The following is a 69,233-nucleotide window of genomic DNA, read 5'->3' on the forward strand; positions in this document are numbered from 1 at the left end:
GAGAAGTTTGCGAAAGCTTAAGGTGATGATAAATGGGCCCCATCTTTAGTGACGGGCAAATTAAATCCATGCCGACACTGTTCGGCGCGTTGACAGAATTAGCCATCTCCAAGGGAATGTCTGCAGAGGGCTTTGGCTCAGGGTAGCCATGTTGGTTTAATCAGCAAATGTTAAGGGTAGAACATTGTCATTGTGAGCAATTTAGCTCCGAGCAACGCAACCCGGCGGCGTCTCTAACACACGATGGCGTTTCACAGCAACGTGTCAGAGCTGCTTACATGGAGCCTGTTGCCAGAAATCTTTAAAACTAAGGAACATTTGCAGATTTTGCCCGATGTTAAATTTTAAAGATACAGAAACTGTTTAACATGCTTTTATCTCATCACGCCTGGTTTACTGCAGCAGTCCTTTAACTTATAAACAGTGAATCCATAGAGCGGCGTCACACAGTACAGAACTAGTCAGTAGCTTCCTTTAAATCAAAGCTTTTGTCATAAAGCATTCTCTGATTTGACCTAATTCTAGTTTTTATTATTGTAATTCAGGTGTTTTTATGTATTAGTTTATGTGCAGTCGCCCATAACTACATACTATTAACTCTTTTCAATATACTCTTCTTCCTTGGGTCCAAATATCATTTAATCTGGTTTGCTCCTTCTGCTTCTTCCTCCTCCTCTTCCTCTTCTTCTACTTCTATTTCTGATTCTCCGTCTTTTCCTTTGTCCTCCTCATCCTCCTCTTCTTCGTCTTTCATGTCCTCGTCCTCTCTTTCTTCTTCATAATTCCCATTGTCTATAACAGGCATCACAAGTGTTTTTGTTTCAGTCTTTAAATGGCAGTGACACATCAACCACATCCTGCTGTGTCTGCAGCACCACACGTGTGTGACTGAAGGGGTCTCACATGTGCGTGTGTGTCTGTGTGTCTGTGTGTGTCTGTGTGTGTGTCTGTGTGTGTTTCCTAATCAGGCATGCTGCCTGGGGCCACTCTAACCTTTCAGTCGACTCTCTGAGGATCGTCTCTCTCATCTGGCATCCTCGGCCCGTCACTGTCATCAGCCGGAGGAGAGATGAAAGATATAGTCCTCATTGGCCTTGTTACAATAAGAGCCACCTGCTCCAATGACTTATTTCTTTAACCTTTACTCCCCCTATATTCACAAATGACAGATTTCATGACACGGGATTCCAAAAATCCTCCGAAGAGACACGACGATAAATTAATCATACATCGGATAAGTCGTTATCAGATTTGAAAGCTGACAGATGACGGGCCGCTTTTTTTTTTCACACTTTGAGAAATCCAAGGGAAATGATGGTCAAGCAGAAGCAGCACATGTAGCGGACTGAATTTAAACATGCGACGAGGCTGTGAGGGCTTCAAATTAGAGAGGGGGTAACTGCTGGAACTATTTCATTGGCTCTGAAACTCGTGTCTGTCATGACAAGCGGAGGGAGGAGGCAGGACATGAATAATGACAATATGAGTGGGTGAGGGAACGTGGAGGAGGAGGCCGGGAGGGCGAGGTGGCTGATGGTTGACGGGATAAAGGATCAAGTGTGTGTGTGAGTGTGTGTGAATGTGTGTGTGTGTGAGAGATTGATCCCCACACAGTCTCCTTCAGCCTCTCATTATCCCCGAGAACAAGACAGGGATGCGTTTCTGACAGTTGTGCCATTTTCCCGCTCGTCCGCAAATCATCTGTACGGATGATGTGTGAGTTTCTTGTATTCGTGCGTATCGAGGTTTTACATAAAGAGGGGGCCTCACAAGGATACAAACATAATTGCCTTTGATTTGTAAAGCTGGGATTTAGGGTTTGAAATGGAAATTACGGATTAGACCAAAGCTTCTTTTCCAAAGCATATTTTAATGCATAGTGTGATGTTCATATCCACAGTCACACGTTTGAAATAAAAGCTCAAATTTACTCTACATTACAGATTCAATAAAGGTTTAATGATATCACAAACTCCCCTATGTCTTTTTGGTTTTAGAATTTAGTTTATTGACACATTCTAAGTCGTATTGATTCATTTTTCTGCAGCGTGGTTTGATCAGGAAGTTCAGTCGTTGTGGAGGAAGTTAAGGAAGTTCTGTTTTCCCCCCTGTTCATTTCTGTGTGTGTGTGTTTCCTCCCTTTTCTGTTTCCTTAGAAATGAAAATAATTAGGATATCTTCCCACTTCAGCCACCTGGGACATCCTGCTATCTTCATGAAATACAAGCATTCACAAATGTCCTGCTTCCCATCAGGATTAAACAGAATAATTTCCCCTTTGTTTAAAGGATGCTCCTCTTTGTGTTATTTTGGCCGAGACAAGCATATTAGGGCTGCAGCTAATTATTGTTTTAATTATAAATTAATCTGTTAGTCTGTTTCCTCGATTAGCTGCTTAATTGTTTGAGCAATAAAATGTCAGAGAGCAGAGGAAAATTCAATCAGTTTCCCAAAAGCCCAAAAAACAGAAAAGCCTAAATATTCACATTTTAAAAGCAGAAACCATTTAGATATTTTCCTTTATAGAAATGACTTTAATGATTATTAAAGCCATTGCCTTCCTATATTAGCTCTCACGGTGATGTTATAATAATTCCAATGGTGGTTTTAAATCAGCGAGAAGCTGCGTTTACTTGCTGCCACTGCAGGATTTGCTGTTTCTCTAGAATCTGCATGAATTCCGTGTGTTTTAATGACTCTGGGGACATTGATATGATCGCTCACACTCCTCCATGGAAATGAACGGTGCAGGTGAGAGTCACGAGGACAATAGGCCACTGACACTACGGCACAATAAGCCAGTCCTAAGAATGAATAAACTGGCATTGAATTATTTACAGCGGGGGGGCTCCCAAACTTTTCAGCCCCTGACCCCCAAAATAACTAGAGCCAGTGACTTGAGACCCCCATTAAACCAAGGGATATTTGGGATTATGTCCACAAGGTTACAATTTTTTATCTTTAGCAACAATTATGGCAAAATAATTGTTTTTAAATTGTATTTGTCATCTCGCCACTCGTTCTCTGTGTTACGTGACCCCCCCCTGGGCGTCCTGACCCCTGTAGGCACCACTGATTAGTGTGTGTTGACAGAAGATGTGTTCATGGACCAGGAAAGCTCACTGTCTTTGTAAAAATGAGCTTAACAACTGAGTTGAAACCTTTTAAAAGGTGCATTTACCTCTTTTCTCTTCCATCCTTTACCTCCGTGGGGATAAAACAAGTTCTGTCACCATTTTACTTTCTCTTTCACCCTCCTTTCTCTGTTTTTCCTTGTTTGTCTGATTCAAACCACAGAGGAGAGTAGAGACTGACGGATGAAGTGAGTCAGCATTCGGCTGAATCATTACTAAACATATAAATCATAATAATGACGCAAAATCTGTTTGAGTGTCTTGACTCTCTTTCCTTTTTTTTCTGTCTTCACCTGTAAAAATGAGGAGGACAAGATTTGATATACATTTCTTTAAACCAGTGGATGTGGTTCCATCCATTTTGATTATCAGCCATAATGTTTTAACCATCCAAGGTAGACTTGCCACATGTGATGAGATTGTGAAACGGTGTGAGTATCATAGTAAACAAGTTACTATGCACTTCATGAAACAGTATATACACACATACAAGATAGAAACAAGTTTATTTTCAAGAAGAAGTGCTGGAAGTTGAAGGAAAGGGATCATTCGCACTGATTTATGGGATATGTAGTTCCTTCACTCTTAAAATAGTTATGAACACAGGCTGGTACCTTTTCCTTTTTTCCATTTTCCAATGTTTTATGGTCACGATTCATCTTGTAGCTGGTCGGCCTGGTTCTAAAAGTGGCCGCTCATTGTTACTCTCTATTAATGTGGGGACATTGTAATTGTTTGATTGGTACAAATGTCGCTCTGTTAAAACACAATGCTGCGGTTCCACAGGGATTTATGTGCTGGAGCTGCGTCTTGGCCGGGCGCAGTCACTTCCTGGAGTCTCAGCTGGTTCCCTGACGTCCTCGTCGTGACAGCCACACTCCATCTGTGTTCCAGAGGCGACACCGTCGTCCTCGGCATGCGGCAAAGTGCACCTTTATGAGCCAAGTAAGTGAGAATCATAAGACACAATTCTCCCCCTGAAAAGTCAGACTGATGTAAATCCAGCAAAAAGAAAAATTACAATACAATAACCCCCCCCACCCCCACCCCCTCCATTCTCAGCTCTCTCCTTCTCTGCGGGTCCCTCCACTTCTCCCGCTTTAAATTTCCCTCATGCCACGGCGACATTTGCATCTCAGACATGAACGTGGATCAATCATCGTGGGGAGAAAGTCGGTGGAGGGAAAGAATGAGGAGAGGTTTTAAAAATGTCCTGATGATTGGCTGCCTGTGCGCAGCAGCTTTGTCATCAGCAATTTTTCATGGTGATACGGCAATCACACAGTGCTGCTCGCTGCCGGGGACACACGTCTGGGCAGCGGGACGGTCGGTCCAGCCGTCTCAAACTCTATTATAAGATTAGACTCACAGGGTTTAATTAAAAAAAAGTCTTAGTTAATGAAGGTGGCAGCTGCAACTGGCAAAACACACACACACACACAACTTGGCAGAGCTCAGCAGCACACTGCCTGGTGAAAAACTATCATTACTCCAACATGATGCCTGTTGCTCGGCTGCCTGTCAAGTCAAATTCCCCTGAACACAAAGGGTGTGTTTGTGTGTGTTGTGTGTGTGTGTGTGTGTGTGTGTGTGTGTGTGTGTGTGTGTGTGTGTGTGTGTGTGTGTGTGTGTGAGGCCTTGTCCGACTTATCTCATCCATCAGAAAAATGTGCTACTCCGTCTGTCAGTCAGCGATCCCTCACTGTCACCCACACCAGGGGGATGGAGCAGCCTGATCATCTATTGTGTTGTTATTTGTATGTGACTGTGTGTGTGTGTGTCTGTGTGTGTGTGTGTGTGTGTATATCTGTCTGGCAGCCAGTGACACATACCGCTGCTGATGTCTCAGTTGGTGTCAGCGGCTCCACTTTTCATCCTAAATGCGTCTGCAGCTGAGAGCCTTTTACAAGTTCGTCATTGCTCTGATCTTTAAACAGTACCGCTGGTGACATCATCACTCCATTCCCACATTTCCCAACCCTCCTGAACGATTATCACCTCAAGCGATGTACGTGAATCCAGCCCGGCTATCGTGTCATTAAATAATCTCTACGTCGTGTGACCAATTAATCCTCGTGGGCGATGTCTCAACTCTGCCTCTGGGGAATGTCTTCAAATTTTGACCAGTTGAAATCTCCCACTCACTCACGAACGCCCTTCTTCCCTGTATCTACTCCAGTTTCTATATATGTTCACCAGATGAACCTTTTTTGTCATAAAATTCTGGCGACAACTGTCCCCCATTTTTTACAATTTGTCCCCTTGAGCAGCCGCAGAATACCACAGTCCCTCCCGGGGAGGACAGAGTCAGTTGGTCGGCTGCAGGAAAAATCAGCCAGCACCCTAATAGAGGTTTATCTAACCAGACATGCTAATATTTGTTTTACATGATTTCCATTTAAATTGACAGCAGGGGTGTGTAAACAGCTGTTTTTGTGTGTTCCTGCGGGGATGGGCAGGAGAGAGAGAGAGAGAGAGAGGGAAAAAATCAAACACACACAAAACAGCCATCATCTTAATGAAGGCTTACAGCAATATTTGAGTCTGCTGCAGCCTCTGTGAATCTCAGGACAAGTTAATCAGAAGTGAAACAGAAGAGCCGGCAGCCACCGGCCTGCACCCGCTCGTCTCTGAGAATATCTGAGATGACGTGTTGGAGCCTGGAAGCTTGATGTTTACTGTCACCGCACTTAGTTCACAAGAAGCCATGTGGAGACTCACCCTGGGCTCTGCAGCTGCTCAGAGACATCGCTGTTCCTCAAAAGAAAAGCGTTCATTTCAGAAATGTTTGTTGTAGTTGAAGATGCTTTCAGACATGCACTGAACTCTGTTTTCTTTAAATTTTCCAGAGGGGCTGTGTGTGTGTTGCTCGGGACAATTTCTTGAACTTTTCCTCCCAGTACCCCCCCGCCCCCCGGGAAATTGTCTGGAAATTGTCAGACTGGGCCCATGTGTGAATACAGCAGGAGAAAGTCCAGAGTAATCCAGTATAATACATCATGTCCCCTGCACGCTTTACCCACGTGCCGCCCCTCATCTGAGTATTCAGGACATTTTCCTGTTGTCTGAGATCTTTTTCCCGTCTGAAGCCATCTTAATGTTCCTTTTATAAAAATGTAGTCTCATACAGTGGTTCCATGTATTAACTATATTACTCTTAGCATCAGGATGTGCTGGATGTGAGGACCTCAGTGTAGATTTAAAAACAGCCCCATCCGACTTAACGCCGGGGAGCAGAATGGCGTCCACGGCTCACTGACTAAAAATGACTGCGAGCTACAGTCGCACAAAGGACATTCAGGGAGGCACCTGGAACAACTGGCTGTGGAGAGGCAGCTACAACACACTGCTACACATTCAGACACACTACATGTCTGTATCTGTAACCCCCCCCCCCTTTTTGCCCTGATGAAGGTTCAGATGTAAGAGATATAGACACAGTGCAAACTTCTTGTCAAACGATATTTATTGGCATATATGAGAGCAAAGTAGAAACCATTCAGTATTATTTTTCATGACATCCATTTGTAAGTTTCCATTGCTGTTATTAGGGTTATTTGGTGAAACACTGACTACCACTGAACGCACCACAGCTCTGTGGATCAAAGTACTAGGTCGGAACTTTTCGTTAATGTACTCGATGCATTAAAAATGTGACACCTGTCGGCTTTGGCACAATCTCATCAGAACATCTCAGTCGATCTTATGTTTGAAAACAGATCCTGATCCAAGGGGGGGGGGGTAAGAAAGCACTAATACTGAGGATGTGCTTACCTTTATGGGAAAAAAAATCAAAATTACTATTGCAGACTGTGGAGGTCAGGAGGTAAAACGGATTCCGCACTAATTGGAAAGTCGGCGGTTTGATCTCTGGCTCCTCCAGTCGGTGTGTGAAAGTGTCCTTGGCCCAGATGCTGAACCCTAAACCGCGTCTGACGGCTGGGCCATGAAATGTGACCTGTAGTTTAAAGTGCTGTGAGTGGTTGATAAGAGTAGATATACACTATATATAAGTACAGTCCATTTACCATTCATTTCTACATTGACTAGGCTTCTAAAACAGAGTGGCTGGGGCATATCACTATTTTAGTTACGACAGTTGAGGCCAGATCTCATCAGAAAGTGGCACAATGGAAGTGATCCAGTATCTCTGAAGGCTCAGGCTCAATCCACACGACCACGTTTTACTTTTGAAACGCATCCCTGTTGCCACGCAGGCTTGTTTACTTCTGCCAGAACCCCTGTAGAGTTTTCACTCGTCTAAAACTGAGGAGTTCGGAAACGCTGCTGCCCCCGTTTGGAAAAGATGAGGCAGTCCCAGCGGTGAAGGAGAAAACTCATCCTCTTACTTTTCCATCGTTCTATACCGCTCACAGCAAGCAACATGTTTTTTGTATGGATGTAGCCTTAGTGATGCAATGGGCTAGTTTATAAATGGCGAGCTAACCACTATCATGCTAATCAGTGAGCCCTCGTCATGAGCATGTTGTTCTCATGTTTGTACATCACTTAGTTTAATACAGAGCTACTAAAGAGTTAGCTTAGCTCCTAATGACACATTAAGTTTATTCAAAAGACATTTTGGGCTCCGTCTATTTCCTCATTTGCAAATTCGTTGATCAGAATTGAGCTTGGTGTAAAATTTGCGCAGATTAGCTTCACTTCTGTGCGTAAATCCAGTGTTTGTGCAGAATTGGTGCGATCAAAGCTTCTGTGTGTGACTTTGATTCAGTGCCTCGATTTCCAAACATCACGTGGACGACCGCACTGCACGAACCTCTGAGCCCGGAAACAGCCAGTAGCTCTTCTCTTTAATTCAAAGGAACCTAAATAACAATTTGACTGATATTACGTATTCTCTGACGACAGCAGCCTCCAGTTGAACTCAAGGTATTTTAGTTACAAATAAAAAGATATCCCACTATATCAGTGGTTCTCAAACTGGTTTTTTTTCTGGCATGCACCTCAGTTCAGAAGCCAGTTTGAGAACCACTGCAGTAAACAGAACACACAGTTGCAATGTGGCACCTATGTTCAAAAGAAGAGAAACATATTCAACCACATACTTCACTGGAAACAATGTTCAGTCCACAGAGCCACTGTGGTGTGTTTAGTCGGGGTACAGGATAAAGCCGGAGAAGGTGCTGTACTTGTTGTTGTTGCCCCCGTGGGCTTTGCCTCCGTCCAGTTTGACGTAGATCTCGTCTCCAGAGTCCAAGTGCAGCACGGCACTGTTGCTGGCGTAGTCGTAGTTCTGGTCTGCGTCCTGAGCTATGGCACTGGCCCGGACCTGGAAAGAAAGAAGAGGGGACACGACTCCCTGGGATGAGTTTTACAGAAATAGAAGCTGAGCTGGAAAGTTCATGGATGCCTCAGGGGCAAGGGGAAGCAGCAGTGGTGCAAAAGTAGCTTTTGTTGAGTGGAAGGAGAATACTGGTTCTTAGGGAAATTATACAACAGGACCCTTGAATAGAATAAATTAATATATGTCCTTTGTCATCTTCTGCATTTGAATGTAATCCCCTGCGTGTCACCTATAATAACTAGTGATAATGACTGATGAGCCTCATGTCTGACTCCTGAAAACACGCATCCAAACGGAATTTACGCATGAGCACCACTGTCAAACGGAGCATTCAGGCATTGTTGGATCGAACCAGAAATATCACCGGTGCTATTGTGAATTCATTATAGTTCTGAATATGCAGGTATATAAGTCGTGTTCAGGCGGAAAATAGATAAAAACCTGAGGTGAAGTCGTGCGTTTTTTGTGCGTAAAATGCGCATTTTGACATTTGTGACTGACGTGGTATGGATGAGACAAGTGAAGCTGCTCTGGAGTTGAGTGGGGATATTATTCGTGTTTATTACCTGTCCGTTTTTGCACAGGTCGGCCCACATGCTGGTCCCGTCTCCCCCGCGCATCAGCACATGGTAGGTGAAGAAATAGATCCCGGACACATGGCAGGTGAACTTCCCAGTGCTCGAATCGTAGTGGTTCCCCAAGTTTGTAATCACGTCGTCAAACTTTAACACCTCATATCCCTCGTGTGGATTCTTCAGACCCACGTAAAACGCGATCCTGAAGCTGCTGATGGTGGAGTTCACAGCCTCTGATACTCCGCTTTCAGCCCCCGCGGATCCGGCTACCGCAGGGAAGGCGAGTTTACTGTCCCCGCGCTGTCCCGGTGGCCCCCTCGGACCCGGTGGTCCCGGCTCTCCCGGCGGGCCCCTGGGTCCCGGTCTCCCCGGTCGCCCTGGCTCCCCGCGACCCCCCTGCGCCATGGGCGGCTGTGGCGCAACATCGTTCAGGTTCTGGATCACCTCCATGGCGGTGGCGCCTCCCGGTTTGGGGCTGTACGGGTCGCAGACCATCCGACAGGTGCCCATCATCTCGTAGTAATGGCCGGAGGTCTCGGGGGTGCGGAGGAGCAGCAACGGGACGGCGACGGCCAGAGCCAGCAGAACCATCGCGACGACTGTCACCAGGAATATCACCGACCACTTCCTCCGCGCGGGTCGGGGACAGATGGATGACAGGAAATCCGTGGAGCCGCTCTGGGGGGGAATCGTGGCAGAGGACAGGGGGTCTTTCAGGAGAGAAAAAACAGAGGATGAGGTTAATTAAGTGCGCATCCCTCCGTCCAGCTGTGGCGGCTCCAAGCCCCTGGGCAGCGGCTGTGACCGGGGAGAGGGGGCGCGTCTGGGCTGGATGGATCCGAGCGCACGGACAGCTGCGTCCAGCTGTCAAAGTTACAAGTGATGAGACCGGAAGATACGGGGTCTGGCCTCCAAACTAAAACAAAAGCAGAAGAGGAGTGGGCTCACAGGGAGAATGTTTCTGCACTGTGGTGTCACTGCTACTTAAAGTTAAAGATGTCCTTCCACTGCTGTCCACCTTTATACTCTAATCCAGTGTGTTTCAGGGGGAAATGTTGTGCGTCTTACTCCAGCACGTTCACGTGACTGCCTTAAGATGGCTCAGCTCTTTCAGAGTAAGGTTGTACAAAGGAAAAGACGATGACAACTAGAAAATACGATGCTTTGTCATATGACTCTACACAAAACTCCTGCAGCTACAACCTGAAAGTTGCATTGATGAGAACATCCTAAGGAAACATCTGTGGTATAATTAAATAATCAAAATATAAATTTGAACACAGCTTAAGGTCTGGATATTTAAGAGGTGGTTTAGGAAGATGTTTTAGAACGTGAAAGAAGATGGTGAATATCCCTTGTATGTTTTTAAGTCTTCCGCAGATGTTAGCGACCACCAGTGGATGTTAGGGACATATTTTTTGTCGTATACCTAAATGTCAACGGGGATTTCAACACCCTCTTCTAAGGTAGGACCCCCACAGGATGATCAGACCTGGGTGTGTGTCCCTAACTTCTTGTGGCCCAGTTGGTTTCTTTACTCCTGATCCAGAGCCCACTGTAGTGCTCAGTCCATTATTTTATTTGTTTTAGGGTCTGGTGCAGAGCTTGCTATTATCTGGGTTTATTTACATCACTGCCTCAGACTAACAACTCAGACTTGCAGCATCTTTAGGAGCCGGGCTTTTATTTTGAAATGCCTAGCAGGAAAGGTGCATGTTGGTTTTCATTACCTTGACAAGAAAAGCTTGTGAAAGCCTGTGCGTAAAGTTGCAAGTCTGCGGATGTGCCTGTCACATGTGCCTGCCCATCTCTGCACAATAATGTTTATTCAACATGGCACCAACTGGTTTAATATGATTCAGCAAATAACAAAAACAGGCACTCAGTATAAACTTGAACACCTCCGTCTCACAGCTGGAAATATAAATCCATGCATATATACATAAAGATATAATGCCACATGATTGCATATTTATTTTCCTGAATCTCAGCGGTATAGAGACGTGTGTATATGTTCTTAGGGGCTGAATACATTAAGGGTCAGAATCACCTCACATTTTATTCATCCATTCCCCTTTTGGACTTTAACGGTTTCCTACACAGATCCATAAATTCCTCACTTTTGGATTTATGTCCAACTCTAACCCATTTCACATTTTATAAATCAGTGTTAAAGACGGTTTTTCTTCACTTATCTGTTGGGGGCGTCCCACATGCATCGATTTGCATACACGCTGGATTTTGATTTAGGAGCTTGTCAAAGACGAATGTCCTGATAAATCTCCGGAACTGCATCCAATGGGCTTCCGATTTTAAATCACCGAAAAAAGACGTTAAAGACGTCAACTTCCTTTATTTTCCGTCACGAACGAATCCCGGTTAAAGTCAGATTTAGCATAGTTTGAACTTGTGGTAGCAGCAGCTACAGGAAAGCATCTGACTAGAACACCATGCAGGGTCTTTTCAAAGTCAGAGCCCAAATGGCTGAGGGCAGGATCACTTTCGCTGACATCAAATGACCAATTGCTTTGGTCACTGCACACAAACATACACAGAGTAACGGGGGGAGCGAGAGCAGGAGACCAGGGGGGGAGGCAGATAATATATACCGGAAATGGACCAGAGATGTCAGAGGGCTGTCGACACTTCCAGCCCTTGGCTTCAGGGACATATTTGATGTCTTGTTCCACGAGGTGGGCGAGCCGCCGGCCTTGAATTTAGATTCCAGCCAATTACAATTCATGCTGCATTCAAGCAATCATTACTCTATTGCATACAGATTTGTCTTAAATGCCTCTTTAGCCTCTTTTTTTCCCCAGTGAGGCCCCTGTGCACTTGTAACCGTGCGGCGTATATCAGCACATCAGCTGAATACGACTAATATTAATGCCTTTCATTGGTTATTGCCAAAGCTGTTGAGACACTCAATAAACACGGCCTCTGCTCATTGAAAAATAAAAGCAGCTATTGATTTTGTCCTCAAGCTCAAAAAAATTCCCCAAAGGGCCTAAAATACTTCAAAACTATGCTTCGGGAGCTAAGCACCTGGAATTGGAGCAGAGGCGCCACATCTACAACAGCGGCTTTAGGGCTCAAGGCGCCGTGGAGAAATCTTCAGAGGCCGGAGACCAGGCTTAGCCGAAGCCCCGCGGGTACAAGCCCCCACACCGACACCCCCCCAACCCCTCCTCTCTAAGCAATTTCAACTTGTGCTCAGCTCAGCTCTAACGCCCCAGAACACGGCTGCGGCCGGGCTGCAGCTCGTGTCTGAAGGTGAGACGAGGAGGCATGAGAGCCGGGTCAGAAATGAAATCGAGGACAGGGGGCGTAGAGATGGAGATGCCGTCTTTATTTATCTACGGATTTCTAAAATGAACAATGCAACAATCCTCTGCAAAACAAAACACCCAGAAATAAGTATGCAGAAAGGCACAGAGAGCACATTGCACTCCCGACTCTCATGACTGCAGCGATGACCTTTACTCAGGATTAGTACAGTGAACTGCATCTTCAGGCTATGATGAGCCATGCACGACACACTGTGCACATTATGCACTGGAGCGGCCCCGAGGCGCTGCAATGTTTCTAGTAACGCTGCACGTTAGCGCGACGCCGTGTGACACACGACCGTATGGTGAGAGAAGTAAATGAGTCCATCATTAGCTGATATCCGACTTTTCTCCGAGTGTGATCGCATGAAACATGAAGACGGTTTCCTCTGTGCTTTTGGTGGCACTGAGAGATCAAAGGACTGACACGCAATAAAAACACATTTAAATAGATAAAACACAACAGAAGTATAACAGCTATAATCCTGAATATAATATATTATTAAAGATCAGCTTTAATCATTCAATGAATATTTAATTGTTTTCCTAACTCTGTAAGGCGGCCTTTGGTACCTTGAAATAATAATATAATAATAATAATACATTTTATTTAATGGTGCCTCAAGGTCACCTTACATCAGACAACATCAACAGCGATACATCCTACAATCGTCATAAAACGTACGATAAACAGCAAAAGTACAAAATAATAATCAACACCAATGCTGCAAAAGAGCAGATAAAGTATAGTTTTTAATTTGTTTTATACTTTTCCATTCCTAGTGGCAAAGTCTGCTGTTTGTTCACTGGTTTCAGATGAAATTCACTTTCTTTAACTATGAATAATATAGGATATCAGACCCCCCCTGTAGGGTTGTTTGGCCTTGGTGGGCTAATGTGCTGTATTGAGTGTCATACCACTCAATATTGGTGTTGTTGATATTGATGTAAAAATGTCTGAGCAGCATTTTTATGTCGCAACTGTCGAGAAGATTAACCTGAAGAGTGATCTTGTAGCTCGCTGTAGAAAATACAATATTTCCATTTCAAATATCCCCGACAGGGAGTCAGAGTCTGTACAGTGGCGATCGGGGGATGGAGCCACGGTGGTGAGGTCCCAGCCAACAAACATCTGCCCAAGGTCACCAGAGAAAGGACGAGAACCAGTCTGATTGGAACACAGGATGAATCAAAACCATATTAAATGATTTAAAATGTCACGGTGCAGTAACAGCTGTAAATCTGTGCCGGGACCTTCGCTGAACCACAACAAGACGTCCCCGAGAACCTGCAACATCAGCTCCTGTCTCAACACGTGACCCTAATCCCGTGATGAAGGGCACCGGAGACACCTCTGCCCTTGAAAGTCTTCATCCATGTCCACATCCATGTCTTCATCCGTGCAGCAGTTTGACAGTGAAGCCCTGTCACATGTGAGCATCGCTGTACCTGTCCTCCCCCGGCTAACTCTTGATGACCTTGCCTTTTCTCGTCTGCCATGATATTTCACATCGGACCCACTTGCACGCTGTGGATCGTGATTAAGTACGCGTTGCCCTCATTAACTGGACTTGTTGCATGTTGGATGAGTGATATGGTCAATTCCTTTGATTGGGGGGATAATCTAAAAACAGCTGTACAGAAAAACAACAGTAATAAGCTGAAATCTGTCCCCAGTGGATCCTCTGATTTGACTTGTAAGATGAATGGGACTCATCAGAAATCAATACGTATAAATGCAAAAACGCAAAATCAGATATAGCTGTCAAGGACAAATGTTGCAGAGAGAGGGTGAAACGGAGAGCATGTATTTGGTGTGTGTGTGTGTGTGTGTGTGTGTGTGTGTGTGTGTGTGTGTGTGTGTGTGAGATTGTGTATGTATGTTTGCGTGTGGTGACACTGATGCAGCGCCGCGAGCCGGGGGAGGTTCAACCTTTAGCAAGTGGCAAAGGCAGACATGATGAAGTCATGTTGACAGCGTGTAACCTGCAGTCAGTGATCTTTTGAACACAATTTCACTTTTGTGTTTTTATCCTAATCCCGGGGCCAGTTCATCAGATACATCGCTTCTACAGTCAGATGTGAAAATAATTAAATTAATGATTAAAACACCATCTCATAGCTTCGTGTGTTAGCATGGAAACAAACACGAATTTAGACCTGAGAGACTAAAAGTTATGTGATCACCTAATTTCTTTTCAGCAAATCCTTCGGTGGAATATGAATGTTGGCCGAAAATAATTTGTGGGGTGCCTCAGGGCTCAGTTCTTGGTCCACTTTTGTCCTAATGGACGTAAACACAGTTTAACCAGATTAATCTAAACAGACAGAATATATTTCTTTAAATGAAAATGATCTATTAGAGATAATTTCCCTATAGAAGAGATAAACTTCGTGTTCTTATCGAAGCCAAGTGGCGGAACCGTCTCGTCTCTTTTATCTTTCACCCACACGTGGAGGCGTATCCGGGGCGGGGCTTTGGCCGTTGCGTCATCTTATCAGGAAGCAGCGCAGAGGGAGAAACCCGCGGTGAGTAAATGAGCGTAAACAAGTTGGCGCGACTCTTTAAGTTGTTACACGAGCTAAACTGGAACTTCGAAGGTTTTTATTTCGTGGTGAAGCTGCTGTGGGTTCGCTGGTGTCGCGCTGTGTGTGACGGGGGAACTTTACCCGGGTTAAGGACAAGGACAGCACGCCACTTGTACCACGCGAACCCCAAACCCAATCTGGATTTCATGCGTTTTAACATTTCATCGCGTGTCGCTCGATTTTAATAAATTGTAAAGCTTGACGTGAAACGGTTTCTGGATCCGGGGGCTGTTGCGGTAAATTCGGCATAAAAGTGAACGATAAGTAAAGCAGCGTATTCATAAAAATCCCATTTGACTATTTCCAGTGCTGATGTTCGAACCGCTAATGGGGGGGATTAAAGGTTATAGAGGATCATGACTTCAGAATGGCTGACTTGAAAAATTAACATGTTAAATATGTTTTATTATTTCATTATTAATGCAGAGTAATGGATCTAGAACATTTGACACCTAATGGGAATCCTAGTTCTGGGTTATAATACGGATCAGACACAAGCCAATTAAAATAAAATACAAAAATGAATTTTATACTTTTACTTTTCCAGGCCTCATGCTGGATGAATGAAGTTTCTGTCAGTAAATGACAAATAAACATCAATAACACCTAAAAGCTTTTATTCCTCTGTCCTGTGTCTTGGTTGTAAACTGTAGGAACCGACGTGAATGTAAATAACGTGAACCCCCCCCATCTTCTCCCTGCAGCCCTGTCAGAGCATCATGCCTGATGACATGGCGAGGCCTTTGGTGCGAGGCAGAGGCGAAGGCGGAGCCTCCAGACATCTCGAAGCCCTCATGTCTGAACCCGGCGCCCCGATTGGCATCTTGGGCACGGGCGACTTCTCCCGCTCGCTGGCCAGGAGGCTGGTGGCCTCTGGCTACCGCGTGGTGGTGGGGAGTCGAAACCCCAAACGCTCTTTGGCTCTGTTCCCGCAGGACGCCGAGGTGACACACACACACACACACACACACACACACACACACACACACACACACACACACACACACACACACACACACAGTGACATTGACACACTCACCATATAATTACCGTTTTTGTTTCTCTGCTCAGGGTGATAATTATATCTCTACTCAGACTTTTCCCACTAGAGATAATAGCTGTTGTCTTTATCTTGTATAAACAGCTAATAGACAGTTGTGCTATGGGAACAGTATAAAACAGTCAATCCCTCATTTTTATGGTTTCACTTTCTATATCCTCATTGTGCAATGTTTCCTGAGGCAGTTTGTGATGATAAAAGTCATGGTCTTTCAAAATAAAATTATTAGGTGATTAATGTGGGAACCCACTAAGATCTTTTGTCTACAATGGGAAACGATCAGCGTTCACTCCCGTGTAAAAGAGGTTTAAGAAATTAAATGGGATATATTTGTTTATTTTTAGGGTAAAATAAGAAACATTTAAGAATAACAAACGACTCAAAAGCCCAAAAATACGAGTTTTATCATTTTCTGGATGATGATTATTTATTGATACTTCACTGACAATTATTTTAATATCTAATAATGTCTCTGTGATTATTACAACGTGCCTCTCGCATGCATCTACTCCTCTCCTGACCATTTCAGTCTTTGTCTTCCAGCTGACGTCTCAGATGGAGGCAGCCACTCAGGCAGACCTGGTCTTTGTTGCCGTGTTCCCCGAGCACCACTCCACGCTGCTGCAGTTGAAGCCGGCTTTAGCGGGGAAGACGCTGGTGGACGTCAGCAACGGTTTGCAGATCAACCGAGGCGGGCCTTCGAATGCCCACCAGCTGGCCGATCTGTTTCCCGAAAGCTTTGTGGTGAAAGGGTTCAACACCATATCGGCCTGGAATCTCCAGGTGGGCCCTCGGGATGGAAGCAGGCAGGTAGGGACACAACAGCAGCTCCTTGTGGTTCAGATTCAATGAGGGAGAATTCTAGTGAGGACCTCTGAACTTTCTTTTACCGGTCAACTGTCCTCCGCAGGTTTTCCTCTGCAGTGACCACCCCAATGCCAAGAACTCAGTGACGCAGCTGTGTCGCAGAATGGGCTTCGTCCCTGTCGACATGGGCCACCTCTCCTCTTCTCTGGAGATCGAAAACCTCCCCTTCTACCTGTTTCCCTCCTGGCGCGTTCCCATCGTCTGCACTCTGTCGCTGTTCATCTTTTTCTACTTGTACAACTTCCTCCGTGACGTCCTGCATCCCTTCATCAAAAAAGAGAAGAGTGTTTTCTACAAAATGCCCATCGACACCGTCAATGTCACTCTTCCCTCCGTGGCCTTGGTGATGTTGGCGCTGGTCTACCTGCCGGGTCTGTGCGCCGCTTACCTCCAGCTGTGGTGGTGCACCAAGTACAACCGCTTCCCCAGCTGGCTGGACCGCTGGCTGACCAGGAGGAAGCAGTTTGGGCTGTGTAGCTTCCTGTGCGCGGCTCTGCACGCCATCTACAGCCTGTGTCTGCCCATGAGAAAGTCGGCTCGCTACAAACTGCTCAATGCCGCTTTTAAACAGGTGAGAGGAAGAAACAGAAGAAGGAGATAAATGCATCTTTTGTGTCGTTGCATGGTCATAAGTCATGTGAACCAACATCTCTTGACTTTGTTGTTTCCTTGTGCAGGTGAAGGCGGGGGTGGAGGACTCGTGGGTGGACGAGGACGTGTGGAGGATGGAGCTGTACCTCTCAGTGGGCATCATGGCTCTCGGGCTGCTCTCTTTGCTGGCCGTCACCTCGCTGCCCTCGGTGGCCAACGCTGTCAACTGGAGGGAGTTCAGCTTCATACAGGTGCACGCACACAGACACACACACGGACATGTCAGGTTAATACATGCTGCCAAATGGATTGCAGGGTAAGACACACACACGCGAAGCTTGACATGTAGACAGGCAGGTGTCAGGCTGATGTGTAGACAGTTGTTTTCCCACATGGTCCTGCAGTCACACACACATTCCAACACCATGACTCCTCGTCTTCCTGCAGCTGCCCCAGAATTGGCGTTAAACTTGGGCTGTGACAGAACCATCAGGAGTGCTGTGACTCATTCACTTCCTCCTCCCCCCCCGCCCTCCTTGACTTCCTTCATCTTGCCCTCCATATTTCCCGGTCTCGAGGTCCATCTGAGCAGTTTTTTTTTCTCCTTTCATCTCTCTGTAATCCGCTGACAGTCAGATTAGTCATGTGCCGAGACCATACGTGATGAAAGGCAGCTTCCTGCCCAGCCGTGCGTGCGCGTGCTTGTGTGTTTGGGCATCAGTCTCATTCAGTATTTACCAACTACACATAAAACTTAACCTTAGTCCCTGAAGGTGGAACAACGTCCACTTCAGAAATGTTTTAACTACGTTAACACCACTGATGAGGACGAGAATAAACCCAGACGTAAAAACTATGCTTATTGGAATCTGACCTCATATTGGTAGATAAATATTGATTCAAAATATTTGATCATTGCCTTGGTTTAGTCTGTACAATACTTGAAATGTATTTTTTGGAATAGTCTTTTCCAGAGCAGCACATATTTTAAATATGTCATTATTGTGTTCTAAATTATGATTTAATGTTTTATGATTTCCAGCAAAAAAGTACAGGGCTGTCACTTTTTATCCAAAGTTTGAACATTCATTTGAACGTGGGGGTAAAAGCTCAGATTTGAACTATAGTGAATTTCATAATAAACAGTCAATAAGCTCATCAGACCCTCTGAAGTAGTTTGCCTCTGGATCCAGCAGAGGGCGCTCACTATCAGTTTGCCCTGAGAAATGGCTGCAGGTGTATTTTGAATATATTCTAATGAATAACGTGTCGTGTCAAACTACTTCAAACATGATACAGTTTTACTTGTATATTTACTGCTAGTACAAACCAACAACTGATAAATATATCTGTGGTTTGGTTTTTTAAAAATAAACAAACTTTGTGGTCAGTTCAGAATAAAACAAAATTGATAGAATCATCATTTTATCTGCTTTTGAAAATACTCCAATTATGAATTGATTGGGTGTTTTGTGTCACTGTAAATATATATAATAAATATAGATAAACACTATAGTGTATAATCAAACCCTAAACTTCTTTACCCATATTTATAGCATTAGAAGTTGCTCAATAACAGTGGTCCCCACATTACATTAAATAATATGTACTAATAACATATGACGAGTTTTATTTCACAGAAATGACTTCATTGTGCAGCAGATGAGTTTTAAACAACACAACTAATCTGAGGAGGTTTGTCTTGTTATATTTCTGCATCAAATACAAGCCCTTCTGTCACCCCCTGCAGTCCACACTGGGTTACTGCGCCTTGTCCATGGCCACCCTCCACACTCTCCTCTTCGGCTGGAACCGCGCCTTCTCTCCGGACCAGTACCCCTTCCACCTGCCCCCCACCTTCGTACTGGTCCTGATCTTCCCGCTCGCGGTGCTGCTGGGCCGCCTGGCGCTCTTCCTGCCCTGCGTGGCCCTTCGGCTGCGGCAGATCCGCCGCGGCTGGGAGAGGAGCCAGCACATCCACTTCACGCTGACGGACGGCGACTGCAACGGGCTGGAGGACGTCAGTGATGTGTGAGGGGCTCCTGACAAAAAGGTGGAGGAGTGAAGCTCTCTGTTCACACTCATGAATATAAACTCCACTCTGAGACGGACGATAAATGATTTATCATCACAGGCTCGCTTCTAGTTTACTTTCTAACTAATTCTCCTGTAGATCTATAGAGACATTGGACCAGAGTGGTCGGCTTTATTGCACTATGCTTTCAAATAATCAGTTTCTTGTTTTCTTTCGATTCCCTGGAGTTTCAAACCGGGACTGAAGAGAAGTTTTAGTTTCTGTCCTAATTTATTCAAATCACTCTCTGTTACACTTGAAGTGAACCTGCTGAGGAATTTATCACTGAAGCAGAACAGCTGAGTTTTAGTTCTGTTCACGTTTCGTCTTCTGATTCAAAGGTTTTGATGCAGTTTTTGTTCGGCTCGTACTTCAGTGCTCTGATGTACAGATTATTTATCAAACAGCCTTTTGTGCCGTTTGGTCCAAATCCAAAGTGAATCAGGTCATGTTGTTTAATGTCACTGTTGAGCTTTTTGCACTACAAATTCAAAAGCATGTTACAATCATTCAAACTATTGTATTTTACTTGGTTTAAAAAAGCACAATCATCACTGACATTATTTATATTCTCTGTGAACTTCCGCCCCGTCCTTTTCAAAATAATACAACGATATTGAAGTGGTACAAGAAAGAATTTCAAAGAGTCATCTGGAATATTGTCCGTTTAATTACCATTAATATTCACATATCTGTTGTATTATGTAGTGACATCGTCGGACATTTTCCGACCACAAATGCCCTAAAATAACTTTGTACAGTCCCTCACTGATACAAGAAAACTCCATCAACTTCTTTATTTAACATGTCTCTGATTATTTTCCTGTGTTGTACTGATCTGTCCAGTGTTCTTGCCAAAGACGACAGTGTTACCTGACGAACGTGTTTTCTGAATCTAAATTAAAACGTTGCAGGGGCTGAAAGAGGAGTCGCCGTATTAACATAAAGAGATGAATGTAAAAATACTAATAGACCTTTCTAGAATGCAGAATAAAGATATTTTTTCCCACATTTCTTTCACCATTATGTTTTCATTTCATTGTGAGGCTTCATCAGTTTTGTGTGAGGATTAAACATATCTAGGTTTTATTATTTCCAGCTTTGATTCATCTGATCGTCTGTGTTTGAACAAGTGAAGCTGTTTTTTAAATTTGTGGATGCTGCCATCTTGTGGCTAAGGAATAATATTTCCCTCGTCGCCCCAACATTATCCTTGACATGGATATTGCACATTTAGCTTTTTAACAGTTCTCGTTTCTTCTAAGGTTTTGAAGTAAAAAAAAAAAAAAAAAGGTTCTTTAAGTATCTGTTTTGCAGTTTGTGTAAATGTAACTTAAAACCTGCAGCGTTTCCTACAGGTAACACGTGATTATCAGGTATTTCGACCTTCCAGGTGAATCAGAGCATAAAAGAGGTGGAGTCTTCATGTTACACTTCCCTTATCTGAGTCACCACTTTCTTTGTTGACTGGAGAATCCTCCTTTCCGGCTTTGTGCTTCCCTGCGACTCCCAACAGACAAACCCACCTCTCTGCAGGACTAGTAGGACGAGTGTTAACGGACACCTGGGATGACGGTAAGTGCCTGGGCTCTCTTTTCAGTTTAATACTGTGAAACAGTGCTGCTGTGGTGTTATTAAGTGACCTCTAAGGAGAAGTGAACTCCCAGGGACGTTAATGAGAGAGTTGCCGAGCAGGAATGTGTCTGAGTCGCTTCACGTGTTGAGTCTACACTTGTTGTCTTGACTGTGGAACAATCGCTCTACTTTAAAAATGTGTTTCGAGATGTCTTCAGGATCTTTTCTCTCTTAGCTCCAGGAATCATTCCTCAAAGCAGTGGAGGAGTCGAAGGTGCTGAAGGAAAGACCTGGAAAAGATGAGCTGTCTGAACTCTACGGTTTATACAAGCAGTCCACTGTCGGTGACGTCGACCACGGTGAGTTACTGGTTTTAAAAAAGGTTTCTAATGTCGGAGGATTCACAGAGAAACTCTAACAAACTGATTGCTCCAGTGCCGGTAGAGAGACAGAGGGAGAGAGAGGTGCAGCAGGGCCGGGGTGGGGTTGAGACAAAAATGAGGTCTGACGAGTTTGGTGTCCTTTTCTGAGTGATACCAAATCTGACACAATCTGAGTTTATCCACAGACATACATTTAGCTAATAATACATACTACTTTTAGTCCAGTATCATTGTTGATGCAGTACTTGTACTTGTATTGGAGTATTTTTACATTATGTTATTGCAGCAGAGGCTAATAGCTCATCTGTGGGACGTGTGTGTGTGGTATTAAAAAATGAAAAATAAATGATAGATGATTGATTCTACGTCCACAGAACGTCCCGGGATTCTCAACTTCGTAGGAAAACTAAAGTGGGATGCGTGGATCCCTAAAAAAGGTCAGATTTGTCTAAAATCCACTATTAAATAAAAACATATTTACATGTAAAACAGTCCAATCAACAGTTTGTGTTTCTGAACCGACAGGGATGACCAAAGAAGAAGCCATGGCCGCCTATGTTGCTGAGGTGGAGAAACTAAAGGAGAAATACGGAATTTAGCCCTTTTCTCTTCTCTAGTATTGTTTTATGTTCGCTGTGATATCTCCTGTGTTTTCTCAGTAGGAGCTTTAAACTGGAGGCCGCCCTTCAAGACTGATTTTTTTTTTTTCCATGTGTGAGACTTAATTTGTTTAAAAAACCAAGAGAACAACTGAAGATGCATGTTTTTTTAAGGAATAGTTGAACATTTAAGGAACACTCTTTCCTCGCTGAAGGTTTATTACTGTGTCAGTTTGCTAGTTATAAAGCAAACAGGCAGCAGTTAGGTTTAAATAAGCAGAGGAAGTGTCAGCAGGTCAAATAATCCAGTCGGGTTAGTTGTTTTCCATCAGCCTCAACTCTCTGTGTGTTTCCTTAAATGTTAATCGACTCCCTGAAGTGCTAATGCAGTGTTTATATAGATTTTCATGTATAAACAGTTTTCGAGCATCTGTTTACAGAGATGCTGCCTTTGAAAAATAAAGACTTGATCTGTGGGCCTCACTCCAATTTACCCGATACTTGATGGAAGTCGAGATAGGGTGGTTTTTTTGTTTGTTTACCATTTTCCTTGGAAATAATTCATAAAAACAAAGAATCCTATTTCGAGGACTGATTGTATTTGTGGGCAATTCGATCACAAAGACAATCTGGATCTTTCAGGTTTAAATGTTTCACATTGACGTTTAACTCCTATTTTAGAATCTAACAGTAAAAGAATGCTGAATCATTCATTTACTGATGCATTGGTAAAATGTCTAATGTCTAAAAATGCTGGAATTGCCCTATAAAATATCTGTAAGACCAAATATCCAACTAATTCCATTCCTGCCACTAGTTCAACCCGTTAGAAACACATTGTCCCGCACAAGGCTGCAGAAATCCCAGTCGTAATAAAAACATCCAACAGGATATGTTATTTTCTACTGCAGTAACTTTGACCAGTTCTTTTTTAATGTGTGCAGCTGCTTACATTAGATTATACAAACTTTAAAACCCCAATAACTCTCAAACTTCATCTGCCGTCATTTGACGGTCAAATGTCAAATGACGACATTTAAACAGTTCAGACTCCGCAGTCGTCAGATAGAATCACTGGACTGTCTGTAGGCTCCGCTCTGTCATCACGACCCCAAACTCCAGTCACATCTCCAGCGTGTCCACCGGGAGCCCAGCGGTGCCCGGGCCGCCTGGAGAGCAGAGCAGCAGGGTGACCTGGGTGTGGGGGGAGGCGCTGTGGCTGATGGAGCCGTGATGCTGCCTGGGCCGAGTGGGCAGGAGCTGAGTGAGCCTCCACCTCCTCCACCTCCTCTGGATCTCATGCTGCACCTGGAATTTCAAACAACATCCCCAAGTCGCTGCACGTTATTCAAACCTCACATTTCACTCAGGAGCTGTTCACAGTTTCCTACCTCTCCGTTCATGAAGCAGTAAAGCACAGCGACTGCAAACCCCTGAGAGACGTGGAGGCACAGACAGGCGTCGTCAGTGTGTTTGTATCGATCATTATTCTCAGTGAACTGTTTGAGCTCGTGTACCTGTGTGGAGGACAGAGCCAGCTCTGCAAACGTCCAGATCTTAAACACCAGGCTGCTGACCTCCACAGGCAGGAAGACAAACAGGATGTAGTGCAGACCGAACAGAGCCACCAGGAAGAACGTGGACTTGATCAGTCTCCTGGGGGAAGACAAGGAAAACACTGTCCCTCATCAGTAAAGACGACTTCTGCTCCGGTACCTTTGACCCCTTTAAGTGTGAGCACCACACTCACTTATACTGACTGAACTCGTTCCTCTGAGTGTCGGGCATCCTCAGCTTGCTCACCAGAATCCTCAGAATCCCCAGAAAGAAGACGAGATTCATCTGAAATGATGAAAACCTGTGAGAACACGATGGTTGTTGCTGGTTTGTTCCCCAAACGATACTTCAGTTGTTAAATACACTTATTCACTGTCTTGCCAAGAGTCAGATGAGGAGTTGGAATGGTTAGCTTAGCTTAGCATAAAGACTTGAGACAGAGGGAAACAGCTAGCTTTACTCTGGTGTCATGTGTTGCACTATTTTTGGATTCACTCCCTGGTGTCCTGTCATCACTGTGATGTTGCCAGGCAACCAGCTATCACTGCTGACATTGATGAGAAGGTGAATATGTGTGTTTTATAAAATGTGAGGTTTTTAAATGAGATATTGAACGAAAAGAGAGAATCTTTACAGATATCGTCAGAAGCACAGGCACTCGAAGTATCCACCAAATCCACTCATGGCTCCTGGTTTCCCAACAGCTGCAAAGAAATAAGAAAACAGTAAAAACATTATATATGATTCATATAATAAAATAAATGAATGACAGATTTTCTCTTTACCCTTCGTCTTCATAGAAATACTTGGCACAGCCCCAGGAGACGATGACAATCACCGGTAAACCTGCGTGATCACAAACATCTGGGTTGAATCCAAACTGCCACAGAGTATTTGTTATTTTGAAAAGGTGTTTTCTCTTGTGTCCGTACCCCAGCTCAGGACGATGTACCAGACCAGGTGTTTCTTCAGCGAGAAGAAGGAGCGGCTCACCAGCGTGAACAGGAAGTGGCCCTCCACCAGCAGCCAGCTGTAGTTGGCCAGGATGGAGTAGTTGGAGAACATCAGGACGAGCTTGCACGCCACCTGTTGGAGACAGAAGGTGAGCGAGCGACCTGGACATTCATCAGCACCATCTTTTTGGACACTGGTCATCTCCTCATACCGGGTAGTGGTCACAGTGGTAGAGCTCCTCATTAGTAAACAGCAGAGAGTCTCTGATGAAGATGAAGATGGCCCTCAGGATGAAGGAGAGGAAGAGCTGGATGTGGATGTAGTTCCTGGTGCAGTGGAGCTTCCTGAACAGTTTTAAGATTATTGTAAACATACAATATGCACTTGTTTATATTAAACACAAGCAAAATATACTTTGGTATAGTTGAAATTAATGTTTAACTGAATTAAGATCATCCCCCCTTAAGATATTAAATTTTCATTCACAAATCCACACTAAATCCCACCTAGAGTAGATTCTATTTAAAGATGGACGACGTGCACACAGCGTTAAAGTTTGGTACCTGAACAGACAGAAAATGGTGATGGCGATGGTGAGGGAGATGAGGGACAGTGTGTATCCCGCTGTGTACATGGTTTTCACGTAGGAGAAGTACAGATGAGAATCTGAGGACTGAACAAACAGAAACAGAACGATGCTCTTAGAAGTTCAGCCCGAAGGCAGAGAGGCACATTGGGTAGAAACACATCAGTGAAGCCGACCTCTCCCAGGAAGGGGAGCGTCTCGTTGAAGGAGTAGCCACACGCGTCCTCGTGGGGGACCAGGGGGTCCGTCCAGCCGCCGGCGGAGCAGTTGCGATGCACCGTCCCTGAGAAGCAGCAATAAACCAAAAAGCAGTAATCAATCACTGTCCTCGTCCCAATGTAAACACAGCCCTTGAACGTGTTAGTCAGCGTCGCTGTGTACACGAGCATTTTATGGGTGAGTGTTTGGATAAAGACCCAGAGTGTGAGAAGGTGTCTCGAAAAACAAATGAGCTCCCTGGGAAATAATTAACCAGTGTGATGTTGTATACATAATGGGTGGGTATGTGTGTGTCTGTGTCTGTGTGTGTGTGTCACCTTCTGAATTGAAAAACTCTGGACATGGTTGAGCGACGGTTTCCCCGAGAGAAGCGGGAGGCCAGCAGTTCAGATGATCCCACATTCCTTCACAGTGCACGCTGCTGACGTTGTTTTCTCCATAGACGCAACAGAAATGACACGTTTTATTCGTATTTACGATTATAAATGAGGAAGTAGATTAAAACAAATTATGAATAAAAATAAAACGCAACTTTTGGCTTTAATTTCATGTTTTTAAATGCAGGGGGAAACCTGATGCAACTTCCAAATAACTATTTCTAATGAGTGCTTTACTAGGTGCATTACATCACACGGCCACTAGGCGCCACTGAAACACTGCCTCACATTTCTGCAGCTCATTCATACATTTTCCCATTTTCTCAATGTAACTTTCCATTCAGCAGGAAATCCATTTTCTTTTTATACGATAAAACACAAGTTGCACATTTTAAAACCCTCACCTGCTGCTCGGTGTGAATCGTAGAGAAGAGCATCTCTCAGGCACTTCTCCTCCTCTTTCACTAGGTTGACGTGAGGATGACAACCTGACGAGGACTTTACCTGGGAAAAACCAGAAAGCTGAGTCCAACTTCTCTTATTATATTATATTTCATTAACATGTGTGTGTTTTCTCACCTGAGGCAGCAGCAGCACTCCAATAAGTCCAACTTTGTTCATCGTGTCGAACAGGTTCCTCTCTCCTCCATGAAGCTCCTCATCCAGACGTCCGGCTGGAGGGCTGCAGAACGAGCATCCTGCCGCGGAGCAGACACATGGAGACCGGACAGGTGACACCTGCACTGGTTTCTGCTCCACCAGCTGATGGGGCGCTTTTATCAGGGTAGATAAAAGGGGAGCATCCTGTCAGCCCTTTCAAAATAATACATGTGCTCACGGGTGGCAGGGGAATGTGCATTGTTGTGAGAACAAAAAACACATTCATTGAAATAACTGAAGTGAATTAAATGTTAATTTATATATTTCTGTTGCGCAAACAAAAAAACCACAATCTACTCGTCATACAGGTTTTACTTTGAAGGTCAAACAGGAAACGTGAAGTCTTATTTTGGTGAAGCTGATCGAGTTTGACGGTACTTGCCGCTGACCAATCGCGTTCACCCACAGGGCTGTTGGTCCCGCCCCCCACCCGCTTTCAGCGCACAGGCGTCACCATGGCAACGACAGTGTGTTGAGTAAAAGTGGCTAAAGGAAGAAGCTGCTAATGCGGAAATAAAAAGATTAAAACAACAAACTAAAACCAGCAGGAAACAGCAGTAAGTTATTGAGTTACTCAATATTATCTTGTGTTAGCTTAGCTGTTTGTATCCATGCTGCTGTCAGGGTTGTGTGTCTGTGTGTGTGTGTGTGTATAAAAAACAATAGATTTATCCATCCTTATGTCAACAGCATACATATAATATGATATAGAAAACATTTATATAATGTATTTATATTACATTTATCATTTAAAACATTTAACTGAACTTAATTGTTTTTTATTTTATTTCGTTTTTAGCCTCATGTGAATGTATTACTGATAAGAAAAGTGCCATTCAAATAATACTTCTTTTCAGTATTACTATTTATTAAGATACCCATAGTAAACAGATTGAAGAAATAAGATAAGATATAACTTTATTGATCCACACACTGGGGGGGGGGGGCAGATCAGAATGAGGCAGACGATACAGCTGCTGGTCTTTCAGCTCGTGAGACATTATGGTCTTTTCCTAGATTTACTGCACTGTTGAGTTTAGTTGCTCAGACGATTACTCTGAAAGAATAACACTTGTTTGTGACTTACTACTTAACTCCACCCGGGCTTTATATAAAAGAACACTTCAAAGGATTCATTAAGCAAAGAATTATCCTCGTTGTCAGTTTGCTTTGATATCACAGTGTCCAGTGGTCATAGATTACTTTCATGTCTGGGACTGTTGCAAAAGTGAACGATTTATACGATCTGAAGAGAAACAAGTGTTTTTGACCTGAACACATCTATTAGTCTGTATGTAGTGATAGTGACAGCACCACCTACTGCCAACAGAAGTAAGCCTACAACTTTAATTTATGGTTTCCCAAAATTATATATCTTCTTCTCCCTGGTCGTGTCCCTCCTGAGGAGCCGGAGCCGACCTCTTCTCCTGCCCAGATGGACGTGGCCCTCTCCGGCCCTCAGACGCTCTCGGAGCCCCTGAGGAGGGGGACCCCGCTGCCCCTGAGCCAGCTGGTGGAGTTGAATCGGAGCAGAGCCCACGTCCCCAATCATCTGCTGGAATCAAGTACGTATTAGCAGAGGGCATCGATACCCTCGTCTTTACATCCAGCAGTGAATATTCTATTATGACAAAAAGTAATTCAACGTCGGTAATTCCTCTTTGTTGTTTCCTGAATAGAAATCTATGCCAAACTGAAAAGCAACAGCCTGGTCGAAGCTGAGCCTCCGGAGCTTCACTTCAGTGGCTTCGAGCTCGGGCAAGATTACGTGAAGAATCTGGTGAGGGGGGGAAATACTGCTGAGGTTTTCATTTCCTCTGTTTTTTAACCAATTAGTCATTTTAATTTCTCATTCACAGAGTAAAGTAGAGCGCTGATTTACTGCCTGTGGGCTTTATTTGTCATTACTTTATTAAGGGTGCATATTAATTTCTCTTTAGTGTGGAATACAAATAAACACAAACAATGAATACCAGACAGTAGGTTTACAAACACAGTGTATTACAGTAAGATAGATTTAATGTGTAGTATCTGCTGAGAGGGGAAGTTTTCCTTGTACCGAGCCTGTGATGAGCCTCAGTGCTGTAGCTTCATTAGCATCGTGGTTGGTGTCCAGGACTTGAGTTTATCAGGGAGTCCTGTGTCATTAAGAGTCCTGTACAAGATGCACTGGGCCGAGACTGGATGTAAACATCAGGAATATGGAAACGTTTTTTTTGTCAAACGCACACGATTGGATTGAAAATCAAACCTTCTCGTCTCCTCCTCTCCCCCAGAAACTAATCAACGTCTCCTCTGAAGTTCTGAATATTCACATCATCCCCACTCAAACCAGGCACTTCCAGAGTACTTACACCAAAAAGGTATTTCTTTCTCCTTTCATTCCAAGTCATTGACCTGAATATAAGATTAAGTCATGAGATGTGTGTTTGTGACGATTCAACCGTGTCCCTCGTGTTTTCCTCTGCAGTGTCGACTCATCCCGGGTCTCGCCTACACGGTGAAGGTCGGGTTCTGTCCCGACGAGTGGCGTTACTTCTACGACTGCATTCGGGTTCACTGCGAGGTTAGGAACCGGCTGTTTGTGAAATCACAAAATGATGTACAAAGGACGTCAACACCAACTGAAGCTATATCCTGTAACATTCACTGATTAACTCTGTGCTCCTTCCATTTCTTCTTTCCCGTGTCATCTCCATCTGGTTCATCCAACCCGCCTGCACGCTTACCAAGGGGGAAGAGAACCTCTTAATTCCAGTTCATGCTTACCCCGTCATCGATGACCTGCACATCCCTCCGCATATCGACCTGTCAGCCGTACCACTTGGTCAAAGGTGTGTGTGTGTGTGTGTGTGTGTGTGTGTGTGTGTGTGTGTGTGTGTGTGTGTGTGTGTGTGTGTGTGTGTGTGTGTGTGTGTGTGTGGTGAACTCCCATCTGCCTGAGGGATTTCCTGTCTCTTTGTATTCTTCCCAACAACCAACCATGCATCCATTTGCCCGTTGGTGTCAAACCATAAAAAAAACATAATCTCTACTTTTTTCTCTCTCTCCCATCATCTCCAGTGTAACCCGTGTGATTCCCCTGAGGAGCAGCTGTCCCATTGACTTCGAGTTCCAGGCGTTTGTTCTTCAGCCCCACGAGGCCTTCTCCATCCATCCCCTCGCAGGTAAGGGACGAGTGAAATCCTTCATTTTAACATTATATATTTGTATCTCCCTTAAAGATAACACACTGATATTCGGCTTCAGGGTTTTAAATGGATAAACAAAGTTCTGTTTCCAGTGATAGTTCTATTTTAAGCCTCCAGATTAAGAGCACGTCCCATTCGGGGAGGTGGGTGAGCTGTGTTTTCTCAAAACCTCGCACAGCAATGAGTTGTGTATGAAATAAGTCACCGCGGAGCTTGAAGGATGCGTCCAGCTTCCACTCGCTGACATCAAGGTCTGGGAAGCATCATAACACACAGCGGAACAGGCACTTAGGACCTGAGTTACTGCTGCAGCACAAACCTGCAGCGACAACAAGAGATACAAACGAGTTTCTGTTTTTAGATTAGTATTATGTTTTTTCACAAGACAAATCCTCCCAACCATTCATCCCTGTTGTTCTATGTTCCTGCAGGTGTGATACCAGCCAGCGGTGAGGTGAAGCTCACGGTGACCTTCAGTCCGCTCCGTTACGAGACCTCGCAGGTCACCATCCAGCTGGTGGTCTCCCAGTTCAACAGCAAGCCGTTCCTCTGCACCATCACTGGGAGCGCAGTCCCTCTCTCAGGCCTCAGGTAATCACGGCACTTCACTGCTCAGATGGAAAAATAATGCTCCTCTCCATTTCCTCACTGTGGTGGATTGAAGGTGCACAAATAGCAGAAACCATTATCACGTCTATAGTAATGACAACTGACCAGAAACATGACTGTACTGTCTAAAATCAAAAGTACATCTCTGTTTTGTATCACCAAGTTTTTGAGTTCCTCATTCCGATTCAGGTTCAGCTTTATATGTAGCTTCCATACTTTATTCCAAAATATACACCGAACAGAAACATATCTATTTTTTGGAATTGTCCTTATCCTCATTTTCTTATATGTAAATATTCCCCTAAGTTGATATAGGCTCTCTCTAGATTCAAACAAATTCTGAATACTGTGTGGGAATAACTTATTATATGATTTTTACATTGTTTTTGCAGTATATGACTCGACTAAATCATAAAATTCTAGGGTATATAACCAACCAGATCCTATATATACTATATATATGTGTGTGTGTGCGTGTGTGTATATAGAATATAGTTCTTTTCTGTGTTGCCTCTCTGAGTTTTCTTGAGAGTAAAGTGGAATAATGAAGTTAAAACCTTCCCCTCCTCCTCTGCTCTCCCATTATTCCACCTCTCAGGTTGTGTGAGCAAACAACCGAACGTATTTGGGCTATAAAAACCCCCCCGACTGGAGCCAGAGAAAATTGCCCCGTGTGCCGATTAGAAATTTGTTTTTGTTTTTTTCCAGCTGGTATAAAACCCGATGCTTAATTCTGTTCCCATGAGAAACAGGGGGCTATCCATCACACGGCAGCAGCTCCATCCACTCCACTGTCTTGGCGTTATCTCGACCAGAAGTTAATAATTCATGAAAATAGCTGGGTAGCTGCCGCAGCGATATCAAGATGGATATGCCACCCGATGGATGTTTAGCATATAAAACATTCTCCCTCTGTTTGTTGTTCCCCGCAGTGAAACCAAATAAAAGATGAGCTCGGTGGAAGAGAGAGATTATGAAATATATGCTGCAGCCCATGTTGCTCCAGCTTGAACCAGTGGCCACTTGTTGCTGAGTCTCCCCTGACTTATAGAAGCTGTTTTAAATAATATTCCAATCACAATATATAGATAATTACTTCAACTGTGTATCCAGTACCTTTAGCTAACCAGTTAAACCACAGACTGTCATATGTACACATCATTTTAATCTGATCTCCAGTAAGTTTGGTTTTAATTGATAATTCGGTGAAATGAGGGTTTTCATATCGTGTCACATCTTGTCTTACTCCATCTTGTTTACTGTTAATTATGTATTCCTCTGCATGACAGTCGGTTGGAGAGTAAGTCGGCTCATGGAGACGCAGCGCCTCCAGAACACAGAGGCCCCTCGCCGGCCGCCCAGCTGCCTCCTCGGAGTAAAACCAGGTGCAGGTCGAACAAGGAGGCCGACAAATCAAAGGTTAGTGTGTCCGTCAAAGTGGAGGCAGGTTTGTTTCAGTGTTTTTAAGGGGACTGTTCTAGTTTAAGTTGCAAAGAACGTAGTGGGGAACCATCCATACTCTTTTAATGGCAATAAAATAAACCTTATTTCTGATATTAAAAGCCTTGAGGTTAGATTTGACCGAAGAACAACACGTAGGTGAATTTGATTGATTCACACTTTCTTTTCACAAAGGAAACAAGAATAATACGCTTCATTTTGCTTTGTAAACGGAATAAAACGCTTTATTTAGAAAATCACATTCACTGTACCTGTCATTTCTCATTATCTCTCATTTCTTACTGGTGCGTCTTCTTCTGCCCTCCAGTCACTGAGAGATCTGTCTACACTGAAACCGGTGGTGGACGTCTTGACTCCTGCAGGCGTCGCAAAGATGTTGATCAAAAACACCAATAAACTCAGCTCTAAGGCCCTGAAGGAAGGTAGATGCAGCCCACCGCTCTTTTATCTGTGTGTGACACACCCGTCACCTCCTCACACCTGTTGCTGAATGTTATACATGAACTACATCACAGTGGGGTCCCCGCTATATTCTCTTGTTTTTCATAAGCTGCAATGAAGTAAACTGCATTTCAGATCGCACGCCTCACACATCAACTCTTCTTTTCAGCCATGTCGTGTGGCAGCCTGGACGCTCTGCAAAACAGGCAGATGAAGGAGGCGCTCTTCGTGAAAAGGTTTCAGCAAAACGTGAAGGAGGAGCAGGCCAACCACTTCAGTTGGTAAAAATAACCTTTCACTTTTATTGCTTGATCTATGTTGTACACACTGCTCAAAAACAAAGAAGGGAATCAATGTGTCATTTAGGAAGCACAAGTGATTGCGAATCAATTTCAGCTGCTTTGCTGCAGATGAACAGCAGGTGCAGTGGAGAGAAAGACAAAGGGAGCAGTTCTACGTGTCGAGGCCACAGACAGTTGCTTTTCTTTAGTTGTGTGTTGTTTTAATACGTCCTCCTCTTCTTCTCAGGCAGGTTCACCTGGGCAGGGACCCCGTGTCAGGGCAAAGCAGGAGACAGAGGCTGGAGGAGAGAGAGGCGGCGCTGCAGGAATACACGGTGAGACTTTTCCCTTAAGCCGAGAATTTCTGCAAAATGTCAGGAGCATTGGGTCTGAACACAAGATTCACACAGCAGGAGGGAGGACATTGTTCTTCTTGTTGTGTTTCCATCTTTGTCTGCGTCCTCTACACGTACGTGTGTGTCTAAAAGCAGCTTTAAGGTGGATATAGAGAAACTCCATGGTTCTTAGGGGTCGAGGTTACTAAGCTGTGGCCCATTATTCGAACCTCGGTTTTTTTTTTAAAGCCTTCATTTGTGTACAATGTGCATTCCAGTGTCATCACCTGCCTCATCTGGCGCCACGCTGAGCTCCACCATGTGAAATAACTCACTGAGCATCTGTGACTGAGATGCAGACTCAGCCAAAGTAACATCAGAAATATGAGCCCGAGTGTCCTCAGAAAAGTTATTTGACTAGTGCACAGAACTCTCACAGACACTCAGCAGCACTTCCTCCCCCACCTCCTCTCCACCGGCCTTGTTTATAAGTTGTGTACACAGACACGCACACAGTTTACGACCTCATATCACCACACTTTGGTGTTTTATGGGAACTCTGTTGTTTTTATGACAGCAAGAGCTACTGTCCTCTTCTATATGAGTCTTGAGTGCAGAGCAGAAGTTAAACAATCCGCCTGATAAACCTCCTTCCTCTGTTTTGGCATCAGAATTGAAAATGTTTATAATTCTGCGACGCGGCCTCTCAAATGAGACCCTGCTCCCGATGATTAGTAGTGGCTGCTCGATTCTGAGAGTTGAGACGTCTCCCATCACATTTCCTCCCATCACAAAGCGAATGTTGGATGTTAGCGTTTAGCTGGTGTGTAAAAGCTGGAAACATCATGCAGTACAGTGTGTAATGTATGTGTATGTTGTAGGTGAAATGGAGAGATGGACGGCGAGAGGAGAAGTTCCGAGCTCGACAAACCAAACTTTCCTCCGCTCATATTCTGCAAGAAGCTGGACAGGTAAATCTTTTTTATGTTTACTTTAACACAACAGCTTTTTAAGTAGAAGTATACGTAGCTTTGCTGGCGACTAGAATAACATGAACATTCAACTGTTTGGTGCATTTCACTGAGGTTCCCATCATCGCCACAGTAATTCTACATTTTGTGAGAGGACTTTGTGAGTTTTTCTTTTCTCCACATCACAATCTTAGTCTAAAACTTCTTTGCTGCAAAGACAGTGAGCACAATGTTCAATTCCTCCTTAAGATACCTGTATTTAAATGACATTTCACTCTATGGCTCTTTTCTCATGCGCTTCGTGCAACGGTGTCGAGTGAACACGGGAAACTCCGGAGTAACTGTCTCTGTGACCTCCTCCAGGCCCCAGAGGGAGCCCCATCCTTCCAGTTGTCCACTGGTTTCCAGTGGGAGATGAAACAAAGAGCCCTCCAGCCGTTCCAGGAGGCTGCACGCAAGGTACACACGGCCAAGTGCTGTGAAGTCGCTGAGGTGTATGTACTGTTGCACACATGCATTAGCATTTGCTTTGCTTGACACATAGGCACACTTTCTGTCTTCCCTCCGGAGAGGGACCAGTGTCCCCCAGGCCCTGTCCCTTTAGTCCAGCCATGTGTAAACTCCTCACACTCAATGTATCATAGTCTTTTACTGTACAGTCGATTATTTTTTTCCGGGGGAGCAGTGCCTTTCAGTAAAAGCAGAGTTTTCTCACGAGGCCTCTTAAAGCCACAGGCAGAGCATGAGTCTGTTTTCCTGCTGGAAACTGAAAGTGTTACTGCAGAACAGTGAGTTGACCTGATAGGATGTGATTCATGTGTGGGAGCAGGAAGGACAGCACTCGTTTTTCATTTCTAATACACAAGTACAAATGTAAATGTACGTCTCAATTGTTGTGAGTTTTTATATATAGAAAGTCTTGTGAAGTTTGAAGCAGATAACCCTCTGGAACTTGAGCATATACATGTATAAAACTAAGCTTATTTTCACGTGGAAAAGTTAGAAAACTCTACAATTTAATTTGAGCTGGAGCTCATCTCTTGACTGTAAATATTTGGGCATAAAACCTGATTCTAATGCCTTGATTTGATAAAACAACTATTACACACGTCATTCAGTGGAGCTGTGTTTGCTGTAATAACCACAGGAGCTGTGTGAGTTGTTTGACCAGCGGATGTTATTAATCCTGCCCCATGGAAATGAAGTACACGCTTCCCCGTCATCTTGACCTCATCAGAATTATTCATTTGATAAAATGTGGAGAGTTTGCTTCAAGTAAACACCGAGACAATAAACTTCCCCCGCAGACACCGACTCAGATGTTTTATATTTATCCTAAGTTTATTATAGAATTGGAAAAGATATGTTTAGTTTTTAGAGCTTTATAATAATCTCCTGACAGCCTCAGTCACATGCAAGAAAAACTATTATTACTCTCCACAGTTCTTCTACTTGCTTTTAAAACTATAGAATTTAGTTTTAAAAGTCCTTTTGGTTTGCAATAACTTCTTCTGTCCACTTCCTTTCAGTTTCTTCTTTTTTGTCCACATATCTAGTTGTGGGCTCATGTTTCTCTTCCAAGATGAGAAGAGGTGGACATGAATGACTAGAAACTGTCTTTCTCACAGGTCGGGTTCCGCTGCCGCATAAACAGGAGACTGGCGTGTTTCAGGAAGCTGGCCAGCGGCACGAGGCGCCTGCCCGCGGCACAGAAAGGTTTTGATTATCCAATGATCTCCACACTCAGAAATAATCCCATTATGCCACATGAGCAAAGCGCGCTTCATTGAATTTATTCCCAGAGGTAAAATTGAAATGAAATCCCCTCCGGTTGTTATGAGGCTCTGGGAACATATATGCATATAACCTCAGGAGCTGGGCTATTTGCGGTGGCATTTAATTTCACTTTAAACAAACTTTCACTGACCTCAACGAATAAATGATTTTTTCCGTCTGTTTACTTCAGCCGAAGAGAAGACGAGCGACGTGAAGATCTCACCAGACAAAGTCTTCCCCTTTGCCTTCCCCACTTTCTGTGATGAAGGTGACCCTCTGGTGAGGATGCTACATATTTAATGTGCTCTAATAGGAAACTGTGGAAATACAGGCAGACGTTGTTAGTCACGTTTGAAGTAAAAGTTATTTCTTTAAAGATCAGTTTGATAAATCCTGATGTAGAGAAGACGGGGGAAACAACCGCAAAGTGAGTGTCGTCTGTTGTCCTGCTCGCACAAACAATCTTTATTCATTATTTCCCCTGAAAGACGTCGTTGTGATCTAACTGTGGAATCAGAGAGGAAGCTCCGTTTCCTGCACTTAGATCGAATCTCGCAATTCCCCCGATGCCCTGCGGAGAGGCCGCCTCTGCGTTCAGCTGAACAAATAACACCATTTGTCTCCTTGATATCCGCAGGCTCACGGTAATTTGGTCACGCTGCCTGTGGCTGCTGTTGATGTGGCGGTGACAACACGTATTCCTTTCTTCAAGCTTCAGGTAAGTATCCGCTGCAGCACCTGCTCGTCTCAGCATCACTTACCAATCGACATGTATCTTCCCTGCAGCGCGGGGACGTGAAGACATATTGCTGCGCCACTTGTACTTTACCTGAGTCGATGCACTTTCTACTTCTGCTCACGTACATTTCAGATGGAATTATGAGATTGTTTTCAACCTTTTTGGGCTTGAAGACATAGAAAATACAGCATTAATAAACATTTGTGGAGCAGACATTATTTTTTATTCATCCTACGATCCCCCCGATTTATTTTACGACGAACCTGTTTGTATTGGTGTAGAAAATCCCATAATTAATAAATGAAAGTAATATATTTGCTAAAAGCTGGAAAGCAATATTGTGCTAATGGAGTTTGGGAGTGATTTACTGTTTATGGACAGAGAAACCAGTTTTTGCAGCAGTGACATTACACAAGATTTGTATAATAATTTCCGTGCACAGTACAGCTCTGCTCTGTCGGACTCTGTGAGTCAGCCCAAGATCACATTTACTCATTTGTTCTGATGTTCATATGATTCCTTTTATTTATTTGCCAGGTTCCTCAGCACTATAAGCTCATGGGCTACCGGCCTGTCTCATCCTGGGAGGCTTTCAACTCTTACACACCCCCGACTTTGGCCAGACCACTTCGCACTGCACCTCAGGTAACTGTACAGCACCTGCACTCAATCCTTTATGGATGTATTTTAGAAAGGTCCTTTTATTTCTTGGAGATGAGATTTTATGTTTCTATTAATTCCTTCTGTGATTTACTTAAAAAATGTCTCTTATTGTGTCGTCATAGCCGGAGGAGGAAGTTGAGGTTATTGAAGTAAACAAAGCCGCCTCTCTCAGCTTCACTGCTCCTGACGATCTCCTCCGACCTCGTCCTGCAAACCCTCTCAGGATCTTTGTAAGGTTTCTCATTAATTCACGTGTTTTTCCCTCCATGATTCCAACCACTTCTCACAGTGATATTATGCTGTTATAGAACCCAGCTCCGGGCCTGCAGGCTTACAAACCTGCCCCTAAATACCTGGAGAGTGATCTGGAGTTCCACCTCTGCCCTCTGCCCAGGTAAGAACAGTCATCCCGAGGCCATCCACCATCTTTCTGCCGAGCTAAGAGTGCTTCTCCTACGCAGGTTCACCGCCCCCGAGAGCAACACGTGTGGCACAAGAGCACAATCTCTGCACACTCAGAAGGACTTACTGGACCGCAAGGTAATTCTACAGACTGTGAATGTCTTTGGAAAGATTTTACTGACTTGAACCTGGTTTTAACCTTTTTTATCGTAAAACATTTCTAGAAGATCTCACATTATTCTGTTTCCTTCACCAACAACAGGAAGTGATAAAAGGGATAATGACGTGGAAGAATTTCGATCCAATGGCCTTGAAGTTTCTGTCCGACCATCCCGCCCCCCCCAGCAGCCGCAGGTAGGTCAGAGCTGAAATAGGTTTGCCTGAATCATAAAGTGACAGATTATAAAATGTTTTATTATGTGAATCACCTTTTACCTGCCTGCCTCTTCAGTGTTTAAACAGACTTTACTGCCACCTGTGACACCTTTTGTTTTACTGAACAAGGCAACAAGACTGACTTCAAACCGAGAGCAGCCACGTGGGAGTAAAACAAAGGGTGTTTTCACCCAGAGGTTCCTATGATCAACCCCCATGTGCATTTAGTCCCTGGGAAACTCCAACTGCAGCATTGTGGGATCAAACAGTACTCGTACATGTTTACAGACTAGAAAGTGGTTGTTGTTCTCTTCTGTTTGCAGCACATGTTTTCCAGCTCTCTGAGGAATTTGAACTTGCGACCTTCTAGTTGCAAAAATTGCTGCTCCACCATTAGAAAATACATTTTTTATCAAATATATCAAACGTGAATATAGCCCTCCTCGGGCTCTTCAGCAATATAATGGAAGCTGTCATTTCTGTCCCCAAACTTAAATCCTTCACAGTAGGAATTTACCACAACGGCTTTTGCCATCATGGCTTCTCTCTTCGGCCGTAAAGCCCCGTACACAGTTTGTGAAGGGCGACAGGAGAAGAGGAGTCCCCTGCAGGAACTGAGCCAACCTGCTGGGAGTGGAACCACTCACGCTGTGGGGCAGCATGAGTATTTAATAGCTTGGGATTCCACTCATCATCTCAGATGCAGTTTTACAGAAACATGACTCCTCGCATTAAACAAACTGCGTACGAGTCACACACGCCTGCTCAGCTTCTTGCACCTGCCATGTTGCGTGATGTCAAATCGTCTCCTTGTAATGTATCAAGCTGAACTCATTTTACATTCATGGAGTTGTGCATTTTTAACTTACAGCAGTCTTCCTTTTAGATTTCACTAAATGGATCTGATTCAATTTAGTTTAAAGTAAACTTCTCTTATCCTAAATATGACAATAAAGATAGAATACTGTACAAACAGTGCTTCCTATATTCAGCAGTTTTCCTCTTATAGTTTCTTTCTTGATTGCGATACACATGACATTTCAGCAGTTGTGGATGGAAGTGATGAGCTCATGTTTCTGCAGTAATCTGACTTTGTTTTACTGAGTTCAGGGAAACCAGGATGTTATCTTGAATACACAATCATTTCACAGTTTGAGAACACTGTCAATTTAAGTAGTACTTTCTTGGCCTGTGTCCTATTCTTTCAAGTTTCGTTGAAAACTATTCAGGAGTTTAACAAAGTAACCAATTAACCAACCAATTAACCACTTAACCAACCAATTAACCCAACTGGAACAGTAATAAAACCTGGAACAGTAGTTGTTTGTATTATTTAGTTAAGAAGGTTTTCTTCATTCTCTCCTGTAGTACTACTCACACCTCTGTGAGAGTCTCGGCCACGTGGCGGCAAAGAGCCTCACACTGAATAATGACTTATTCAGCCTTTACCCTAAATGGACAGTGAATAAGTTATGATATTTGGATGTAGTGTATTAGTGAGCGCAGCATGGAGCTGACGTGGTCCATTTGTGGGGCACTTTATGCTCCCCTCTGCACCCTGTCACAATAAATTAAAGTCAGGGGGTCGTGACCCTTTCCAGAACATGATCTCATGTATATTTTATTTTGTACGATAGAATTTCTGCTTTAAAGATGGTTTAAAGGGAAAGTTGAGTCTTTTTTTTGACAAGAGGCCAATGTTATTTGACCGCGATTCTTCCACAACCTTCTCCCCCCGCCCTCCTGTCTACTCCCCATCTCCCCCCGCCCTCCTGTCTACTCCCCATCTCTCCTCACCTTCCCTATCTTACATAATCAGGTGCCTGCCGTGGCAACATATTCTCTTTAAGCCTGTCAGCACTGATCTGCAGCGTAACTGTTGTTTGTTCATGCAAGAGATGACTCTCCTCCGGCCTCCCTGCTCGGTCTCATTAATTTTCGATCATTTCCTCACCGGTTACATCCACAGTGTCTCTGCTTATCCGAGCAACATGATTTATGTCTGGTGACCATGATAGCGGATGAGAACAAACTGGACCGCAGGATTAAGAGAGATGATTTCCTTGGACAGCGTGTGAATGATTAAAAGCACGGCTGTGTCTCAATCGGCAACAAACAGCAACTCTGTAGGTGCAGAGTCTAATTATTTTACAGCGGCACCGCTGTGAACTGCACAAACTCGTATACTTGCAAATGAAAAACCAGAGTTTGGGTTAAAACGCTCACTGCACTGTTTTACAGCAGAGACGGCTCCAACCCCCCGGGAGCTGGTTCCCATAAGATCAAACTTTGCCGAGTCAAGGTCTCAATATTAGATATGTATGTGACCACAATGTTGTGACAGGTCCCGGCTCATAGTGATGCTCTCACTGAGAATCTGTACTTGAATCTGCTGCTTCCCTCGACTACACCGAGCTCTGCAGTGTGTTACAGGTTATTGTTGCTGCTCAGCACCAAACAGCACACACACACACAGGTAGCAACTGGATAGAGAACAAAACGAGGCATTTAGCTGCTAAAGAGCCAGACGTTTCTCTCAGGAGTCGGTGGAGACCAAAAAAGGAGCAAAAAGAGATTGAATATTGGCTTTTTATTTGCGCAGTGGTCAGATACATGACTCACAATGAATGTTAATGTTCCTCCTAGATTACTGGACGTGTCAATAAGCAACTGTCTGCAAACAGGTCTGCGTTGCCATGCTACTGCTGCCGTTATTAAAGTGTCCTCTGATGACGCCACAGCTCGGAGCAGCGCTGCCTCCAAAAGCAAACCTGTGGCCTGTCAAGTGTTTTTAAGACTATTTTGCCTGTAAGTGGTATCAGCTTATGCTCTGGAGTATTTTTATCATTCCTCTTCAAACTGCGATTTCAAACAACCCTAAGCCGAGCTTTCATCTAAGTAAGACGGAGCACGTATCTGACCATTATCTCCATTTGGTGATGTGTGGTCTGGGTCTTCAGGGGGATAAAGCAGTGTGTATGTGTGTCTCTTATAGGCTCGTGGACTACAACACAGACATACTTCCACTCCCAGCGCCTCCTCCGCTCACTGCACTTCCTGACGATTTGACACCGCTAATGGACAAACCGTAAGCACACGCCACACCGCTGGCACTATTGATGTTCACGTGGCGAGCTCCTTCTCTCAGGTTTCGATTAAGAGCCCTGATGCTCACATGATTTGTGTTTGCGTTTAGGTGTGACGACTCAGGAGTCCAGCTGACACCAGAGATGATCAGAGCGCAGTTCTTACCCGGAGAGGCCCCGGTCTCCCATGGCAACCCCACGGCAGGAGCAGCAGCCAGGTACAGTGAGTCCACTGGCATGACGTCTACGTGACTAAGACAAAGATGATTCACGGTGAAGAGACCGAAGATAACGTCGAGCTTTTAGCCAGAACGTTTGTTTACCTGAAGGAAGCTCTTACTGTGCAATAAAAAGGATGAATACTGTTCAACACACTCTCACTCTCTCTCACACCACACACACACACACACACACACACACACACACACACACACACACACACACACTGCTGATAGTGGAAGTTGGAGAGGGCAATAAACATGTTGTACTTTCTAGTTTTCGGAGGGGAAGTACTCAGGATAAACCAAACATGAAAATAATGAATGTTCTTAGTGAGTTCCTTGTAAGGAGAGCTTCCTTTGAACAGGAACACGCTGTGTGATGCTACTTCTCATCTGCTGTCAAATAGATTAAATATAATAAATAACAAAATGTGAAAGAAAGTATTTTCATTGTCTTTAAACATTAAGGAAGATTGTTTTCAGCTCTGCATAGTTCCAGAATAATAAAATACCCAGATATTGTTATTGTATTTGAGATGTTGTTTTATTGTGCAGTTGTAAATTGTAGCATCTTGTAGCAAATGGATCCAATCAATTATTTGTCTTTGTTGCAATAAATGTCAGTTTGTGGTTTTCAACCTTTTTGTATAATTACATTTTATCATTTTTTAATAAATGATGAGGTTAACCTGACTCATTTTAAAACTAGCGTCTGATCTCTAGTAGAACTGTGTCTTTCTATCCACCTCTTCCCCCGGTGATGTTGAATTGCTCTGTCGAAGGCACCGGAGGGAGCTTGAGACGCCGGCGACCCGCAGGTGTGAGTTCAACCGGATGGAAGAGAGAGAGTGATGAGCGGGCTGCAGCGGCTCAGGGTCACCGGTGGAGCTGCTCCATCGCCGGGAGACGACTGTAAATAGGCACAACACCAGCACACATGCAAACCTTCACTTCTGTCAAATGAAACCTGGTTACGCTCTCACCCACCCACTCTAAATTACCAGTAAACCCCCACCAACCACCCACCCCTCCTGTTCTCTTTCAAAGCCTGGATGTTTGTTATCCCTCCGCCCACTCACATCCACACACAAAGCACAGCTACAGTGTTTTCTAACGGGCGACATCACATTACTGGCAAGTGCATCAATTAAATATGATAAATCTGCGTTTTCATACAGTCGTCGTAGAAGCAAAGTGTCATTACGCTCAGAACTATTAAACCTTGTGTTGCAAGTACAAGTCGTACTTAACCTCTGGTGAAATGCATTTGCCTTGGAACATGTTTCCGTTGCATAATAGTGCTACTGAGTATTTATTGAGGAAAAAAACAAAACCCTGCTCATCTTCGACTTGACTCCTCAGAGGAGCTGACAGGCTGGAGTCCAGCACACGTGTCTGCTCCCCGCCCCTAGAGGGCGCTGCGACTCTATGGGTTTTTACAATTAGAGCAGCTTTTCCACATGTATGTGTCCTTTACTATGAGTGTGTGTGTGTGTGTGTGTGTGTGTGTGTGTGTGTGTGTGTGTGTGTGTGTGTATTGGCCCAGTGGCAGTGCACTCTAGAAAAATACAGTACATTACTGTACAGTCACAGAAAAAGGGGGTCGGACCCTCACAGGAAGCCTGTAGCCCCCCCCTCCTCCACTGTCACAATCCTCTGAGGGTGGATTTGTAAAGGACAGTGCACTTGTTTTCACCATCATATCCTGAATTATTAACTGTAATTATATATATTTTTACTGCTTCGTACAGCTTGAGACTCGATATACAGGATATATACTGTATATTTCACTGGAAGGAATACTATAGCCACATGTTTAATTGAAGCCCCGGCAGTGATACACATTTAATAAGTAATAGACAGTGTAATAATAGAAACAGAAGCACGTGTCGGAGAGAGACAGTGTCACTCAGTTTGTATTATTCATTCACCTATAGCAGTCGGCATCGGTTTTATACAGTTCCAGTGGAAAATACAGCCTCGAATATAATTTCTTGTACCTGCAAAAACAGGATCTATAATTCTTTTCTCCAGCCTGATTGAACAAAGAGGGATTATTAAGTGGATGCAGGAGTAATTTGCATCAGGACAGAGGTCGTATGTAAGACAGACTCTGACAACCCGACAGTAGCCAGCAGCAGCCGATACGGTTTCAGCTCTTAAAGCAACCTTTCTCCTTCCTGTCCGTCTCTCTCTCTCTCTCTCTCTCTCTCTCTCTCTCTCTCTCTCTCCATCCTCACAGTTACCGCTCCCTCCTCGCTTTTAACTTCACACATTTGGCTGAATTACTGCCTCGAACGCTTCCCGGGTGAGAAACTGTGTCGCGGGGGGTTTCGGTGTAGGTTTCTCCTCGGAGTAAATGGCCCTTCAGAGATGCTACGGTACACTCTCCCTGCAGCTCCTCTGACCGCCAACGCCAGCAACTTGTGTCGAGAGCTGAAAGTCTCTAACTGAAATGATTGAATCGGAGTTTTAAAACCAAAGACAGAGCGGAAACCTTCAAGTGTTAATCCATTACAAACAACTCTGCTGTGAATAACAGCCCTGACATCTCCACTGTCTGTCTCTGAAGAGGCGTCACAGCCGTGGCAAGGGGCCCTGAGCCATTAGCCAATGAAAGGTATCTAAACGAACCGATGATGGCACGCCTCTGCCTCTTCCAAAATGGAGTGCGCTTAAGTGGAGGGAACAACGGCGCCTCTCAAGATGGCCGATCATTCAAGAAACTTTAGACAAGCAGCAACAAGTGAAAACACTTTTATGATACAATGACTTAAATATAGGGTTATAGTCCAATTGAATTTTACATACTTTGATATGTTGTTGTGTCAAACATGTTTCTAGTTGGCTACAGTCAGATTTACTGCTTTTTTCCAGTCGTGTACAGACATGAAGATCCTGTAAAATCCAGGATAAATAAGCTAAACTTCATTTCTTTTTGAGCCCTCAGCCTCGGTCGGCCTCTCATCGTACTGTGGTCAAACATCTTCTTTATATTTTCATTTATCAGACTCACTTGTCCACGCCAAGGTCTCACAATCTCTTCCGAGCGAGAGTATCTCAGCATCGTAACGTGGACCTGCGATGCTGTGGGAGTTTTACCTTGCACACTTATTGTGGTGTGAAAATGTCAGAGTTGTCATCTCCTCCTCCTGCAGCTTGTCCTTTTCTTTTCTCATCTTGTGAAAATTGAGTGAGCGCTTCCTCAGGGCGCCGCCGCTTTCTTGTGTGACGCACTTAAGCTCAAGTAATTGTGGAGTGGGGGAAAATGAAAATGTGAGTAAGTGGGCATATTTACCTTTCTTTTCAAAGGTAATTCACGTTGTTTTGTTCTCGATCAAACCCGAGCCTTCAGTGAGCTTTGGAGTAAGCGGCTCCTTTCTTCTACTGTGGCTCTTCTGCGTCTTGATTGTGCAGACGCTGCTTTTAATAACCTTTATTACTGACACACTCAGTGTTAATCCATTGTGTTCTGAGATGTCAGTGCTGTGCGACCCCTGACACAGCCTCGAGCAATGCTAAATTACTATCTGTGGGTAGTGCAACTGTCACTTGTAATGCTATCAGTCTCTGTTAGCTTTATATAATTATTCCTCCTTCATTTTCGGCCTGACTATCAGACTGTCACACACGTAAAAGCTGCAAATCACTGGGAGTAGATTGAAAATGGATGTTTGAGGAGTTATGATGACTTCTAAGTGTGAATGGATGATTAGACTGATCTTTAACCACTTCCTGTATCCCCAGTGGCTCGGGCACATTCACAAATCTCTATCTCGTATTGAGGAAATATGTCTCCCCCTCTTGCCAGTGCATTAAAGTTGTTGTCTTGGTTTCTTGGCCTGCGAGGCAGAGAGGCAGAGAGATGACGGAACAGATTCTTTACTCAGTCAGCCTCCCAGATAAATCTCTTTGGGGGAAACTGACAAAAAAGACAACATCAAAAGTTTAAATTTAACTCAGATTAGCCTAAAAATAAGTGGTGAAGGACGGAGCAGGGCCACGGGGAGATGGAGTCACAGGAAGGTGAACGGCAGCCTGTTGTCACACGTGTGGGTTCACTGGGAGTTTACCTGCAGTGGAATTCAAAGGGTTTCTGCTAAATCCCACCTCCACCCAACTATTGTCGACTCTTGAACGGGGGGGGGAGGATTTAATCACAGAACCCGAAACTCAAATCCGGGAGATTACGCCGGATCTAAAACCAACAGGCAGATGTCACAGAAACCACTTTGGATTCCAAGAGAAAAAGAAGCTAAACTGGATCTGGCAACTCTTGTAAAAGTGTTTGTTTGTGTGTTTTTCTCTAAGTAAATGTTCTTGAGTCAGCCAGAGTTCTCTAAAGTGCAATCTACTGCAGAAGTTATTTTTAAAAGCTGTCGTAGCTTCTTGCAAACTCGTTGGTTCAAAACCGAAACATGAATCGTTTTAGCCTTTGTGTTTTTCGGGGTTTTCCATCTGTCCATGATGTCTCAAAAAGGCTTTGAGGAAATTCCTTCAAATTTGGTGCGAATGCTGAGTTGGACTCGCGGATGAACTCATTCAGTTTTGGAGGTTGGTTGCCTTGTGAACACGTTCTCTTTAGAACTCCTTGAGAGAATCCCTTTCAAATTTGGTGCAAATGTTCACTGGGACTCACAGATGAACTGATTATATTTGGATGGTCAAAGGTCAACGGCACGGTAGCTTCACGAAACATGTTCTTGTCTTCTTGAACATGATATCTTAACTTGTTCAGATTTCAGCTGTCAAAGGTCACGGTGACCTCATATGAGTCGGGGGGGGGGAACTGAAACTGCACTGGTTGGTGGAGGCGATATTTCTAGTCTTCCATGCTTCTTCTTTCCAGGCTCTAATACAGGATACGACAGACTGGAAAAAAAAGATTCCTATCAATACCTGGAAATGCATTTTTAAAGATGAACTATGCAAGAATCTGAGTTTGGTGGACTTGTCAGTTTGACTGGCAATGAATAAGGCTGGCAACACATAAAAAAGAAACCCTGTTTTCATTTCGCATTGTGACGGGTGTGCACTGTAGCATTAAATAGGCCACCGAGACAAAACAGGGACCACATAAATCCCCTTGACATTTCTGTGGACGGAAATACAAATGTTTATTTTTGATCGGGGGAAAAAAAACAAAGCAGAAAAAGGAGATTGGGCCGGCCTGGCTTCAGATTGGGTATTTCTAATCTTGGCTTTTCTAACTGTACCGCTGGATTTCATTGTTAAAAAATATTCCTCAGGAGCTTATTCAGTTCATTCAACCCGTCTGAACTTCCTCTGCTCTGTCCCTTGTGGTCAGACGGGAAGACTTTTCTGCACCTCTTGATCTCTGCTGTGCATCTCTGACGAAGAAAAAAAAACCATTTCCTCGAGAAGGAAATCACAGCTATTTCAAGCTGCTTTTCTGTGAATGTATTTTCTATTTAAGGTGGAGCTTTACAAAGATGTCAGGGTCAAGACTCAATTCACTGCGGCTGGAGGGCGTGAGTGGCTGGTACAATTCCCTTATTATTCCTGCTCCCCCACATCTCGTCTGTCGGTCCTCATGTCAAATGGCAGGTTTGTCAGAACATCGACACCTAGCCACCAATTTGATATATTGATATTTACTCTACGTGGCAAATGAAGAGATTGTGATTCAGAGGCGTGTGTCATCCTTTAGGTTTTGTTTTTATTATCAAGCCTGTGAAGAGGGCAACAGGGACAGAGGGAGAGATACACAGGAGGAAGAGGGAGGCGAGGCAGGAACACAGCAAAGCACATTCACTCGCAAAACACAATTCAACCATAAAATACTAAAATAACTTTACTTTTCCAGCAACTTTAAAGCAAAGTTTACAAATTACTTTTACAGACAATGAAGTTTACTTAAAATGTGTAACTGTACCAAGTGTAGTTTATGTAGCTGCAGCACAGTGTTAGCCAGTAGCCACGCGTTTGATTGATTGGTTATTTGATGCTATAAAAACTAACTTGTGATTGGTTGAGTCTGTGCAGGACGTGGACACATGTCGTCCATCTTTATATACAGATAAAAACCTGTAGGGTATTTATGTTTTTAAATATATGAAATAAAAGCAGTTGCAGGAAAGCGATTGGAGCAGCTGAGATTCAGGCGGTTGAAATGTCCAGCACCGATATAATAACAGTGCAGTTTGGTGAAAGCGAACACACTTGTTAGAGTCACAGTGTTTCTCTCTCTTCAAGGACCCAGTATTATTGTCTCGTTCCTTTGATATACTTTTTAATGAGGGTCATTAGAGCCTTGAACCTGCTTCTCTTTGCACAAAGCCGCACCACTGCCGGTGTTAATCCTTTCTGAAGGCCGAGAGTATCGGAGAAAGGAACGCCGCTCCTCCATCACGCTTGGTGGGGAAAGCACCACTCTCAGCGCCATGATAATGTAAGATAATTTAAAAAAGCCTAATTGCTCCTCACATTGGTGGAGTTCTTTCAATTAGAGCCACTGAAGTCGACTCCACGTACGACTGGAACGCTCACGATAACACCCGAGTGGCGCCGCCGCCACGGAATGGCTCCAGTGAAGAGCCTGGAGGGCGAGGGCTGCTTTCAGCAATGTGTGAGCGCTGTAGACAAAAACAAAGAAAAGGCTTTTATTTAAAATTTAAGATGCAAAACGGCAGCAGAGAATCAGAAAGGTGATTTACTAGCTGCTCATTGTTTACCTCGAATTAGCTTAGTAACCACAGCACAAACACTGAAGTGAGCTTCGCAGGCTCCGAGCTATCAATCCAATTACTGAGCCAGAAAAACTCTTTGTAGCCAACTGCGTTCCCTGTGAGTGTTTGCAGTACTACAATGCTGTAACACATCTTTCTTCATTCAAAGAATAATCCCTCTTTATTCTCCTTTGATTTCGTTATATGCATGTTAGGTCCTCGGAGATGGGGCTTGCTTTCTAAGGGGAGACCCGGTCAGGATTTCTTTGGATTTAACATCAAAACATAAACAGTTTCCCAGTATCTACTTGTTTATAGTCAGTTGTTTTAGATAAGCAGCAGAAGGAAACTCAAAGCAGTGAGCTCATCACTCTGCTCACCTTGTGATGTCCCTCCAATTAGAGAATATCCATCATCTGTGTCTTCGTGAACATACACAGTGTACGTTCTTATTACTGCCGAGCAGATTCAACAGGATCTGAGGAAACTGCGTCAGAGTTTATAATGGAGCAGCATTTACTCACCTGAGCATCTGTTCTTCACTAATGCTGCAGACGGAGAACTTCAGTCGGCCTTAAGAAGTCTTCCTGTGAGATCCTGGTGTTGTTGCTCTCTTTTTTTAACCAGCTTTGTGTTTCTAGTGTTGCTGCAGGAGCCAGACAGGGAGCTGGAAGTTAGAGCATCAGATGGGGAATGTGTATTTTCCAGAGAGGAAGAGAATCTGCCAGATGTCACCGCTTCCAGATGTTGCTGACAAAGTACATGTTGACAGGATTGATTAAGCTTCGTAGGACAAGCAGATGAATCTCCATCACTTATTGATTGGAAAAAATACAGCAAGGCATTCTGTTGTTTTTAAAAGTAGAGGAGTTCGTATTGTAGCCATATCTTAAAATGTGTTCAGACATGCATCCTCTCACATATGAGCAGCAGGAGAGTATCTGGGTCAGACTTGTTCACGCCAACTGGAAAATGTCCGGAACATTCAGGCGAGGGGGTCGGTTAGAAAGACGTGACGTATGAATTCAGCTGTGGAAATCATGTTTTCGATTTGTCCCTTATCACTAAAAGGTCTCAAATCTCGTCATCTTTGCGAATGATATTTTTATCTGCGTCCTCTCACTCGCTGTGAATCTTCCTGCTGGATTCTCACATGGGCTCAGTCGGACGGAAGGAAAAGTTCTGGAAAATGTCTAAAAACCTGTTTAATGACCAGGTCCAGAAAAGTTGGAAGTGAACTCGCAAAAGATGTGAAACATAATCAAGCGCTTTAGTGCCACACGTTGGAAACAGACTATTAAATACAGTGTTAATAGGATCTAATGTTTGTATGTGACACAATCCCAATTGCAAAATGCATTTATGCCAATAACGAGTCCACGGCTACGAGGCTTTGATGAACAATAAAAGAAAAATTGGGAGACTAAAAAATCATTAAGTGAAGAGAAGATACTTAGAAATTAATCATCCATTAAAAAAATAAATAAAAAAGAAACACAACTCATTAGTCTTTGGTAACATGTTTGAATTTATTTCGGCCACTGACCAGGGGCCAGGTTGGTTTCTTTAGTGTGCGTAGTGGTGAAGATGTTTTTGAATGTACAGTCCATTAGACCCATGCTCACTCCTGCAGTCTGCTGGCAGCTATCACACTAATTAAGAATTTAATTAGCACCCTGCTACGACTTCATGGCTTTTCTCCCTTTGTTTCTCTCTGCGTAGAAAAAGAAAAGCTTCGGTTTAAAAACTCTCCCTGTATATTTTTGCTCATATACTCGCAGCCATCCACTGATCACTGAAGGCATCAGCTGCTCTCGCTGCTAATTTGAAATGTTCGGTGCGCTCCGCCACGCACGTACACGGTGCGGGGGAAAACGCACGGAATATTAATGAAAATCACACATATTTTTTTTATTAAAGTAATATAATGCTAATATATTCCTTCAGCTCGGGCACAACAGACAGTTTTATCCCCAAAATTAATTTATTGCAGCAGCTACTGATCGTCATCGATGCACAAGGTCGAAGCGTCGGCGCCGACGACTGAGTGACATCGCAAATTAAGTGAAAAATAAACTCCTGTCAGTGCGAGTGTCTTTGGCTTCTGCTTAAATGATAATTAGTTTTTTTGGGGGTCTGGTTTCATTCCTATCTTTTTTCCATCTGAGGTTTTTGTTAATTGAGAGAGTTTCATGTTTTTAGCCACCGCCCGCTCCGTGTTTCCTGCTCTGCACTCGGCATTCGGCCTCAATCAGAGATCACAGTGCAAGTGAAAAAGAAGCGCTTCTTTTTCAGTCAGAAAACATCATTAGAGATTCACGCTTTCAACACGACCTCCAGAATGATTTTCCCTTTATGTTTGGAATCATATTTTTTTAGAATCAATTGTACAGGAAAGCAAAGCAATTTAATTAATAGAGTTTCGACAGTGACTGCAAAACTGTCCCGGCCTTCGAAACTGCCAAAAATCTGAGATAATGAGAACTCAAATTGTGGAAAATTCCCATTCTGTGTAAATACTGAGGTGTGTGTGTCTCCACAGAATGAAAGGAGTTTGAACCCCCCTGTCTTCCAGGGAGAAATACTCTAATTTGAGTTTTAACAGTGTAGTGCCTTCAGTAAACACACCACTATTCTATTCAAGCGGAGAGACTGTGGATTGTCGTGAGCACAGTGTGTAATAAAAGGGAGTGTGGAACATTTACGATGTTTGCCCTCCCTGGCTTTTAGACTCGTCTTATTTCCCAGGATGATGCCACGCGCAGGATCAATTCTCCCGTTTTTAATTTACACATAACAGATCCACCGACGTTGAGGATCTGCTCACACACCACGTACACTCGGTGTGTTACATGGACACTGTAAAGAAAATGGGTTGTACTTATGTGTTTAGAGCGTTTAAACAACACTAAACTAATAATGCAAATAATGGTCAAACGATCAGGTGAGACAGACGAACAACTCGGCAACTTGTGAACCATCATTTTCACGGACTTTCCGAGTGTCTTTGCTTCCAGTCTGGAACAAATCTTTCTGATTATCGGCACAGACGTCGCTGTCGCTGACACTTCGGCATGTGCATCAGAGGAGGTGGGGATCGAACTACCAGCCTTCTTGGAAGTGGACGACCCGCTCTGCTTTCCTGAAGCCACAGACGCTCAATTTTATTGTCTCAGAGAAAAGAAAAGAAAGCAATTGTCTCTTAATTAATGTAGTTTTACTATAAATTATTTAATTATCTGTCGAAATGAAATTATTCCGAATATTGAATAGTGACATTTTGTTATAATATCAACATCTTTCCTGCTCCTGCCCCGGAGGTGCTGTGGTTTTGGGACAGAATGACAGGAAGCCCCAGGGCAGATGGTCCCTCCGCTGATTCTATCATGAAGGGCAATTACTCCTGTGCATTATCACAGTGAGATATCAACAGGCCACCGTCCGCTCTGGACTCATCTCATTTGAATCACGCCTGCATTTCACCTGCAGTCTGCTGTCACACCAGGCAAACACCTGGACGGCCGAGGGGCCGCTGAATCTGCCTGCGCCGCTCTCCCTGCCTCCTCCAATGAAAAGCACAATAAAACATCTTTAATGACCTCCATGTTGAAATCTTTATTAGGTCATTAGAGGAGATTTAAAAGGCAAGATTGGCCTCAAGCCAGATCCTGCAAATTCTTCAAATAATCACTGAAACCTCACGGACCAATAATGAAACAGGAGGACGCAGGAGAGGTTGAGCATTTCTGCACTATTAAGAAATATTGGGAAGGTTGTGTTGTTTAAAACAATAAACACTGGGTGTGTGGTCGACTGAATGTCACTCTACTTACTCTTGTGTTTGTAGCGTTGTGCCATTTTGATTGTCACACCTCCTTATGCTGCTAATTGGCATCCAGTGTGATACCACACACCTGCTGCTTCCACGTCCATGTTTCAGGTCGTCTCTCTGTAAACCCCACTCTGCTCTCAGCGCTTTCCTGATTTATTTAAAGATACAAACGGGGGTGGGGGAAGGGGTGTTGCTCACGAGCTCCATCTCCGTGGCCTCCGGCGCACGTCGCCCCAAACGAGCCCACAACTTGATTTAACCCCGGCACTCCGCTTTCGCTATCGTCTAATCTGTGGAGTCAGGTGATGATGTGAGGGGAGGGGACGCCGCACACCTGATGGCGCATTTCGCCCGTGGGCGCCCAAACATCAGGGGTGACCCCGGGCCGAGAGACAGAGGTCGTGAAAAAGGTCAAAATAAAAGATTGCGCAGCGTGCTGAAGGGGAAAAGGAGAGGGGTGAATGTGATGAAGGTGTCATGGCGCCTGTCTTCGTCCTGATTCCGGATAACTTTCTGCGTCATCGCGTCACCACAATGACGGAGGCAGCAGCATGACAGCCACATTTTAAATATGTGGAATGCTTTCAATTAAAGATAGCTTTAGAGCTGCCTAAGTGGGATTTATGCGGCCGGGCTTCATCAGTGTGTGTGTGTTGCGTGTGTGTGTGTTGTGTGTGTGTGTGTGCGTATTCCAGGAGGGATTAAGGCCCATCGCACAGTTTTAATCTCAGATACAGATTATGACTCTGGTTTCTACGAAAGGCTTCACTACTGTGAGATGCACTATCAGCGGCAGCAGGAGTCCGGCGGCGCTCGGGATTTGACATGTTCACCTTTAATTCGTTGTCCGTGTTTCCGACATGCGACAATGCAGATTCTTCCCGTACCTGATATATTCCCCCGCTTCTATTCCCTCCGAGAGCAGATGTGACGATGACGAGAGCGAACGTGATGAGACCTCATCAACTTCAGCTCTTGTTTAACCCTAATTAACAGGTTCATGTTGCAGTGTGAGCCTCGGGGGGGACTTCACACTTTAGCGCCCATTTATGATCAACAGCTTTTACATCTAGACATCTATAATACATCATGTCTTTTTCGTGACACAGATAAAGTGAATTTCTCCTGAAAGTCAGTACGTTGCCGTCTCTCAGCAGCAGCCGCTAAACCTGGAGAGTCTCGTTCACGCCCCCTCCCTCCACCTGCCCACGTTCCCTGTGCCACTCCGGGGCTGCAGACCTGCAATTGTCCTTTCACAAGCCCCCCCCCTGGCTCCGGGAGTCATGGTCGATTTCCTGACCGCTTATAGAGATTTGCTGGTTGGATGGAAGAGTGCTCGACAGACTCTCAGTGCAGGCTGACCTACTGGCGGCGGTTGCATGTGGAAGGAGCTTAGCTAATGGTGTGTTTGCTGAGCCAAAGCTCGGGTAAGATGTGCGGCGACTCTCTTGCCCGCTGCGTGTGTTCATATGTTCAGTGAGGTTGGGTTTTTTTTTTTTGGTGTAGAATTTCTTTCTTGCAACAGGTTTAGTTGGATGAATACTATTTTTTAACTCCTCCATGTTAGTGGAGGGGACGCCAAACTAAAAAGTCACAGTAAACATTAAAAAACTGTCTTAATTACGGTTTCTGTTATTTTAGGAAGTTCTTATTACACTGATGTATCCTCAACTGTTCATTCCCACAGTAAGTTTGGTTTTAATCGTTATCTGATGCCAAAAAAACCCGGATGAAAGTCATGATTGACAGCTGAGACTGACTCGTGATTGGTCGAGCGCTTGTATTTGTGATCTGGGTCCGCCCTCAGATTCTCGATCATCCTCGAAACACCTAAAAACACTGAAACTAGAAACATCATAATGTAATTATTTTTCGATTGTTTTGTTCCATCCACATCCCTTCACTCTGTCCTACACACACACACACACACACACACACACACACACACACACACACACACACACACACACACACACACACACACACACACACACAGGTTGCTTTTCTTTGCAGTGTCTGACTCTGTTTCATTTCAATCCATCAAGTGAATTTTTTGTTCGAAGGCATTTAAGCATCAGAAATATTGGAAATCTCCGCCGGCGAATCGCCACAAATGAACCCCCAGGAGGTGTGAGGCAGCCCTCCTGATCTGGATCCACACAGTGGGTCACCTCGCCCTGCGCACGTGTGCTCGAGTGCACGGGGCTCGTAATAATCTGTCGGCTATCATCACTGTCGGCGACACTGCTGTCGAATCCCTCTGGAATCTCACACACACACACACACACACACACACACACACACACACACACACACACACACACACACACACACACGTGCAAGTACACTGGGAGGCACGAGGGATGAGTGACACAGCTGCTTGGGAGCGATGGACGAGGCTGGGGATTACTCAGGGTTACTCACTGCTGTTACAGTACGTGTGTGTGTGTGTGTGTGTGCGTGTGTCTGACGGTCTTCTCAAGAATGGAGAGTGTTAATTATTTTTCTTGGCTTTCTCACGCTCACTTTCTTTCCTTTTTGTGTGTGTGTGTATTATATAGTGTAATGTGCTTCTCCCATCTCACCTCTAATAATCCATCATGATATTTACTGCATGGCCCTTCAGATAAACACCTGATGAGATGGAATATTGATTTCTCTCTCTCTCTCTCTCTCTCTCTCTCTCTCTCTCTCTCTCTCTCTCACACACACACACACTCTGCCCTCCCACCTAATAACCTCTCTGGCTATTTTCAGAGTCTCTGTGCAGTCGAGGGGATTCTGGTTCTGTTTCTATCCGAACCTGCTATATTATTTTTGTATGTGTTGGAACTGAGTCCAGTCTGAGCGAGTTTGTGCTTCTCTGTCACACAGTCGTTGTTGCCATGGTCACAGCTTGCCCATTTATCTTGGTTACATATCGGGGGGGGGTGCCTTGTAAAAGACAAATGCATTGTTTTACACTATATAGACAGAAAAGAAAAAGGATGGGTTCAACATACATGAGTCAAATGTTGGAACCCAACCTGACCCAGTCCATCAGGTCCCTTCAGGCTCAGATTGAGGAACCAATTTACTGCACTGGTTCGTCACAGGTTCAGACAGATATTCTTCTTTTATTTCAGATAGTTTTGGGGGTATTTCGCTTTTATTGACATGACAGTACAGGCGTGGAATTTGGAGAGCGAATGGGGGAAGAGGTTTCCTGCTGGATCCTGTGGCAGTAATTCAGCTGCAGTGATGTCCTTTGCTGCGGTGGAGACAGGGGGGGTTATCTCAGCGTTTGGGAAGGAGGCTCCCCCGTGCACCACCTCCCTCTGTGGTTGTTTTCACAGGCTGATGCAGGGACACGCTGGTGGAGCTCCCAGCTGGCCTCGGGGCACCTGGGATTCCCCTGGGTAGAGTTAGAGAAAGTTGCGGTGGAACGGACACACGCCTGCTCTGCTAACCTCGTAATTACTGGGAACCGGGCTAAACAAGCAGGCAGGGATTTGACCGAGAGGGAGCACAATATTAAATCATATTATTTTGCTGTACAACAACACTACCATGCCAGGCTATAGCTTGTTATTTTGGTGGTGCACTCACCAGCATGTCCACACATTACTGCTCTTTTTAAAAAGTACTTAGTTCTAGTTCTTTTTTCAAGAAAGACCTGTTTCGTGGATCTGTACTTTACCTGAGTAGATTTATTTTCCTGTGCTTTTGACTCTTACTCCACTAAATATATCAATAAATATCTTCAGCCTACTTTCTACTCCCCCACATTTTTACGATTGCATTACACATTCACATTGTTTTTTATATATATTTAAGAGATGGGAATCGGTCCATGGATCGGATCCTAGTCTGTGTTATTCTTGTATTAATCAGAATCTACAGTAGGCAAAGTTAATGATGTAGTTGATGGCTGCGTGAGGGAAAAGGCTTCACTCTGCAAGTACTTTCCCTTTTGATACTTATTGTATATTTAAAAGCAAGTACTTACTTTTGCTCAGGTAGAAAAGTTAATTTGATACCATCTCGTCTATATCTTTGTACTTTAACTTGAGTAACTACATGGATACAGTTGTATATTTAAGAAAAGAATGTGCAGATGTGACTGCAGTTTGAAACACTGTGAAGAAAACAAATATACAATATCGCCACAACCAGAAATTAGATTATTCAGCGAGAAAAATAATTAGTTTTGATGCAGAAATCCTTCGTCTGCCTTCAGATTTCATGATAAGTGTTCCACATGGTTCCACATGGTTCCACGTGGCTCTGAATATGCGTCTTGTATCGGCTCCAGTATCGAGTCGTGTATAAATCCAGCGAGTCTATATGATTCTTGAAGGGAGCAGATATTGATCAACTACTGAACTAACAGCGTATTGAGCTCATACTCCGGTGTCGGCTGCTGAAATCTATAACTGAAATGGAGCCAGTATTGACGGTCAAAATGGAAACGGGAACACGTTGCTAACCATGTGCAGCTCACATGACACACTCCCCCCCCCCCCCCCACCTGGCCCTGACGCCGTCGCACGTCTCGCTAATTGACTCATTCTGATGTATTCTTACTACTCCAATTCACACCTCCTCTCAGATTTTAGCACCTAACCTGTTGACTGTCTCTTTTTAGTTTTTAGCTCGCCGGTGTTAGTCAGAGCGTCACCTCGGAGTCTCCACCGAGACCTTGCTGGCGATTCTCTCTCCTTCCTTTCATAGCGTGTGCGAATGTCACATGCCGGCTGTGACATTAATTGCTGTCAACCCGCTCCCAGTTTGTGTGGGATTATAGAAACGTAAAGAAAAGTACTCCTGTGGATTCATGTGCAGAAGTGTGGCATTGATAAGCAGCAGGGGGTCTTACTGCCCGGAGCAGATCCAGGAGCTCTTTAGCTGACCCTCATATCCCACCACCTGTATTTAGCTAGGAACCATTTAATATGAAAAAATTGGTATTTGACGATATGGAGTTACGGGGCTGTGGGATATTTGGGACTTTCTCGCTGTCCCACTGATCAGCGGAAACATGTAAACATAAGAGTATCATATATTTTCGTTAGCAAACTATTTAGCAGCTATCGAGGCAAAATTGGAATAAGGAATCCAATAAATCCGATAACCTTTTAGCTTCATTTTGATCTCCACCAACTCCGGAGGGAAATATTTGTAGAATATTGAATTTCCTCCATCAGCTAATTGTGTCGATCTTCAAAGCCGAAGGGAAATTGCTAAATAATCCTCCTAGAGTTCCTCACATTGAACCAACCCCATTTAATCCATTGTTAATTTGCCATCATCGGTTTTAGTGTGCAACCGTTTGCGTTAATATATAATTGCACCTGACAAGGATGTTTGTCTGTTGCCAGGATTATACAAAAAAACTACAGAAATGTTTGTAGAGGGTTGTTGATAAAGATCCAGAGCTCTGGACTCCGTGGCTTTTAAAAACAATGTACCTGAGGACAATCAACAGGGCGGTAATGCCAGGAAAAAAGCCAGTTTCCTGTATAGGAGCTGTCAGTCACCAGCTGCTGAAGACTTCTGTTGAAATCCTGAAGCATATAAGTCCTGACAAAGCCTTTTCCTGGTTAAACATCAAGTTTAGATGAGTGCATGCTCCGAGAGAGAAGGCTGATGTTTGCAGTGCGAGTTTCTCCAAGGTGTTTTGTGACACCACCACAGACTGTTGCTCTGTAATGAGCTGAGAAGCCGCTCCTCGACTCTCCAGCGGCTGCGACTGTAACACGGCTCCAGCTATTTTTTTGACGAGAGCTGACAACGCGTCCTCTCGGCTCGGAGAGAGAGAGAGAGAGAGGGCGAGGACGACAGAGCAGCCAGACTGTGTGCTCTGGCACCTGGTCGTCCGACAAGCCCGTCGCTCGACTCCGTGTTTTCACAGGCAACATTCCCCAGGACATTTTATTTATTTTCCCTGCAGATGTCCCAGGCATGATAAATACAGTCCTCCGCTGTTTATTGTGCTGCATTTCCAATGGTGCATTGTTGTTTGGAGTTCTGCAGCGAGTAGCTTGACATTGAGCCTTTGTGTTTATAGTATAGACGGTATCTACTTTGTTTAACTTGCCATTACTGCGGAATTTATTCAGGAGTGCGTCTATATTTACAGCTGCTTCAACTGTTTAGGGTTTTATTTTATAAACTGGTCACGTCCTTTTGGGAAACCTGGCATCTGCACTAGAATAATTGTTTTCTTACTGTGAATCGATGTGTTCCCCCCCCACTCTTTCCCCCTCATTTTTATTTTGGACATTCCGCCACTTTCAGGGTTGCACGAGTCGAAGCAAAGCAGGTATTTCCGCGCCGCCGACACAACACTGAGTTCTGAGAGCGTCGCTGCTGCAGGAGCGCGGCTCTGCACGCAAGTGACGAGTGCACTCTGTCTTCTCGCCGTTTGTCTGCCGGCTACAGATCAGCAGCTCGTGGCGGCCGGTGGAATCTGGTGGGCGAGTGAGAACGCAACAGCTGATGTTTCCATGATGCAATCCCGGCACAGAGTGGGAAAGCACATCATCAGCAGCCCGACAGTTGCTTTCATTTGGTTGTTATTTACTCGGCAGTTGGGCCCGTGGGCGCATGTGCACGATCCTACAAGGAGGGGGGATGCTGTGCAAATGTGATCCGCACAGACGCTGCACAAAGTTAAAAACCTGTCATGTGGAGCTGTGTTTCCAAACAGCTGAGAAAAAAGAAGTGAAATCCACTTTTGAATTAATTGCTGATGTGAAGGGAAACCTGGAACAGATGGCTGCACTTCTTTGTCTGTTTACTTGTAGTCAGGAGCGGCTGTTGCTGTTCATTTTCGTCCATGTTTTATTTATCCCGAACAAACTGCAAATGTAAAATGCATCACTTCCTGGAAGCCAGAGGATTCTTCCCAGGAAAAGGTCGACCAGTCCAGACAGAGGCAGATTTCTACACTCACTGTGAAAGCTTTCACGACCTGGATACAGACAGTTTCATTATTGTTTTATACCCGAAGGTAGAAAAAGACGCAGAGGAACAAAATGGAGAAGCTGTAAAAATTAGACCGGCCCATATCAATATTTATACATATGCTCAATGGATCAAATCAGCGTAAATAACGTGATCATGGGTGGTTCCAGTGACCAGGACGCAGGCGACAGTGGTTTGAGATTAGCTGGTTGCATTAGTGGAGCATTTAGCTGTTTGAGAGTAAGTTCTACAACTCAGACCAGTAAAACCAGTGGCCGTCCGTCTGTGGTCTTAGGATCTTTTTTAACAAGATATCTCAAGATAGCCTTTGGGGGATTTCATCATATTGTAACTAGTATTTGATGAAATTGGTTGAAAGTCAAAGGTCACAGTGAACTCGGAAAAGTCTGGAAAGTTAATGGAAGTTAATGGAAACCAAAGATCGATTAATGCACTTTCTTGTATCACGACAAATTTCAATTTCGGATTAAAAACACGAGCAAATCCGAGGTCGTATTGTTCTTTATTAAATATTCTCCGTTGATTATGCACAAACACAAACATGGGCTTCAGCAGACTTAACGCAGGAAGTGGAAATTAATTGGCTTTTACATTTTCCCGAAGCATCAAAGCAGCGTATGACAGAAACATGGAGTGCACCCAGTCACAGCAGCATATTCCAAAGGTTTCCAAATGGCATTTTTTGATTTGCATGTTTCCTCCTGCCAACAAGAATGAGCAATTAAGGCGTGTTGCACTCAAGGAAGACGTCAGCGCTCGGCGAAAAAGCACACACTGTGGCTCAACCCTCAATTAACACCTTCGCTCACCGCTCCTGGCTCCCCGCTAATTTGCATAGCCCTCGCCACCACATTAAATCCAAAAAATACAAGAGTGTGTATGTGCACGTCTCTCTGAGTCACTGGCTTTTTAGCAAATAAACACACAATAAGCAAAAGCAAACACTTCTATTCGCGTTCTGACACAGTGAAACGGGCCAAAAACACAGAATGTGTTCAAGCTGTACGTTCTGTTCTGTATTTTATTTATACTTTGAAAAGTCAACAGAGGTCTTGCACACACACACACACACACACACACACACACACACACACACACACACACACACACACACACACACACACACACAGCATGTGAAGGCCTCTCAGCTATTCCTGCTCCTTCCATTACAGAGCAGCAACACAGTGCACTTGCTGATGCACTACACTTAATGGCAGAGCGCTACGAGCCTGCTCTGTTTGGAGAAGAGCTTTGGTGATGATGTAGTGTCTGAGTTTGCAGGACGGACTTTGCGGTGAGTCGCCGCCGTGTGCGATGGAAAGTCAGAAAGTGCAGTCGAATAATAAATTGCACAGAAACAAACACAACCAGACGACCCGTCCGTTCTATAATGTACTGATTTAATGTTCTCCTCTAATGACGTCTAAATGTTCCAGCTGTTGTCCACAAGCTCAGAGTCATGGCTTTTTGAATTTAGAGAAATATAATATATAAAACAGGGGCGAGTAAAAGGCTCAGTACAAAGAAAATAGAGTAACTGACTGATCACAGGTGTTTTTTGGGGGGGAAATATTGGCCTTTATTAAGTCCAGCAACAGAGAGGTGAGCTGGGGAAGAGACAGGTGAAGACATGAAGTCCTCACCTACCAGACGAGCTACTAGGACGCCCCAGGTCACTATTTATTAAACTTTTATTCCCCTGCTGTTACCTTTAAGAGAACCTCCACTTAAAACATATTTTTAGCAGATTCCCACAAATCCGACAAAGTCCTTTCAGGTCCTGCAAGATGCTGCGTCACAGTCGGTTTAACAACATCGTTTAACTCCGCCGACTTCAGAGTCGAGCATGAAACTTTCAGAAGGAGCAACTTGAACACTGTCCTCCAGCCGGCCCCAGCTATTAGGTTCCCTTTGACTTCAGTGGGCTGCCCTCTCTGTTCGTTTTGATTCTGTAATGGTTTGACGAGGCTCCATTGAAGGATTTCCTCTTCTCTCCTCCTCTGGGAGAATAAACAGAGACGGCAAAAACGAGAGGAGACAGACGGAAAGATGGAAAGATGAGGAGGAGGAGGAGTTCCACTTGTTCAGCATTGGACATTAATGATTTGATGTAAATACAGTTGATAGAGTCAGTGTATGGAAAGACAGAGAGGGGGGGGAGAATAAGAGAGCAGCCTGTCCTTTCTCTGCCGGGCTGCAGGTATAAGAGCACTGAGCCTTTCAGAGGAGACATCATTTATTTAAAGCAGTTTACATGAGGGAGCAACATCACGCAGATTGCCTCTCGTCTAATTCCTATTCCTTTCTTTAAAAGTCGGGATACCTCCCCTAAAACCGGCGCTAAAAATAAAAACGTGTCAGTCCCACATTTTATTTCTGTCCTGTGCCGCTGCTGCTGCTGCTGCACCACTCTGCTCCCCAGAAGATTAGTTATGTTTCAGTTGTCATGCATGATTGAATCAACCTGGCTCAAAACAGGGAGGGAGGAAGACAATGAAAACAAAAACAACAAAAAAATACATAAAACATGCACGATGAATAGAAACACCTCAAACCCATCATGCCAGGTGAACAGGGAGAGAAACAGGAGATGAAACAAACATGTATCGAGTGGTTGTCGGGGAAATTTAGCAGACACATACGGAGGTTTGGCTTGGAAAGTAAAACGCTCAAATCGTGCAATGTGGATTTTTCTTTTTCTTCTCTGTTCCGTCGCAGATGCCAAACTCAGACTTGGCAAACGTGCTGCGTCCATCTGCTCATAAACTTTAGTCCGGTGTCAGTTTTCACACATGAAGGTCAATCGTCACCCTGTGAAAACCAGACAGAGGAACCGCATCACAAACAGAGGCCGTCGAGGCTGAGAGAGGAATTTTTAAACAGGCAATCGAATGTGTCTCATAGAAGTTGTCACAGAGCTGCATTATGGGAACTGTAGGATCCAAGTTGGCAGCGTTCGCCCAGTATAGTTTGGCTTCATCTCTGGATAGTGGGAAGAAGACATGTCATCCATCTTTATTAACAGCCTATAGGGACTGGAACTCAGGATATGGCTGCTTCAGCTTTTACAATTCTCTTCTTTAAAAGACGTCTCTCTTTTTGTCCCCTGAGACTGAACTGAATAGCAGGTCTCTGTCCTTTGCAGACGCCCTGTGACGATCGCTGTCGGTGTTGCATGTTGTTCACCTGGCCCCTCGTGTCCTCATGCGGTGTGAATCATTTCCAGCACAGCAGAAAACACCTGCAGTGAACATGTGGGGGTGTGTGTGGGCGTCGGTGTTCACAGCCGGCAGAGGAACCAATTTCTCCACTGTCAGCCTCAATTGTCCAGAACACAGTGCACAGGACTGCAGCTACATAAAGAGTGGGTGTGTGTGTGGGGGGGTTTCCTTTCTGGGACTAGTCTATCTTTTCTCATTGTCCCTCTTAACATCTCATGTGCTCATGCGATCCCTGTCTGTATGCACACAAGCAGGTAGATGATAGGAATCATAAAGATCCAGAGATATTCATTTCTCAAACAAAACCGATATGACCGAGCACTGACGTCTGCTCTGCTGCGTCTTCCACTGCGACGTGTCCACAAACAGGAGACACACGTCAACACAACGTGTCTCACTGCTAATTATCCCCCTTTTCTGGATCAATACCACAGAAGCTCGGCCCGATTGTACTTGTGCATGATCCTCTATCAACTGGCTGAAACAAAGAAGTGGGGATGTCACTTGTAGATGAAGTAATTTATCTTCAGACTGAAAAGAGCGTCCCCAGAGGGAAGTTAGTATGATAATAATAATACACTTTATTTCTATTTCATACAGGAAATGCTGCTCAAAGTGCTTTACATACAATAAGGATAAAAATATAAACATTTAAAAATAAAATTCATATAAGAACAGATTTTAGTGACATAAGAACGTGTTAAAATGACATTTTAAAGATAAAATAAAAAAGAAAGAGTAAAATTAAATTTAAAAAATGCATAAAAACAGAAAAGATCTAGTTAAAGAGACATTTTTAACGTTTTCTTTTAAAGAAGTTTACAGAACTAGCTTCTCTGATATCTAGCGGCAGTCTGCTCCACAACTTTGGAGCATAGTTTACAAAAGAGGCGATTATCTTTCAGCTCTTTCAGTTTTTTCCGGAACCTCTAATAGACTCTAATAGGTTCTTCCGGTAACTTCCGGTTCTTCCGGTAACTTCCACTTACCTCCAACATTTCTGTTTTAGTGTCATTCCTGGCCACAGCAGCAGCAGCAGCCTTCTCGGAAAAACTCTGTCAATGTAATCACAGTTTCTTTCTGCTTCCCCGCTCTATTATATCAGATTTTAAATCCCTTGTTAGCAGAGAAGCATAATGACTTGACTCTGTTCCAGTACGTGTTGATGTTTCCAGAATATTAATGGAGTCAGTTTTTTAGTTTGCCTGTAACGTCTACTTTTTAAAAAAAAGTACCACAGAGCCGAACGCAGGTTCCGGCAGTCGACCAATCAGGGGTTCTCTGATTGGTCTCTGAAAGTCTCAATGCGTAGTAGTAGTCTGTCTTTGTATGTCCCACTGGCAACGAGTCAAATTGAATTTAAAAAGCAATTATAAAACATCTAGGGGAAAAGCACCTCTTCTCCCCTCTGAGTAACTCGGTGGCCTGGTGTTATTTATACCCTTTTGTTTTTCTCACCCTTTTCCCCCTTATCCGAGCGTAACTTTTATTTACTCCAGTCATTAAGATTTATTTATTTATTTCAGCTTTTTAAACTCAATTTCAAACTTATTAGGATTTTTTGTCTTCTTCGATATTTGTGTCATTTCAATGTCGTGTAGCTTTTATGTGGAAAATCCCAATAAATCATGAAATCAGATAGAAAAAGCGTTTTCTGGTGTCAAGGCTTCACACATGGAAGGTGAGCGCGTCGGCTTCGAGCACATTAATCTGTCCGTTTCTTTGATGAAGTGCTAACAGGGGATAACATCTTTTATCTCTTTGTGACTCCATTTGAAAAAACGCGTGGGGAGCTGCCGCTGAAAGGCTTTCGCTGCTTGCTGAAAAGCAACGTAAAGCTAGAAGCTGTTTTTTGGAGAACAGAAAGGAGCCAGCGCTGGAGGAATGTTTCGCACCTTTTCTTTTTCACCACCTTTGAAGGATAGATGAGTTGTTTCTCTTTTTTTTAGGGGGGAATAATTCCCTCAAGCGGAGGAGTAGCGATGTTGAGTCGTGCTCCCCCCCTGAGCTCCACATCAGCAGGCTGCACCTTATCTCTGTCTCTCTGTCCTTCCTCCTCTCTCCATCTCACCCCCTCCCCCTCTGTGCCCCCTCCCTTATCTCCCACTAAGGCTTTTCTCTCTCTCCACCCTCAGCCTCGCAAACTCTCCTGTCACCCCCAGCCTCGCCCCTCTCCCTTCCGCTCTATTTCGGTTTCCTCGGCTCATCTGGCTCCGTCCTCTTCCCCACCACCATCTTCTTCTCACTTTCACCCCAGTCTTCCCATATACCCCCCCCCCAGTTTAACCCACACCACTCTCCCTCCACTCACACTCACACACTCACACACATTGTCGTCTGCCAGTCATTTCCTTCACAGCTGGAATTGTTTGATCCAACTCTTACCTGTTCACACTGAAACTTTCTGACATCCAACTTTCCAATGATAGGGTAGGACTCATATAATGGTAGTATATGATAATACATATTATAAAAAGATCCTCATTTTCATGCAAATGACTCCACTGTTAGTAATTAATTACTGACATGTCGTGCTGCTTCTGTCAATCAATGTCGTGGGGGAAAAAAGAGTTTGAAATAAATATCAGAGCAGAAATCAGTGCTTTGTAGATCTAAGATTGATTTAATGGATCAAAAGAAAGCATTTATTAAAAGAGAAATAGCAGCTTTGTCCATAGGCCATCAGTCTGAACGCTTCATACCAACGTGATACTGTACTTCTGTATCGTGCCAGCGTGCACAGAGCTGCACGTTGCACATTGATCTTGATTCACATTCCACTCCGGCTCACTTCTATTCCCACAATCCTGCAAGGACAAGCAGTATTTTAGCCCCGAAGTCCTTTGGGATAACGGATCTCTCTTCTAAATACTTAATCTACAATTGCAGAGATGTGACTGCTTCCTCATTTACATATTGTCATTTCACCTAAATTGAAATGAGTCTACTTGCTCTTTTCTCCTGTTTAAAGTCTGAGACACAAGCTGTGTCCTGAATCCATACTGAACACTCACTGTGTACTAACTCTATAATCAACATAGTACACACATTTAAGTGTTAATACACAAAAAAACAAGACTAACCACTTGTTTTGGTGACTTGAACATCAACCACTTATCATTTATTACATTTAATGTGCAGCTGAAAGCAGTTCCTCCATTTCCCTTTTTAGATCAAGTATTTATTGCAAAGAAAACAACAAAATACAAACAATGCAAATTGCCTTTATGCAAAAAAATGTGACCGTATTAAGTATTCATGCAACAAATTTAACCAGTTCTCCAGCAACAGAACACTACGTGACAAAAACACACTCAGAGTAATTATATTATGTTGTATTTCCCAAAATATCAAACAATTCATTTGAAGAAAATATGCAGAATCTACTTATCACATATAATTTGATATGTATATTTATTTACATCACTCTGTACTAAATATATTTCTGTATTCTCATGTGTTATCCAGGCTTTTAATGAGGACACTAAACAATCTATTTGTGTTTTGTTTCATATTCACGCAGTAAAATAAATTGACCTGTTGACGTCGTAGATGTTTCGAACAGAGAGCGAGAAGTTAGTCAATCGAGATTTGATATGCACTTGGGTTGGAGTATAGTGGAACCTTCATTGTAGAGTATATAGAGAAGCTGTGAGCTTGGTGCCTTGCTTCAGAGCCTTGCGGCAGTACATTCGATATTTGAAAAGAAGCATCCGCGGCACGAGCCTGCCTCTGTACCTGTAACCTCTGGGCTACTCCTGCGTTTTACACCGATCATCAACAAAGCACTGTTCTCTACCTGCTCTGTCACCGACTAGATGAAAACGTAAATCCATGTATTGACCTAGCTGGAGCAGATCAGTCAGTCACACCTCACTGATGAGCAGTGGTTCACGGTATCGAGTGAAAGAAACACTGCAGGTTTCATTGGATTAACCTTCTGACCTCTGTCTGATCAGGCGTCTCTCCCACAGCTTCCAGCTCAGTAACAAGACAGATCTTACCGTTGTGTCTTATTCTTAACGTTAATCACATCTTATTGTTCGGCATTCTGTGAAGTGGCAGCAGAACTTGCTCCTGTTCTCGACGCTGGCTTCACTTTGAGGTCGACCTTGAGTGAAGAAAGCTTTATTCCCACCAGCCACATCCCATCCCACCATAAAGACGTATCTCCACTTAAAGGCAGCCGCTCTCCTTCTTCTTCTTCTTCTCTTCCCTCGGCCCCGTTCATGGACACTCATCACTTCTACTATCAACCATGAGAAATGAGATGATAGCGAAGAGCCACTGAAGATTAAACTGCAATCAGCTTTCACCTCCCAGCCTGAGATGGGGCTGCCAAGGCCGTGAGGAAACAGGGGGCTATAAATACCAGAGCAATCTGAATAGTATAGACACTTTATCATGACACATCAGCGCATTAGTATGGACGACCGGCGCTGATGTTAAATGGTGTTTTGACCTGTCGTTAGGCCGTGCAGCGGTGAGCCCTCTGACAGGTGACAGCTTTCTCCTCCCGTAATTTAACAGGGCCTTTAAAATGTCATCGAACCCTGAGCGGATACTCGGCTGCTTGAAGAGAAGCTGAGTTCACTTTTATTCAAATGAATAAATTACATGTGCAGTCACTTACGTCCAAGGAAGTTGTGTTTTAACCGGATGTTTAATTTTTTCGCAGAACATGCCAATATAGGGCTGCTCCTAGTTCATGTGAAATTTCCTTTTTCCTTAAAGAAAAACAGAATTCTTCACACATGACCTTTACAGATGAGGGCAGAGCGGCACCTTGTTGGGATCACTCACCGATACAAACAAAACTTATGGGTCAATTTACCCGATTGGTTTTCTGTCGCTCGTTGGCCGAGGCACCTTGGGCTGGAGTTAATTGTTACAAGCTTGTTTTACTGTTTTCTTTATTGATCAACAAAATAATCTCCATGTGCTAATCGTGCTAAATGATGATAAGGGTCCAACATTGTAAGAAATAGCCAATAAAGAAGCTTTAGACACAACCTATCAGACGCCTATAATTGACTTAAATAATCTGGTAAGTGCTAAAGAGTCTGTTTGTCTTGAGATGATCTCGTTTCCATTTCCTGTCCACTTGCTGAACAGTAGAACACAAAACGTCTTTAACTGAAGCACAGAGTGAAACATCTTCTTTTCATAGATCAGCAGTAAATCGATTAGCGGGTCAAAGATCAGTGAGAAGATAGAACCAACAAACACCTTCACCAGTGGAACGAGGCCACTGGGCACCGCAGCCTGTCATATTCATTATTGAAAGGATTTTGAATGTCATTCAGAAGCTGGAGGTGAAATTTACATGAGGATTGTGTCGGACCCTGAACACACACACACACACACACACACACACACACACACACACACACACACACACACACACACACACACACACACACACCTGACATTCAGACCTGAATGATTCACAGAGTGTAACAGCGTTTAGTTTCAGTCGCAGCAAGCGAGCAGGCGGTGACTGGAAATACAGATCTTATGAATTATGGAAACACGAGTCTGATGGAAACAAGGAAGCGTGTTGTTCGTTGTGTTTGTTTCCCAGACGTTCAGTCAGGATTACTCAAAGATGAATTACGCACGTGAAGATAGAAGGGCACTGTGATGGAGGATTACTTTTGAATTGGCCTTTTTCTTTAGGGGAATGTTTGTCTCTGTGCCTCATATGATCAATAACATTTGATTTGCAGAATGATTCTTTCACTGTGGAAAATAATCCTGCTTTCAATTATTTACTGAGAGAGCACCTGAGATTTAAAGGGCCGGACACAGTGGAGACAGCTGTGGAGCATTTAGCTGCACGAGTGGGATTCATGGGGAAATGTTAATGATCCGAGAAAAGACTGAAACTCTTGAGTCAATTGAATCGAGCTCTGTTGCATTTGATCAAATATGAATTTGACTTTAATTGTTCAAGTTGCATAAGACACACGATGTAACTTTTACTTCCGTGTCCGAGGGATTAAGTGGTTTGAAATTCAACAAACTCTGTGGAATTCTTCATATTTGAAAAGTTTTTAGTTTTGAAGCTTCCTTTTTAAGGTAAATTGTTGCTTTAAACTATCCAACTTGAAACCAAATCAAACTTTAAGTCTGTTTGTTTTTCTAAGAATAAATTAAACTGTTTTATCTTAACATTTGTAGTATAAGTCCTATGATATATAGCTCTGGAGAGAAGCAGTCGAGCTCTGATGATTGAAGGAAATCAGCTCTGTCCCAGCAGAAAGCCTCGACCTGAGCCGTGTGTCGTCTGTTTCATCCCCCCATCTTTTCTCACACCATCAGAAATGCAGCGAGTTATTGAAATATTCAACATTCAAACAAGGAATATCTCAAAGAAATCATTGAACAAGTTTTGAATATGAAGTAGGTAGAGAGGAATTCCTTGCTGTTATTTTCATGATTTATATTTCTTTCACTCACCACCACCGCCGCACATTGTCACAGATTGTTGTTTGCCGAGCACAGTGCAACCAATTTCAGCCGGAGCTCCGTTTGCCTGCTCTCAATATTCTGTTTACAGCCGCGTCTGGAGATGTTGCACTGAGGACCGGATCAAAAATTACAACGCAATCCATGAAAAACTGTCTGTTGTGTAATTTGAGTGGCTTCACCCAGACGCCACCCTTCACCTGAACACTCCCAACATTTGCGAACGTGTCTGACAATCTCCTGAAAATCGGGGAAAAGTCTGAACCCAACTTTTCGCCTCATGTCCAGCTTTAGGTAGAGCTAATAAAACATGGTTTAGTTCGGGTGAGGCAACTCAAAGTCTGTTAAGAAGCTTAATCATTCAACTCTGTAAATAGCTGCATGTAAACACTGTCTCCATGCGGCGTAGCAGCACCTTCCACACGGGCGCATTCTCACGAGGTGAAACTCTCAAATCAGCCAAAGATTGATGTGTGGTCTGGCCGCGCAGCAGCTAAAGCGCCTGATTGATGCAGTCGCCGAGGAGGAGGCGGCAGGGTGTTGATGAGGTGTGGCAACAACACTGAATTTTGTTGTCATAAAATAGAAAGACTGCTCGTACATCTCGGGCGTGGGACCTGCTTTGGGGCCACGTACTGTACGAGGAGCTAGAAGAAGAAGAAGGAGAAGAGGGTGAATTTGAATCTGTGTAGAAGCCACGTGTTTTTTTCTGTCCCTGTAATTACTGAGCATGTGACGGGCGTATTAACATGTAATAATGGGGCCATTAGCCCTAGTTGATGACAGTGGTCAACCTCAAGGCCACTTTCCTCCCTCTCTTGCTTTTTCATCTCCTCCTGCTATTGATGTATTGAATTGGAACTCGGCAGATCCGAGGAGAAGCGAGCCGCTGTCCCTGCGATCCTTAATTTACGGATGATCACAGATCCGAGCTGAACAACTCTTCAGCGGAGAGGGATGTTTTCTTATTACGCAGGTGCACACTCATGGACCACAACCCATGTGATGTGCTTGAAAGGAAGGCATCTTGTTTCCTCTTTCCCTGATCACAGAAAGATTGGTAGAA

General features: G+C 44.0%; 5 protein-coding genes across 8 annotated transcripts; 3 read left to right on the forward strand and 2 right to left on the reverse strand.

The window, feature by feature from the left end:
- Positions 1–6,582: 6,582 nt before the first annotated feature.
- c1ql2 (complement component 1, q subcomponent-like 2) lies at positions 6,583–10,048 on the reverse strand. Its single transcript, XM_035150208.2, has 2 exons — positions 9,006–10,048; positions 6,583–8,424 (listed from the first exon to the last, which is right to left on the reverse strand). The coding sequence occupies exons 1-2, from the start codon at positions 9,603–9,605 to the stop codon at positions 8,245–8,247; spliced, it is 780 nt and encodes a 259-aa protein (XP_035006099.1). The 5' UTR covers positions 9,606–10,048; the 3' UTR covers positions 6,583–8,244.
- Positions 10,049–14,821: 4,773 nt separating this feature from the next.
- Positions 14,822–20,535, forward strand: LOC118103353 (metalloreductase STEAP3). Its single transcript, XM_035150203.2, has 6 exons — positions 14,822–14,872; positions 15,637–15,876; positions 16,536–16,802; positions 16,903–17,430; positions 17,537–17,701; positions 19,201–20,535. The coding sequence occupies exons 2-6, from the start codon at positions 15,652–15,654 to the stop codon at positions 19,483–19,485; spliced, it is 1,470 nt and encodes a 489-aa protein (XP_035006094.1). The 5' UTR covers positions 14,822–14,872; positions 15,637–15,651; the 3' UTR covers positions 19,486–20,535.
- Positions 20,536–20,938: 403 nt separating this feature from the next.
- Positions 20,939–29,330, forward strand: LOC118103358 (acyl-CoA-binding protein). 2 transcript variants are annotated; one of them, XR_007032475.1, is made up of 5 exons: positions 20,939–21,099; positions 21,335–21,458; positions 21,857–21,919; positions 22,008–22,429; positions 29,269–29,330. XR_007032475.1 is itself a non-coding variant. In XM_035150210.2 (4 exons), the coding sequence occupies exons 1-4, from the start codon at positions 21,094–21,096 to the stop codon at positions 22,079–22,081; spliced, it is 267 nt and encodes an 88-aa protein (XP_035006101.1). In that variant the 5' UTR covers positions 20,939–21,093; the 3' UTR covers positions 22,082–22,564. The 2 variants fall into 2 exon arrangements, 1 of the variants encoding a protein (XP_035006101.1); XM_035150210.2 differs by lacking the exon at positions 29,269–29,330 and having other exon boundaries at positions 22,008–22,564.
- On the reverse strand, positions 22,662–26,536 carry LOC118103354 (secretin receptor). 3 transcript variants are annotated; one of them, XM_035150204.2, is made up of 13 exons: positions 26,354–26,536; positions 26,179–26,278; positions 25,715–25,831; positions 25,355–25,461; positions 25,156–25,265; positions 24,804–24,936; positions 24,571–24,724; positions 24,424–24,484; positions 24,273–24,342; positions 23,832–23,923; positions 23,599–23,737; positions 23,473–23,514; positions 22,662–23,389 (listed from the first exon to the last, which is right to left on the reverse strand). In XM_035150204.2, exons 1-13 carry the CDS (start codon positions 26,393–26,395, stop codon positions 23,204–23,206), a joined length of 1,353 nt encoding a protein of 450 aa, XP_035006095.2. In that variant the 5' UTR covers positions 26,396–26,536; the 3' UTR covers positions 22,662–23,203. The 3 variants fall into 3 exon arrangements, with proteins under 3 accessions (XP_035006095.2, XP_047195156.1, XP_047195155.1); XM_047339200.1 differs by having other exon boundaries at positions 23,473–23,737; positions 26,179–26,272; XM_047339199.1 differs by having other exon boundaries at positions 23,473–23,737.
- Positions 26,905–41,623, forward strand: cfap221 (cilia and flagella associated protein 221). Its single transcript, XM_047339201.1, has 24 exons — positions 26,905–26,991; positions 27,840–27,999; positions 28,114–28,214; positions 28,711–28,797; positions 28,905–29,000; positions 29,168–29,268; positions 29,498–29,601; positions 30,057–30,216; positions 31,524–31,653; positions 32,003–32,117; positions 32,306–32,417; positions 32,665–32,752; positions 33,634–33,723; positions 34,087–34,182; positions 35,352–35,439; positions 35,690–35,778; positions 36,137–36,217; positions 36,776–36,883; positions 37,024–37,131; positions 37,210–37,295; positions 37,363–37,441; positions 37,566–37,657; positions 40,674–40,766; positions 40,875–41,623. Exons 2-24 carry the CDS (start codon positions 27,870–27,872, stop codon positions 41,014–41,016), a joined length of 2,376 nt encoding a protein of 791 aa, XP_047195157.1. The 5' UTR covers positions 26,905–26,991; positions 27,840–27,869; the 3' UTR covers positions 41,017–41,623.
- Positions 41,624–69,233: the final 27,610 nt, after the last annotated feature.

This window comes from Hippoglossus stenolepis, chromosome 24 (genome assembly GCF_022539355.2).
Source record: "Hippoglossus stenolepis isolate QCI-W04-F060 chromosome 24, HSTE1.2, whole genome shotgun sequence".
Lineage (NCBI taxonomy): Eukaryota > Metazoa > Chordata > Actinopteri > Pleuronectiformes > Pleuronectidae > Hippoglossus > Hippoglossus stenolepis.

Coding starts and splice junctions, on each gene's coding strand:
- c1ql2 (XM_035150208.2), bottom strand. CDS start 9,605: ATGGTTCTGCTGGCTCTGGCCGTCGCCGTCCCGTTGCTGCTCCTCCGC. Junction 8,425..9,005: donor ACCTGTGCAAAAACGGACAG/GTAATAAACACG, acceptor CTTTCTTTCCAG/GTCCGGGCCAGTGCCATAGC.
- LOC118103353 (XM_035150203.2), top strand. CDS start 15,652: ATGCCTGATGACATGGCGAGGCCTTTGGTGCGAGGCAGAGGCGAAGGC. Junction 15,877..16,535: donor TGTTCCCGCAGGACGCCGAG/GTGACACACACA, acceptor TTTGTCTTCCAG/CTGACGTCTCAGATGGAGGC. Junction 16,803..16,902: donor CTCGGGATGGAAGCAGGCAG/GTAGGGACACAA, acceptor TGTCCTCCGCAG/GTTTTCCTCTGCAGTGACCA.
- LOC118103358 (XM_035150210.2), top strand. Junction 21,459..21,856: donor TGTCGGTGACGTCGACCACG/GTGAGTTACTGG, acceptor CTACGTCCACAG/AACGTCCCGGGATTCTCAAC. Junction 21,920..22,007: donor TGCGTGGATCCCTAAAAAAG/GTCAGATTTGTC, acceptor CTGAACCGACAG/GGATGACCAAAGAAGAAGCC.
- LOC118103354 (XM_047339199.1), bottom strand. CDS start 26,395: ATGAACAAAGTTGGACTTATTGGAGTGCTGCTGCTGCCTCAG. Junction 24,725..24,803: donor ACCACTGTGACCACTACCCG/GTATGAGGAGAT, acceptor TGTCTCCAACAG/GTGGCGTGCAAGCTCGTCCT. Junction 24,485..24,570: donor GTACATCGTCCTGAGCTGGG/GTACGGACACAA, acceptor GTGATCACGCAG/GTTTACCGGTGATTGTCATC.
- cfap221 (XM_047339201.1), top strand. CDS start 27,870: ATGGACGTGGCCCTCTCCGGCCCTCAGACGCTCTCGGAGCCCCTGAGG. Junction 29,269..29,497: donor GCCGTACCACTTGGTCAAAG/GTGTGTGTGTGT, acceptor CATCATCTCCAG/TGTAACCCGTGTGATTCCCC. Junction 31,654..32,002: donor AGGAGGCCGACAAATCAAAG/GTTAGTGTGTCC, acceptor TCTGCCCTCCAG/TCACTGAGAGATCTGTCTAC.